General features: G+C 36.0%; 4 protein-coding genes across 7 annotated transcripts; 1 reads left to right on the top strand and 3 right to left on the bottom strand.

Moving 5' to 3' along the window:
• Positions 1–25,486: 25,486 nt before the first annotated feature.
• On the top strand, positions 25,487–27,875 carry LOC141659116 (protein NRT1/ PTR FAMILY 8.1-like). The gene is made up of 4 exons (XM_074465873.1): positions 25,487–25,726; positions 25,820–26,037; positions 26,131–26,687; positions 26,838–27,875. The coding sequence occupies exons 1-4, from the start codon at positions 25,603–25,605 to the stop codon at positions 27,670–27,672; spliced, it is 1,734 nt and encodes a 577-aa protein (XP_074321974.1). The 5' UTR covers positions 25,487–25,602; the 3' UTR covers positions 27,673–27,875.
• A 258-nt stretch (positions 27,876–28,133) lies between these two features.
• Positions 28,134–54,576, bottom strand: LOC141659115 (uncharacterized). Of its 4 annotated transcripts, none has more exons than XM_074465868.1 (20): positions 54,440–54,576; positions 54,147–54,365; positions 53,429–53,537; positions 52,906–53,277; positions 52,773–52,828; positions 51,913–52,141; positions 50,463–50,518; positions 50,079–50,340; positions 49,821–49,984; positions 49,538–49,665; positions 49,349–49,450; positions 43,356–43,494; positions 41,468–41,554; positions 41,229–41,390; positions 31,683–32,054; positions 31,109–31,290; positions 30,899–31,017; positions 30,162–30,538; positions 29,361–29,564; positions 28,134–28,690 (listed from the first exon to the last, which is right to left on the bottom strand). In XM_074465868.1, the coding sequence occupies exons 1-20, from the start codon at positions 54,482–54,484 to the stop codon at positions 28,244–28,246; spliced, it is 3,831 nt and encodes a 1,276-aa protein (XP_074321969.1). In that variant the 5' UTR covers positions 54,485–54,576; the 3' UTR covers positions 28,134–28,243. The 4 variants fall into 4 exon arrangements, with proteins under 4 accessions (XP_074321969.1, XP_074321970.1, XP_074321971.1 ...); XM_074465869.1 differs by having other exon boundaries at positions 30,162–30,535; XM_074465870.1 differs by lacking the exon at positions 54,440–54,576 and having other exon boundaries at positions 53,429–53,518; positions 54,147–54,252.
• Positions 54,577–55,124: 548 nt separating this feature from the next.
• On the bottom strand, positions 55,125–55,499 carry LOC141661018 (uncharacterized). The gene has a single exon (XM_074467999.1). It carries the CDS (start codon positions 55,497–55,499, stop codon positions 55,125–55,127), a length of 375 nt encoding a protein of 124 aa, XP_074324100.1.
• Positions 55,500–63,667: 8,168 nt separating this feature from the next.
• Positions 63,668–64,791, bottom strand: LOC141661017 (uncharacterized). Its single transcript, XM_074467998.1, has 2 exons — positions 64,411–64,791; positions 63,668–64,150 (listed from the first exon to the last, which is right to left on the bottom strand). Exons 1-2 carry the CDS (start codon positions 64,789–64,791, stop codon positions 63,668–63,670), a joined length of 864 nt encoding a protein of 287 aa, XP_074324099.1.
• Between the last annotated feature and the right edge of the window lie 7,298 nt (positions 64,792–72,089).

The raw sequence follows: 72,089 nt of genomic DNA, 5'->3' as shown, positions 1-72,089 counted from the left end.
ATAATAATAACCTATAGGGTCACACACAAAGAATACTTCAAAGATTTTTTAATTTATATTGGATTTACATTAAAGTAATTCAAAATTATTTATAATATTAATTAAGTATTACTTAATTAATTCATTAAATAATGATATTCGAATTTACTGATATTAATTAGTTAAGTGAGACTTAATTATAATACAAATAGGAATTTTGAATTAATAATAACTCCTAATTAGTGTAGAGTTATAATTCATTTTTTTGCTCTATATAATATCTCTTGTGGTTGATTTTATGTATAAGACTTTTATTAAAAATCCTAGCCACCAAGAGAGAAGATGGAGAGAGGAAGAAGAAATGACTTTGTGCTAGTACACATCCAATCATTGAGTTCAAACATTCATGTGGATATCGATAGAGCATAGATCGCGGGAACGGGGTGCGTGATGATTGAACAAGCTTTGGATCTCCATTAATCAACCAATTTGTAAAGCTTCTTAATGTAAACAATCTGATCTATGCATTAAATATATGTTTTTCGCATGAATCTTGCGATAGGTTTCAAAAATTCTGGTTTTTTAATTTTTTATTACAGTTTTTGTTGCATTTTATGCCTCGAAACCTTTCATATCCCTTAGCAACCAGTCTCGCCTTATTCCTTGTAACAATTTCATCTTCATCAAGCATATTTCTAAAAAATCCATTTACTATCAATCACAGATTCATCTTTAGGCCTAGGTACAATTTTCCACACTTTCTGTCCTTCGAACTAATTGACCTTCTCTTGCATAACAATCACCCAATCTAGATCTCCCAGAGTTTCATCTACTTTCTTGGGTTCCATTTGAGAAAGAAACCCAGAATAAAGACATTTATTCATAGTAGCTATTTTAATATGAACTCTTGCCTCTACATTGCCAATGATTAAATCATGAGTATGAGATTTATTCCACTTAGTTGCTCTAGGAAAATTAGCTCTTGATGACTCATTATTTTCAGCATTATATTGAGTCTGACTAGCGGATTCTTGTTCAGCTTCTTGTTCTACTCCCCCTTGAGGACTTGTCTCAAAACTAGTGTGTCTCTGATCTTCTGCATTTCCACTATCAACACTGTCATTCGAACCTTCAGATTCTGAATCAGAAATATGATCATTATCATTACCATTTGGAACAACCTCGGGTTCATCTTCATTATCCAAAAGATCTTCTACGTCAAGATTATCAGAACTATCTTCCTTCTGAATAGTTAGGAGTGTGGCATCATCAAACATTACATTAAGTCTCTTCACAACCTTTTGATCACTAATCACATATATCCTATTAGCTTTTGACACCATAGAATAGCCCAGAAAGATAGCTTTTTCAGCCTTAGCATCAAACTTGCCAAGATGTTCATTATCCTTAAGCACGAAACACTTTCCTCCAAACACGTGAAAGTATTTTATTAATGCTTTCTTGTTGGCCATTAATTCATAAGGGTCTTCTTATACATCTTGTTAATCAGGATTCTGTTGTGAGTATAGCATGTAGTGTTAATTGCTTCAGCCTAGAAGTAGGTAGGAAGATTGGCTTCATTAAGCATAGTCCTTGCAGCTTCAACTAATGTTATATTCTTCCTCTCAATCATGTCATTCTGTTGTGGTGTTCTTGGTACTGAAAACTGTCTTGAGATACCCTTTTCGGTATAAAACTTGTTCACCTTTGCATTTCTGAATTCTGTTTCATTATCTGATTTGATAGTACGAACAGGCACTCCAGCTTTTTAACTCAATTTTCTTGATATGATCAAAAATCACATCAGTTGCTCCATCCTTTGAATGTAGAAATAACACCTACGTGTATCTAGAATGATCATCAATAATTACTAAGCCATATTTCTTACTTGACATAGATATGAAGTTGATTGGGCCAAACAAATTCATGTGAAGGAGTTGTAGTTGTTCAGTGATGTTAGTCATTATCTTCTTGTGTGATGCTCTCTTTCACTTTTCTTTTTCACATGCTTCACAAAGTCCATCAGGACAGAATTTCATCTCAGGCAAACCTCTCACCAGTTCTCTCTTAACCAAAGAATTCCTGGTCTTAAAGTTTAAGTGGGAGAGCTTCTTATGCCATAACCAACTTTATTTGGAGAAGCTTTGCTTAAAAACACATTACTTGACCATCTTCAGCGGAATTGTTAATCCCAAATGCAACAATAATTACAGAAGGGGGGTTGAATGTAATTCTGGCTACTTTTTCTGATTTTAAGAATGTTCTTACTTGATATATAACTGTGTTTAATTTTTACTTTTTCTGATTTTAAGAATGTTCTTACTTGATATATAACTGTGTTTGATTTTACAAGAAGTGCGGAATGAGAATAAAATAGAAATCAAAACACAACGCTTTAAAACTTTCTGGTGGATTTGAACTTATCCACCAGAGATATATATAAAGTTGAGAACTTTGTGATGCTTGAATAGCACACAGCTTGTAACACCCCCAAATCCGGGGTCGGGGATCCGGGTTGTCATGAGTTCCATTTCCCTTAATAACACCTAATTCTTAATAAATAATCATCTAATGCATACTGCGACCCCACAATATACACACACCACAAGTTATAGTCTCAGAGATGAATATCCAAAAATAACACAAGTCATTTTATTCCATAATTATAAACCATTACACCTTAAAAGGGTTTCTGAATAAATTTACATATTCTTTGCCATTGTTACAATTCATAAGTATACATAAGTCTGGTACATCAAAAGTTGAAAGCCTAGCCTATTGGTAGTTCCTACCTCAGCTACAACGGCATCAACGCCTACATGAAACTGCAGAACGTTTCCTATCCGCTCACGAATTGGGAGCTTGGTCCAGTTCCTCTTGTCTATCTGTTATTGTGTGATGAAAGAAGAAAGCAAGGGTGAGCAACAAGCCCACCGAAATAATATGTATAATAATCAACAATATATGAGCATTCTCATAGTACTCATGAAAGTCTTGGTCAAGTAAAAATGAACCAAGTTTGTTATTTTAATGAGACGAAGTCGCAAAATATTCAGTATATATATATACATATATACTTTTCACAATCTTTGAAATCCTCTGACATGTATAATATACACAGAGTTCCAGTTCATAACTGTATAAAATATCGTTGCAAGGTGATCTCATATATCTAACCATATCTCAATGTTTATCTGAAAATCTTTGTCACGCATAAGATAATCATTTACTAGATATAAGTTGAAAAGAGAAGTTACAAGATACTCCAATATACTTATATCTTTTCCGAATACTACTTGAACTACCACCGTTCAAGTTATAATTAGTTTCAAAAGTTCATCACACAGATGAGACTACAAGATAAGACTTGAATAGATTCAATCTTTGAAATATTATTGAATGAAATGAAGTTACGAGATACTTCATTAAGTCCCGATATATATATATCCATATATATCTCTCATACATTTCCTGAAAACCTCCGTCATGTAAAGTATGAACTCTATAGTTGCAATATCCAATGAATTTGGAAAGAAAAGAATTTTGGCATAAACCCGATATCTTGCTGATCAGGCAAAGATACCAATAAGTAACCTTTTCTACTAGTAGATGGATAAATCCCCCACCGGTCATCACCCTGGCCTCATTAGGACCTTGTGCTGGACCGCCACCCGGCCTCTTACGCGTTGATGGGCTGCCACCCAGCCACTTACACTTTGATAGACCGTACCCCGGCCTGTCGCTTATGCCGACTCAATTAGATGGACTTACTTCCCGAACGTTGGGTAAGTAATCAATTCATTTATCAAAACAGCAACCTCGTTGCGAATATAAAATACACCATAGAGTCGGATCCCTTAATTTAAAAGCGAGTATTTAAATCCCCTTCGAAAGGAAGATCTTAAATTTGAAAATGAGTTTTGGGATCCGCTCTAACTTTTAAAATCATTTTGAAGACTCGAAAACATTTTTAAGAATGTTTGGAGTAATGCTGATTTAATGAAATAAATCAGTCCCGATATATTAGAAAATATCTGAATATTATTATTTAAATAATATTTCCACAAGGATAATCCTTATAAAAATAATTGAAGTAGAAATTTTAAAACTTATACTTGAAATGAATAATAAATAACCAAAGATATACTTATACGAAAGTACGATCTTTATTTGAATAACCGAAAATAAGTTTTATTATCGAAACATTATTCTTTGATAAAATAAAAAATATTATTTAATAAAAGAAGCGGAGTCATAAGTCCTCGAATGAATATTCAAAATAATATTCATTTAATAAAATAATGGGAGTCATAAGTCCTCGAATGAATATTCAAAATAATATTCATTAAATAAAATAAAATTATCGGATAAACCTTATTCGATTAATAGTTTTGAAAACTATCTATATATATATAAATAATTATATATATATTATACTCGGGAACATCGACTCCCGATTTAGAAAATGTTCACCTTTGGGTCCCCTATACTAAGGGTATACGCAACTACTGCTTATCTCTAGCATAGGTATTATGCAACTTATAAGCATTTAAATTGATAATAGAATATCACGATTACAAAACAGGTATGCATATATATATATCATATCACATGCTCCAATATATCGCAAGACTTTGCTAATAGCAATCATGCACTTATCACAAGATAATGCATATACATATATACATCACAACAACTGTATAACGGGTAGAAAACTTGTCTGAGTGTTCCCGGATAGACTTAATCTTAGAGTGGGTTCGATAACCTATGAACAACAACATAAGTCGGAATTAACCCACGGTCGCTTAAGAAACTAGACTTTAACCAATTGAACCCTAATGTTCGCTTATGGTCACTTCTACGCTTAACGAATCACATAAGTCGTTCGAGTACCCTTGGCTCCACCATTTTTAATAAATTAACCATTAAGAATTTTAAGGCGATTCTTTCGCGAGTACTCTACCAACTGCCTAATTCAATTTACATAATTGTTTCATACTCCAATTAGTCATTTAAGGGCCTTAACCAAGTTTTCAAAGTAAGGCGAGGGGTAATGGTTCGTTCGTGAAATGTCGTTACTTAAAACGGTCGTTTCTCCTAAACCGTACATCAGATTCAAGCGAACCACATATCAAAATGAAGCTTACGACATAATCTAATCAAGGAAATGGTCAAAACCTAATAGTGAGTTCACGGGTCCTGATGTTAAGGACAAAAACAGTCTAAAGTAAATCAGGCATTACGACGGCTATGTTTACGCGATTACCAAATTTTATACTACTCCAAATCAATCCACAATCAACCCACAATCATTATTACAACCAAACTCCATCCATACACTACTACAACAGCCCCAAAATCTCAAGATTTCCAATTTATACTACTTCTCAATCGTGAACTAAAAGTTTATACTTAAGTTCATTAACTAATAATCAAGATTTACAACTCCAAAAACATTACAAAACCAACCAATCTCTAAATATTCAATAACCATGCTTCTCATGAACTATACTACTCATAACAAGCTCTTAACATTCAATAATAAAGCTAGGTTAAGAGATTATACCTTCCTTGAGAGTAGGAGTAACTAATGAGCTTGAAACAACCTTGGAAAATCCATACTAAAGCTTTATCTAAACAAAAACACAAGATCAAAATTTCAAGTTCTTGAAAAACACTATTCACTCTCTTCTTCCATGAATTATTGGAAGAGATTGTGAAGGAATTGGAAGCTTAGATTCATAGGATATCTATATCTATGTATAAGGAACCTTGGATAATTACCTCATGATTTAACAAAGCTTGGATCTTGGTTTTGGATTTTTTTCTCCTTGAAATGGAAGGAAGGCCGAGAGCTTGATGTTCTTGAAAGTGAAAGTCAACTTGTGTTTTGTGTTTTTGATTTGTTTTGGCTTGGTTGCTTTGTTTTTGTTGTTAATTAACCTTTTACTATGGTAAAATTTGTGTGGCTTATAATCAACCAACAATTCCTTCCCATTGTGTCATGCTTACGTCATCCTCTTATGTCATCTTCCCACACTTGTCTTCTTCTTGTTGGTGTGATGACATCATCATCACTAACCTCTTTGATTAACTCCTAATTACTTGGCTAGTGATCGCTGATCTGTTATACGGTTCGCTTAACTTTCATTTTCGTTTATCGTTTGAGGGATCATACCCGGGATCTTATTACTTGGGTTCCCTTAACCTTTCTCAATACATTATATTCCTTTTATGATCCTCTCTTATAATCCTTGAATTTAAATCCTTTTTATCTTGTTACCTCATACTCAATTCTTTCTCTATTTGGTGGATTTTTCGGGAAAAATCAAAGTGTTCGAATTTGGATTCTGACGATCTTTCATACACTTATATACCATATAGAGTACTAATAAGATCTCAGAATAACAATAAAAGAACCTCCACAAGGTGAGGCATGAAAAGTTTTCTTATTCAGCATAATCAGCAAAATCACTATTCATAAGGGTTATAAAAAGTCCAAAATTTTGGGGTTATTACACAGCTGCTTACAAGAGAACTTACAGAATTACAAAGAGATTCTTAACAGATACAGTATTTTCTATCTCTCTGAAAATAATGCTTGCTCAGTTATTTTTTTACTACTTGCTACACTTGGTTTATATATTACCAAGTTACATGATAGTAAGTCAACACAATAAGACAAACTAAATCTAGTCTAACTTCATGCTGCTACATTACTCTATCCAGCAACTTTGAATATCTTCATAATCGCATAGAAATGGTAATGCTTCTTTGTTCTCTAAATCCTGCCATTAGGCTGCCACATTCCATCTGTAAACACCCGACGCATGTGACTGTGTTGTCACTGCCAACTGCTATTTTGAATATCATCATCTGTCGGGACTATGTTGGTCATCTGTCGGGAGCCTTGTTGATTATATATCGGGAGTCTTTGTAGATCATCCGCCGGGAGTCTTTCTGTCACTTGACTCTATTTCACTTATACAGAATTACAAGACATCTTATATTTACAATTAGCCAACCTATTCTGCATATCAATCTAGTAGTCAACATGACTTAAAGAATCCTACAACATTATCTAGTACATTGTTATTTGTAGAAATGTGCTACAAGACTTATTGTTGCACAAGCTACACGTTCGATGGATGTTCAGTTGACATCCGTCGGGACTATAATGTTCATCCGTCGGGACTACATTTCAACATCCGTCGAGAGCTACAAAAACACTAAGTTAAATTTACTAAGGTGTTTTGTTCAACTTATCATCAAGTTCACAACATATTCCTAACAATCTCCCCCAATTTATGTCTACTGTAATTGTAGCCATAAATTAAGAGAAACTTGATGATAACAAAACACTCTAAATGAACAGATTAATAAAGGTAGATAAAACTAGTAAGTGCTACAGTTTATTTGAAAATTGAACAAACTAAAGTGTACAAAGAGTTCTCACAATCATTATCAAGGTGCTCCTCTAGTCTGAGCAGATGTTTTCTATTTCCTTGATTATCTTGATTTCTTCCCAAGCTTCCAGTTGTTTTCTTCTATTTGCTTTTGGAGTTGTCTGTGAAATTCAAATTCTTCAGCATTTGATAGATCCAACTTTGCTTGCATTTCCAATAGAGTCTCATTGCTTGAGATGCTCAATTGGTCATCCAATCTAAAAAATCTTTTAAAACCTTTGTCATCCATGAATTCCATCAGCCATTAAGGCCTCAAGTGCACTGTATTTCCTGTGAAGGGAATGGATAGAGTTTTTGGAAGTGCATTTAAGGCTTTTCTGCTCCTGAGTTCTTCTATCTTCTTTAGAACCAATTTCTTGGCTGTCACATTGAATCCAAATTTTTTCTTGAAGGATGAGAAGATCTTTATCAAAATAGAACAACTTTCTTGAAGAATTCTGTGAAGGGGCCATATAATCTCTTTCCCGCCCTTATATTTGAACACCAGTCTTTCAGGGAGATTCATGTGAGCATCAATTCCCCTCACTTCTTCTAATTCATCCATGTAGAGATTGATATCTGAAAATTCCTTGATATCACAGATGTATAGAAGATCTCCCTTGTTGAAAGTTGGTTGAGCTTTGGTTAGGGTTTTGGTTCTGAGTTTCATAGGCTTGACCTTCTTGATTGCTCTTTTCTTTATCTTCTTTAGCTTGTTGAAGATTGGAAAATTAAGCTCAAAAAGAGGTAAATTATCCCAGTCTATAGGCTCATCCTTGGGAACTATTTGCTCACCATGAAAGTTCTTTGTAGGATCCACCTTAAATTCATCCTGCACTTCTGAGGGCTTGGATATTTGAGTTGAAGTTGTAGACTGTTTGGGAATGTAATCTTCCATTTCCTCATCACTGAAGTCTAATTTTCTCTTGATTCTTTGTTTGTATCTTGGCTTCTTTGTCTGTTGAGGTTCCTTGAGCATTTTCTGATCCTGAGCTTCAGATACCACAGGTTGCTTTTCAGAAATCTCAGTTGCAGTTTTCACAGCTTGAAGTTTGGCTACTATGGAAGCTTGCTTTTTCTTTTGTTTGAGTTTCTTAGCATCTAAATCAGCTTGCTTCTTTTCTTGCTTGATTTTCTCTTTTTCTTCCTTCTTAGCTTCTGCAAACTGAGGGTTTCCAACCACCACACAGATTTCTTTCCCATTCTTGTAGATCTTAGCAATTCTTCTTTTTAGCACTGAGTCAGTTGGATCTTTGAAGAATGCAATGGACCTTGCTATCAGCTTCTTTTTATCTAGCCTTGGAGTCTCAAACATAAGATCCAAGGGATTTATGTCAGGTGGCTTTGGATAATTCATTTTGGGCTTCAAAACCAAGTTAGCTTTTGGAGACTTTATGCATGAAGGTTGGCCCTTTTCCAGATTACCTAGACTCATGTCATTCACATAAATTTGCTTGACTTGAGAGAAGTGATGAAAGGTCTTGTTTGGTTACTCAATTGGACCAAATTTCTTTATGATTTCTTCATCAATCTTTCTCCATTTGTCATCCAATTCCTTTTCAACTACTGCAACATCAAGCTTTTTGAAATTTGTCTTTGAATCCAACTTAGCAGCTGCACTCTGGATCAGATCAATGCTGTCCAAAACTGGTGGCTTAGGATAAGTAATTTCTGGAACAATTACTTGACTAACTTGTATGTTTAGCACATTCTCCCCCTCACGGATTGGCTCTCCTTGACTAACTGGGACAAGTGAATCATTCTTCCCCTTTTTGTTAGCATCAAGTTGAGTGGAGGTAGAAATTTGTGCAGCCACTAACTTTTGAAGCAACTGAGTTTGATGGGCTTGATGTAAATGAATTGCAGTGATAGATGCTTCCAATGACTTGAGTCTTGTGTCCAAGGAGTCCACTTTGCTGACAAGATTGGATTTTTTCCTTAGTTGTTTGTTGATGTCAAGTAAGGTCATGTTAGGAAATTTAGCATCCAATCTTTCAGAGACATCCTTCTTGACTTGATCAATCTCTGTTTTAATGGCAGTGACATCCAGATTATGTTGAAGAGATTGAATTTGGTGCAGTTGAAGAGAATTGAGATGTGCTTGAAGTAGCTTCTTGGTGTTGGCATTGGTTGTAGCTTGAAGAGCTGTCTGAGTTTGTTGAATGATATGATAAAGAGTAGTCTTGAAGTGTTGCTCATCACATTCTTTAGAAAACACCCAAGATGGAATGTTTGATCTGGAGCTAGAGCCTGCTTCTCCCCCTATGTGCATGGAATCTTCCTCATCATCATCTTCATCCCCAAATATGTCTTCAGAACCACCAGTTCCATAATCAACATCATCACCAGATGTGGGAGGCATGGCTGAGATGGTATCCTTGGCCTTTTGCATAGAGGCGGTAGTGTGCACCAAATTCAACATCATTTCAGCATCCTCATTGCCCTGTCTAGCTAGAATTTGATAAGCTGAGAGAAGATGATTAAATGTCTCAGCATCCAAGGAGATAGAATCTATGACAACTTGATATTCTTGCTGAAATATTCTCTCATTTTCTGCATCACTGACATCCATTGACTCACTAGCAATGGCTTATATCTCCTATACCTGCATTTCTCTCATTTTCTCTATTTTCTTGCATCAAAGGCTCCCCTTGGCTCACCACCCTCACACCCTCACCTTCACCTACTAAGGTGGAACTCCCCTCACTCACTTTTGCCAGGCTGGAAGAAATAGCCTACTTAATTTCTCTATTTTCCTCTCCTTTTTCCTGAAAGTAACTCAGCCTCTCACTCTGTTCACTTCCTTCCCTCAATCCTAGGAGTGATTGTATAACTACTAACTCATCTTCACTTGTAACAATTGTTGAAAAATCAGCTTGTGTAGTGAGTATCGACGGATGAGGAATATCCATCGGGGTAGTAGTTAGGATAGCCAACGGATGACTGCTATTAGGCATATCCGTCAGGATACAATCACTGGTCGACGGATGAACAATATCCACCGGAATAGAGTAAATAATAGAATTTGGAGTTCAAACTATTATGGACTCTGTGCAGATTGATGATAATTTAGGCACAGAAGTCTCAACAGTTTCTGAAAGAATTGGCACGTGAGCCAACAAATCATCTAGAAGATGATGCTCACTTGCACTGAATTTTGGCTTCTCCAACAGAGTTAAAGAAGGAGAATCAGGGATTGATGTGTGTATCATATCCACGTCCAGAGAATTGGTGGGAGAGTTTTATGTGTTTGGTGCTTCTATTGTTAAAGATTTTGGCTGTGACTCCACATTTATTGGAGCCACATCAAACTGAATTTGAGATGGTACAGTGACAGAGTCTTTAGCTTCAGTTTGCACTGTGTGTGATCCCTGTGCATCCCCAAGTTTTCTAGATTTCTTCTTTCTTGTATAAGTTTTGGGTGAATATTTGTCCCTACCCTTTTGGCATGTGCTCCCGGTTGGGAGCTTGTTTCAATACTAGCATCCTTTTGGGAGGATGAAACTAGAGACGTGCTAATTTCCTTATTAAGCACCACAGTTTGTTGGGAAACTGTGGTGTGGCTAGGTTTGGGTACACTCACCTCTCCATCCTTATTCTGAGAGTTTCTTTTATGTTCACCCTGTCCCTCACCAACCTCACCACCCTTCACACTCCCCTCTTTGGTTTTGGTAGATTTTGAAGCTGACATCTTTTGAGAGACACCAGAGTGTGGTTTCTTTGATTTGGATTTGGAAACTTTGGGTTTTGCGGCTTGGGTAGGCATTTGTTGGGTCATTGACATAGATGACATAGCCACAGTCAATGGCAAAGAAATTTGAGAGGAAAGAGGAGTAGAGACAGAAGTATTTACCTCACTTACCTGAGGGCCATCCATGATAGGAAAATAAACAAGGGGCACTTCCTTGTGATGATCAGCCATGTTTAAATTTGCAATTACTCTTCTTTCTTGAACCCAATAATTCAGTTTGTTGGTTGGGTTCTCAATCACAAGACCCTCACAAATATGGTTAGCAATAACCATAAAGAATCTAGCATAATAAACATTTTTAGATCCCTTTTTGATCTCCCCTAACTTGTAAACTAACTCAAACATGATAGCATCACTAAAATTATAGTAATTATCAGTAAGTAGCATGTAGAGCATCTTGAGCATGGTAGTATTGATGGAATCAAAATTGCTTATTTTACCATAAAACACCTTGGTAACTACATCACATAAATAACTCCACTCTTTTCTAAGACCTAGCCTTCTAATCTCACTTAACTTAGTGGTAGGAAGTGCATAGCCAATAGTATTAAGAAAGTTAACTAAATCAGCATCGATGTGTGGTTTAGTAGTAGTGTTATCAGGAATTTTAAAGCATGCTTGAATAGTATCACTGTTAATGCAAAATTCTTTACCTTTAATGGTGAGAGTTATGGTTTTGTCAGTTGCCTGATAGACAGCAGTAGTCCACATCTCCTCCACAACTTCACAGTAGATTCTAGGTGATTCCAGCATGGCATAACTATGCTTGCATCCCTTCACAAAATCCATCATTATGTGATAATCCTCAGAGGCTGGAATTTCTTTTTTACAAGAGCTACGAAATTGTTTTTCTCATAAATGAATCCTGACTGAGACATGATCTTGACTACTGGTGCCATTGTTAAAGCGAGAAAATTTGCAGAGAGAAGGAGATTTTTTGCTTTGAGGAAGAAGAGAGCAGTTAATGGCAATAGAGAAAGATAAAAGCTAAAATAAACTTGAAGTAAGGCTTTTATGTATTCTCATATAAAAATGGGATAAAAATTAAAGTAAAATTAAAGACCCAATGAGAATTTCCCAAAATAGCCGTTTAAAAATAAAATAAACTGTCAAAATTCTGTTAATTATCCTTCGTGATATACTTACAGACTGTAAGTATATCCGATGGAGAATGTTCAGAACTTTAACGGCTAAGATGTAGATAATTCAACGGATGAGAATAAAGCAATTATCCGTCTGGTTTAAAATAATCCAGAAATGCAATTGATTTTTACCAAGCTTATTCTCTTTCGACGGATGATCAAATTCGATGGATAAGGAACATCCGTCAAGATGTAAAATTTGACTTAGCCAAATTTTCATCCAAAACAGAAAAATCAATTAATTTTCACTTACCAATATAATAAAGCTGGATTCATCAAGTGGCTTGGTAAAGATATCTGCAAGCTGCTTCTCACTTGGAATAAAATAAAGTTCCACAGTACCATTCATCACATGTTCCCTAATGAAGTGGTACTTGATATCTATGTGCTTTGTTCTTGAATGTTGTACTGGATTTTCAGTGATGGCAATTGCACTTGTGTTATCACAGAAGATAGGAATTCTATCCACTTGCAGACCATAGTACAACAATTGGTTTTTGATCCATAGAATCTGTGCACAGCAACTGCCAGCAGCAATATATTCAGCTTCAGCTGTGGAAGTAGAAACTGAATTTTGCTTTTTACTGAACCAGGATACTAGCAAGTTTTCTAGAAATTGACAGGTTCCTGTAGTGCTTTTTTTATCAATCTTGCACCCTGCATAGTCTGCATCTGAATAACCAGTTAGATCAAAACCTGTAATCTCTAGGGTACCAAATGCCAAGTCTCTTTATAGCTATTAAATGAGACTCTATAGGATCAGCCTAAAATCTAGCACAAAGACAAGTAGCAAACATTATATCTGGCCTACTAGCTATTAAGTACAAAAGTGAGCCAGCCATGCCTCTATAGCTTGAAATATCCACAGACTTTTCAGTACTAGTGTTTAATTCAAGTTTAGTTGCAGTGGCCATGGGAGTTTTTGCAGATGTGCAATCCATTAGATCAAACTTATTTAAAAGATCATAAATATATTTGGTTTGACTAATGAATATTCCATCACTGGCTTGCTTAACTTGTAAACCAAGAAAGTAAGTTAGTTCTCCCATCATGCTCATTTCATACTTACTTTGCATCAATTTGGAAAACTTTTTGCAAAGTTATTAATCCGTAGAGCCAAATATAATATCATCTACATAAATTTGAATAAGTATACTAAAGCCATTAACATTTCTAAAGAATAAAGTTTTGTCAACGGTACCTCTTGTGAAGTGATTTTCTAAAAGAAACTTTGACAAAGTATCATACCAGGCTCTAGGTGCTTGCTTCAATCCATAAAGTGCTTTCAAAAGATAGTAGACATATTCTGGAAAATTTGGATCTTCAAAACTAGAAGGCTGATTAACATAGATTTCCTCCTCTAAATCTCCACTCAGAAAGGCACTTTTGACATCCATTTGATAGTCTTTGAAATTGACATGGGCTACATAGGCTAAGAAAATTCTGATGGCTTCAAGTCTTGCAACAGGAGCAGAAGTTTCATCAAAATCTATTCCTTCTTGTTAACAGTAGCCCTTAGCAATCAATCTAGCTTTATTCCTGACAACTTTGCCATTTTCATCCATCTTGTTTCTGAATACACACTTGGTGTCAATTGGATTCTTTCCTTTAGGCTTGGGTACCAGCTTTCATACCTTGTTCCTTTCAAATTGGTTTAGATCCTCCTGCATATCTAGAGCCTAATTAGGATCCAACAGAACTTCTTCTACCTTCTTTGGTTCTTCCTTTGAGAGAAAGCTGCTATATAAACATTCTTCTTGAGTTGATTTCCTTGTTTAAACTCTAGAAGATGCATCACCAATAATGAGCTCAAAAGGGTGATCTCTAGTCCATTTCCTGTGTTGTGGTAGATTAGCTCTAGATAAAGAGACCTTATCATTATCTTGATGTGTGACTGAGTTTTGATTAGAAGAAACTCCCCCTAAGTTTGTGAGTCTTTGATTTGAAGAAGGAGTTCTTTCTGTAAGTGACCTATTTTGACTCTCAGCTTCTCTCATTATTCTGAAGGATGATGCACTTTGTATCTCGACCGATGAAGCTGATTGTCTACCGACGGATGATGCAATATGCAACTCGATTGATGCTGAATTTTATGCATCATTGGAGATAGTCTTTTCTGCATTATCCTTAGCCACTGTTTCTTGATCACTATCATCATCACTGTCTTCATAAATCATCTCCATATTGTCAAATTTGAGGCTCTCATGGAAATCTCCATCTTGTAGTCCTTCAATCTTTTTATCATCAAATACAACATGTACAGATTCCATAAAAATGTTGGTTCTTAGATTGTAGACTCTATATGCTTTTCCAACAGCATATCCAACAAAAATTCCTTCATCTGCTTTGGCATCAAACTTTCCATGTTGATCAGTTTGATTCCTTAAGATATAGCATTTACAGCCAAAGACATGTAGAAAGTTTAATGTTGGCTTCCTATTCTTGAACAATTGGTAAGGTGTCATGCATTTTGCTTGATTGACCAAAGAAAATTATGAGTGTAGCATGCAGTATTCACAGCTTCAGCCCAAAAATATGTTGGTAACTTAGATTCTTCTATCATTGTTCTTGCAGCTTCAATAAGAGATCTGTTTTTCCTTTCCACTACTCCATTTTGTTGTGAAGTTATAGCTGCAGAAAACTCATGCATAATCCCATTCTCTTTATAAAATAGTCTCATCACAGAATTCTTGAACTCAGTTCCATTATCACTCCTGATTCTTCTTACTTTGAAGTCAGGATGATTGTTGACTTGCCTTATGTGATTGATGATGATTTCACTAGCTTCATCTTTGGATTTTAGAAAATATGTCCAAGAGAACTTTGAGAAATCATCCACAATTACTAGGCAATATCTTTTCCTAGAAATGGACAACACATTGACTGGTCCAAATAAATCCATGTGTAACAATTGCAAAGGTTCTTTAATTGTTGAATCAAGCTTCTTTTTGAATGATGCTTTAATCTGCTTTCCTTTCTGGCAGGCATCATATAATCCATCATTTGTAAACTCCACTTGAGGAATACCTCTAACCAATTCTTTCTTGACTAGCTCATTCATGGTCTTGAAGTTTAGATGGGACAACTTATTGTGCCATAGATAACTTTCATCTTGACTTGCTTTACTGAGAAGACAAGTTACAGATTCTGCATTTATTGAGTTGAAGTCAGCTAGATACACACTGCCTTTTCTCACTCCAGTGAGAACCACTTTGTTGCTCTTCTTGTTAGTCACAACACAGGCTTCTGAATTGAAGGTGAATGAGTTGCCCTTATCACAAAGTTGGCTGATACTCAACAGATTAAGCTTGAGTCCATCCACTAGGGAAACCTCTTCAATGATGATATTATCCTTTGAAATCAAGCCATATCCCACAGTTTAACCCTTGTTGTCATCTCCAAAAGTGATACTTGTGCCAGCTCTCTCCTTGAACTCAGTGAGCAGGGTAGAATCTCCAGTCATGTGCCTTGAGCATCCACTATCCAGATACCAAATATTCTTCCTGTTTCCCTGATTAATGGATGAACTAACTTCTGTGTCATCTGATTTGGCCATTAGGGCTAGGTTGACATAGTTTGTTTCTTCATTTTCATCCAATCCATCTGCAGCCCAGTCATTTTCTTGTGTAATGAAAGCCCTTTCCTTTTACCTGAGCAACTCAAAGTATTTTTGCTTGTAATCAACAGGCTCAAACTTCTTTTTATCAGAATCAGGCTTCCTGTACTCACTAGCAAAATGACCTGCCAAGCCACACTTGAAACACTTGAATTTAGACTTATCAACCATATTTTTGTATGACTTAGCTGCTCCAAAATTCTTCTTGAATTTGATCTTGGCAAATCTCCTAGATAGAAAAAGCAAGATGCTCATTTATGTCATCCATGTCAACTTGGCTCAACTGTTCTTCATTTTCAGCCACCAGCCCTTTACCCTTGCTTTCACAGACCCTTAAGTTTGATGTAAATTCAACATCTTTAACCTTCATCTCCTTTTCCTTTTCTTGTTCAGCAACCAGTGCAATGGATCCTCCTTTTTTCCTTCCTTTCTCCATCTTTTCATCTTGCTTTATTTCAAGCTCATAGGTTTTTAGAATTCCATACAGTCTTTCCAAGGTAAATTCCTTGTAATCTTGAGAGTTTCTTAAAGAGACTGTCATGGGCTTCCATTCCTTTGGTAGTGATCTAAGGAATTTAAGATTTGAGTCTTTTAGTTGATAGACCCTTCCATGCAACTTGAGAGCATTCAGTAGCTTTTGAAATCTACTAAATATATCGGTGAGTAACTCACTTTCTTCACAGTGAAAATGCTCATATTGCTGAATCAAGAGCTGTATTTTGTTCTGTCTTACTTGCTAAGTACCATCACAGATAATTTGAATTGTGTCCCAAACCTCTTTTGCTGTTTTACAGTTATGATGTTGTCAATCATGTCACCATCAACACCATTAAAAAGTATATTCATGGCCTTTTTATCTTTCCTGACTTGTTCAATATCTGGATCAGACAATTCATGTCTGGGCTTTGGAACTGATGGCTCATTTTCTATAGCATCTCTCATAGGAACATGGAGACCTCTCTCAATGCAGTCCACATAGGCTTCATCTTGAGAAAGAAGATGTAGATGCATCTTCACCTTCTAGTGGTGATAGTTGTCTTTGTCCAGAAATGGAATTTTCACTCCAACATCTTTTCTGATCATCTTGCTGATTGTGGTGATCTTTACAGTCTTTGTATTTCAAGAGCTTGTTCTGATCCAATTGTTAATCCCAAACAATGCAACAAGAATTATCGAAGGGGGGTTGAATGTAATTCTGGCTACTTTTCTGATTTTAAGAATGTTCTTACTTGATATATAACTATGTTTGATTTTACAAGAAGTGCGGAATGAGAATAAAATAGAAATCAAAACACAAAGTAATAAAACACAAAGTTTTAAAACTTTCTAGTGGATTTGAACTTATCCACCAGAGATATATATTAAGTTGAGAACTCTATGATGCTTGAATAGCACACAGCTGCTTACAAGAGAACTTACAGAATTACAAAGAGATTCTTAACAGATACAGCCTTTTCTATCTCTCTGAAAATAATGCTTACTCGGTTATTTTTTTCTACTTGCTACACTTGGTTTATATATTATCATGTTACATGATAGTAAGACAAGACAATAAGATAAACTAAATCTAGTCTAACTTCATGCTGCTACATTACTTTATCCAGCATCTTTGAATATCTTCATAATTGCATGGAAATGATAATGCTCCTTTGTTCTCTAAATCCTACAATTAGGCTGCCACATTCCATTTGCAAACACCCGATGCATTAGACTGTGTTGTCACTGTCAACTGCTATTTTGAATATCATCATTCGTCGGGACTATGTTGGTCATCCGTCGGGAGCCTTGTTGATTATCTGTCGGGAGTCTTTGTAGATCATCCGTCGGGAGTCTTTCGGTCACTTGACTCTATTTCACTTATACAGAAATACAAGACATATTATATTTACAATTAGCCAACCTATTCTGCATATCAATCTAGTATTCAACATGACTTAAAGAATCCTACAGCATTATCTAGTACATTATTGTTTGCAGAAATATGCTACAAGACTTATTGTTACACAAGCTACACTTTCGATGGATGTTCAGTTGACATCCTTCGGGACTATAAAGTTCATCCGTCGGGATTACATTAGAATATCCATCGAGAGCTACAAAAATACTAAGTTAAATCTACTAAGGTGTTTTGTTCAACTTATCATCAAGTTTACAACATATTCCTAACAGGAATTCCAGTTAGCTACGAACAAATCACCCTTTCTCACTCCATTGAGAGTAAGCTTCTCATTTTTCTGATTAGAGATCAAGCACTTCTCCTTCTTAATTAAACAAAACTTCATATCATTTTGCACAAAATTGACTAAATGCATAAGACCTTCAACCAGAGAGATTTACATTCAGTTTCAATCTTGCTCAACAAGAATAGAGTTCAATTTAAAAATAAGTTACATCTACGATTCCTCCAAACAGTCCCTTATGTTCATAGCAGAATTAGTTAGGGGAATTTTTCTTTGTTTTAATTAATATGGATGTATGGGGTCCATATCATGTTGTTACTAATTAAGGTTGGAAATATTTTTTACCATTGTTGATGATTGTAGTCGAGCTACATGGACATCTCTTATAGGAGTAAGCAAGATGTATTTCAAAAATTTCAATCTTTTGTGGCAAATCAGTTCAGTGTTTCCATTAAAGCAATTAGAACTAATAATGGTAGTGAATTTTTAAACTCACAGTTTATCTCTTTTTTGCTTCAAAATGGCATTTTACACCAAAGGGCTTGATCTTACACACCTCAGCAATGCTAGGGTGGAAAAAAAGCACAAGTACTTACTTAAAATGGCCAGAGCACTACATTTTCAATCAGCTTTACCACCTAAATATTGGGGGAATGTTTATTAACAACAACCTTTCAATTCAATTTTCTACCCACTCATGTGCTTCAGAGTAAAAGTCCTCATGAAATTCTTCATAAAACCACCTCATATTATTCTGCTTTAAAAGCTTTTGGGTGTTTATGTTATGCTTCATTACATTCTGGGGACAAGTTTGCACTAAAATTTGTGCAATGTGTCTTTCTCGGGTATCCGTATTTACAAAAGGGGTACAAGTTACTTCGATTAGACAATCATGGTATTTTCACTTGCCCTGTCGCTTGAATTCTTCCATTACTGTTCCATCTGGTATAACTAGTGCTTGTAACTCACATTCTTTCTTTGGAATAGTTGTCTAGTGAATCCAATGTTCCAGTAAATGCAATTCCAGATCAAACAACTCCACCTTCTCAGTCTATTTTAGATGATATTTATGAATTGTCACCACATGTTGTGCCTTTTCCAGTCTCATATTCTGATCCTTCCCAGAATATTCCAACAACTAATTCAGACTTACCTAGTTCCAGTTTTCAATCTGAGATATTTCTTAATACTTCACCATTACATAATTTTCGATACCAGTTGTGCCACCTAGACAATCTAATCGTGTCAAAACCAAGCCCACCTGGTGGTATGATTATCAGACTATATCAAAGTCAAAAACTCAAGCTTCTTCCATCAAGTTACATGTGCCTTCTCATGTGTCACATTCTATACCACCAATTCTCAGTGAATCTTTTGAACCACTCTCTTTACATCTTTCACGACATGTATATGATATGAATAATCAAGAGATTCTTGCTTTTGCACATAGTTCTGCTGTTATTTTTGAACCAAATCACTATCATCAGGCCATCAAAGATGACATATGGGTTGAAACTATTAATAAGAAATTAACCGCGTTGGAGTCCAACAACACCTGGACTCTCATGTCTTTACCTGCTAATAAAACTGTTATTGAATACAAGTGGGTCTTTGAGGTGAACTATTTACCAAATGGTACATTGGAACGTTTCAAGCCAAGACTTGTAGCTAAAGGCTACACTCAAACTGCTAGCATTGATTTCCTTGATACTTTTGCCTCGATGGTCAAACTTGTTACATTACGGAGTTTGTTTGCAATTACGGTGTTAAAAGGCTGGTATATTGAATAGTTAGACATTAATAATGCATTCTTTCACGATGATTTAACAAAAGAAGTGTACATGGATCTTCCCCAAGGTTAACATCATGTAGGTGATTACTCTCTTGATCATCGTACTTGTAAACTCAACAAATCTTTATACGGTTTATGACAAGCTTCTCGAGAAGTCTACCAAGCTTACTTCTTGTCTCCAAGAAGCTGGTTATACTCAATCCCTTCTCGACTATTCTCCGCTCACCTGTAAAATTGGTGAAAATTTTATTGCAGTGGTTGTGTATGTGGATGATATTTTACTCTCTGATAACGATTTTAATCTCATTCAGGATTTAAAATTATTGTTTCACTAGCATTTCAGCATTAATGATTTAGAATCTGTGAAATTTACTTGGGTCTTGAAGTGCACAGGAACAAACAAGGGTTGTTTCTTAGTTAATATAAATTTATAGTTGATCTTTTGAAGCCAGCCAATATAGAGAATTGCAGGCTATTGTCTGTTCCCTTAGCACCTCATGTTAAGTTGTATGACAATGATTTGTCATGACCTCTTATATTAAATCCTTCCTTTTACAGCGCACTTGTAGGATAACTTTTGTTTTTTACTTCCTCTCGTTCAGACATCTCATTTTTTGTTCAATTTCTTAGTCAGTTCTTACATGCTCCTTGATAATCACATCTTACTGCTATTGAGCATGTGAAGCGTTATTTACATTAACTTCCCATCATGGGTTGCTCTTTTCTGCTGTGAACGATTTGCAGTTTAGAGGCTTCAGTGATAGTGACTGGGCAGGTGACCCAGCTCATCGTAAGTCTGTCGGAGGGTATTATTTTATGTTTGGTTCAGTTGTCATTTCATGGCGTTCTAATAAACAATCCTTTAACTTATAGAAGGTCCTGTAAGGCAGAGTACAGGGCTTTGTCAAATGTTTCGTGTGAAGTTATATGGTTAAAAAGTCTTCTTCTAGAGCTTGGAGTTTGTGTTAATTCTCTGGTTCCTCTTTACTGTGATAACAAAATAGCAATTGACTTTGCTCTAAGTCTTATCTATCATGATCGCACTAAGGAAATCGAGTTAGACTATCATTTTCTATGTGAAAAGATTACGACTAGCCTTCTCAGTGTCTTTTAGATTGTTTCCAAGGAAAATAATGCAGATATTTTAACAAAAGCGTTGGGTAAGATTGCTCATTAGGCATGTTCTACGAAATTGGGACTCAACTTCTTTACATCGTGCTCAATTTGTGGAGGGGCTCACGTCATACCTCGTTGTCTTTCTCTTTCAGTTTCTGTCAACAGTCAAGATCGTGATCACGATGATCATGATTAGGGTTGTTCACGAACCGAGCCGAGCCGAGTTTTGATCGAACCGAGTCGAGCTTTAATTTTTTTTTCTGACGAGCCGAGCCGATCCGAGCTTTCTTAACGAACAAAAACCTGTGTTCGAGCTCGAGCTCCTTAACGAACGAGCCGAACACGAGCTTTTATCGAACAAAATCGAGTCGAGTCGAACTGAGCCGAACACGAGCTTTCTCCATCAAAATGAGCCGAGCCGAGCTGAGCTGAATTAAAAAATTCTGGTCAAAACACCGGTTGACTGTTAAAATAACAAACCAAATACTTTTATTTTTTTCTAAAAATTTTGTCATATCACTAAAATATATTGATCTTAACATCCGTACGGTTGGATCATTCATAAATATTTTTAAAAAAATCGAAACATTAATACGATGCTAAACACTAATTACAAGTACAAGTCAAAACACCGGTTGACTGTTAAAATCACAAATCAAATACATTTATTTTTTTCTAAATTTTTTGTCATATCACTAAAATATATAGATCTTAACATCCGTACGGTTGGATCATCTATAAATATTTTAAAATCAAAACATGAATACGAGACTAAACACTAGTTACAAGTATTGTTCAAACAAGTGGTTGATTGTCAAAATAACAAATAAAATAAATTTATTTTTTTCTAAATTTTTTATCATGTCACTAAAATATATAGATATTAACATCCGTACAGTTGGATCATTCATAAATATTTTTAAAAAAATTGAAACATTAATATGAGACTAAACACCAGTTCTAAGTACTGTTCAAACAAGTGGTTGATTGTCAAAATAACAAACAAAATAAATTTATTTTTTTCTAAAATTTTTATCATGTCACTAAAATATATAGATATTAACATCCGTACGGTTGGATCATTCATAAATATTTTTTAAAAATTAAAACATTAATATGAGACTAAGCACTAGTTACAAGTAAAGGTCAAAACACCGGTTGACTATTAAAATAACAAACCAGATACATTTATTTTTTTCTAAAACTTTTGTCATGTCACTAAAATATATGGATATTAACATCCGTACGGTTGGATCATTCATAAATATTTTTTAAAAATTAAAACATTAATATGAGACTAAGCACTAGTTACAAGTAAAGGTCAAAACACCGGTTGACTGTTAAAATAACAAACCAAATACATTTATTTTTTTCTAAAACTTTTGTCATGTCACTAAAATATATAGATCTTAACATCCGTACGGTTGGATCATTCATAAATATTTTTAAAAAAATTGAAACATAAATATGAGACTAAACACTAGTTCTAAGTATTGTTCAAACAATTGGTTGATTGTCAAAATAACAAACAAAATAAATTTATTTTTTTCTAAAATTTTTATCATGTCACTAAAATATATAGATATTAACATCTGTACGGTTGGATCATTCATAAATATTTTTTAAAAATTGAAACATTAATATGAGACTAAACACTAGTTACAAGTAAAGGTCAAAACACCGGTTGACTGTTAAAATAACAAACCAAATACATTTATTTTTTTCTAAAATTTTTATCATGTCACTAAAATATATAGATATTAACATCCGTACGGTTGGATAATTCATAAATATTTTTTAAAAATTGAAACATTAATATGAGACTAAACACTATTTACAAGTAAAGGTCAAAACACCAGTTGACTGTTAAAATAAAAAACCAAATACATTTATTTTTTTCTAAAAATTTTGTCATATTACTAAAATATATAGATATTAACATCCGTACGGTTGGATCATTCATAAATATTTTTTAAAAAATCGAAACATTAATATAGGAGAAGTACTAGTCAAACTACTAGTTAACTGTTAAAATAGCAAACCAAATATATTTATTTTTTCTAAATTTTTTATTATATCACTTAAATATATAGATCTTGACATCCGTACGGTTGGATAATTTTTAAATAATTTCAAAAAATCGAAACACCGATCAGGAAATAAATACTAGTTATAAGTAGTAGTCAAATCACTTGTTAATTATTAAAATATCAAATTAAAAAATGGATTTTTAATATCTGAATTTTTTCAAATTACTAAAATATATATTTTGATATTCATATAGTTCAATAATTTAAAAATATTTATAAAAAATCTGAATCTAATTCATAATAATTAAATATATAAAAAATAATTTTTTTTTAATTTTTTTTCGAGCCGAGCCGAGCTCAAGCCGTACCGAGCCGAGCCGAACATGCCAAAAGCTCGGCTCGAGCTCGTTTTCTTAACGAACACATTTTTGTGTTCGAGTTCGAGCTCGAGCCCTTAACAAACCGAGCTTAACCGATCCCTTAACGAGCCGAACTCGAACTTGTTCGCGAACGGCTCGGTTCGCGAACAGCTCTAATCATGGTGCACCTATTCCCGTTCAAGGGGATTAATGAGAATAGAGTTCAAGTTATAAAATAAGTTGCATCTATCATTCCTCCAAATAGTCCCTTATGTTCATAACAGAATTAGTTACAGCTGTAAAGCTCCATGTTAGTATATATACCATAGTGCTGCAGATTAATATATATACCATAGTTGTGTACATTTTATTTCCAAGTTGATATATTAGTATATATACCATAGTTGTGTACATTTTATTTCCAAGTTGATATATTGTGTAGTTTATAGTATGAATAATATAATTTACTTGTTCTTCTCCTATAATACACCTTTTATCAGGAATTAGAAGTTGTTAGTTTGCCTTTGACATATTTAGATTTTTAACTTCTGATACGGTTGAATTTTGAGAAGAGTATAAAAGTGCATGAACAAGAATGTCATGAAAACACGTTCGACAGGATATATATTTCAACGACTAGATTTTTCAATTTAACGAGTTCTCCCATTCACATTGGACGTTTTTAACTTGAATGTATTAAATTTTAACGTAATCAAGTTTTTACTAATTATAAGTTAGCGAGATAATGTGGATCAAATTGTGAAATCTGATCAAAAATTAAAAAATTCCGAGACTTTTCAAGACTATTGGTAAGTTATTTGATAAAAGTAAAAAGTATTTTATCCGATCAGCATTCCTGCAAGTAAAATTCGCAGAATACTGTAAAAGAAAGAATGGAGGATTAATATATTTCTTGCTTTCATGAGCGAATGAACTTAAAATATAAGTTAGAGAAAATTCTGGTTGTTTCCTTTCCATTATATTTCTTAGAGTTAATTGCACTTTACAACCCCACCTTTCATTTAAAATTAAAACAGTATACCTATTTTGCAAAATATAGTTTGTAACCCTTAATTTTCAATATCAACTACAACATGTATCTCTTGCGGTTATAAAATTAAAATTGAGATATTAATATTAATAACTAAAATTTTAAATTAATAAAAATATTTATTTTAATACATTTTTTACATGAAAAAAATTATAGCTATTTTCTATTAGTAATATTCTAAATTAATTATATTGCTAAATACTTAAAATATATTTATTAAGCAAAATATATATTTATATATATAATCATAAAGTTTCTAAATATATATATATATATATTTTAAAATTTTAAAAATTATACTGAGTAATAAAATAATTGACGTTAATTATATTTTTATAATTTGAAATTCTAAATTTTAGTTTAATTTAAAAAAATTTAAAATTATTATTTAAATATTTTGCTGAATAATTTTACCCTCCATAATATAAATATTTGTAACAAAATGATTAAAGGGATGCATATTGTATTTGATGTCTAAAGTTAGGATTGCAAACTGTATTTTTGAAAATAGTATATAGTTTTGTTATTAGGCAGGGGTTGTAAAATGGAATTAATTCTATTTCTTATAACTATGTTAGTCTACAACTTCCAACCTGCATGGCCTTTGCATGATGGATGCTAATTATAATTATAAATTAGGTAGGGCCCCCGGAGCACAAATCTTAAGTTCTGAGTCTGGAAATTGGATTGGTCTTCAAGTTGTACCCCATTACGGTAGTGATAAAAGGAGAAGCAATTGGGCTTTAAATGTTCGATTAAGCTTTCTTTCTTTCTTTGGAAGTGTGCCATAAACCAGAAGAAAATGTTTTAGAAAATAGACTATAGATAACACTCATAAATTCCCCAGTTCCATGGCATCTTCATATATAGCCTTGCTGCCCCTCCACCACTCAGGCTTTGCACTTAATATTTTGATTGAATAGTGTGCCAGGCCCTTGGTATATACTACTAGTATTTAGTACACACACATTCTGTGACAGATGTCCCGGTGCTTACACCCTTCACTTATAAATGTGATGAAAAGCCTTGAACATTAGTACTCTAAAGCAAGACCCCAAGTGAACCATAAGGATTCTACTAAACAAAATCTCATCATCAGCTTTTGTTTCAACAATTTAATTTAGTTGATTCTAAAGCAGCAATGTCAGCATATGTGGCTCAAGAGGAAGAAGATATATATACCAAAGATGGCACAACTGATTACCGCTACAAACCTGCGATTAAAAGCAATACCGGAACCTGGAAAGCATGCCCTTACATCCTAGGTCTGTCCTCTCTTTTGTTGTTTTTTTTTTCTATTAACAATTTTATATATCCGCGATTACTAGGCACAAATATTCAAGTATCTTCTATAACAGGGAATGAATGCTGTGAAAGACTGGCATACTATGGGATCAACACCAATTTGGTGAATTATCTCAAGTTCCAGTTGAATCAAACTAGTGTTGTGGCAGTTAGTAATGTTACCAACTGGTCTGGTACATGCTATGTCATGCCACTACTTGGCGCCTTTCTTGCCGATTCTTACCTTGGTCGATACTGGACAATTGCTGCTTTTTCCATCGTCTATGTTTTCGTATGTGTATTTTAGTTCTTACCTCTGTAATAATAATCTACACATCTAGTCGATATGTGTTAATCTTTCGCATGTGACAAATATAATTTACAGGGAATGACAATATTGACTTTATCAGCATCCGTCCACGGACTAAAACCATTGTGTGATGACAAAAATGGGTGTCATCCGACAAGCACACAAATCGGAGTTTTCTACGTTGGACTTTACCTTATAGCTCTGGGTACAGGAGGCATTAAGCCTTGTGTGTCATCTTATGGAGCAGATCAATTTGATGATTCAGACGAGTCCGAGAAAAAAAGCAAGAGTTCATTTTTCAACTGGTTTTATCTTTCAATTAATATTGGTGCACTGGTTGCTGCCACGGTGCTTGTTTGGATACAAACAAATGTGGGCTGGGGTTGGGGCTTTGGCATTCCTGCTGTAGCTATGGCTCTAGCTGTTGTAAGTTTCTTTTCGGGCACACGTCTGTATCGCAACGTAAGGCCTGGTGGGAGTCCGTTGACTCGGATCTTTCAGGTAATTGTTGCATCTGTCAGAAAATCGCGTGTTCAAGTGCCTGTGAACAAGTCTTTGCTTTATGAGACAACAACCGATGAAGAATCTGTAATTAAAGGAAGCAGGAAACTTGATCACACTAACAAGTTGAGGTACGATTACACATTGCAATGTAAAATAAAGTTCTTTAGTTGATTATTGAAGTACAAAATGTGTGACAGCACACAATATGTAATTTACAACATGCGTGCTAACATTTGAAGCAGCAAATAGCGGCTAATTTCAAAATATATCTTTTCCAGTTTTTTTGACAAAGCAGCTGTGGAGACTCAATCGGATAAAATTAAAGATTCAGTAACTCCATGGAGACTCTGTACTGTTACACAAATTGAAGAGCTCAAGTCTATTATAGGCTTGCTGCCTATATGGGCAACCGGCATAATCTTCAGTGCAGTTTATAGTCAGATGGGCACATTATTTGTTCTTCAAGGCAACACAATGGACCTCCGAATGGGTGGTTCATTTCAAATTCCCTCAGCCTCACTATCCCTTTTCGACACGGTCAGTGTCATCTTTTGGGTGCCAGTGTATGACCGTGTAATAGTCCCTTTTGCCAGGCGAATCACGGGCCACAAAAATGGCTTCTCTCAGCTTCAACGGATTGGAATTGGACTAGTAATCTCAATATTTGCAATGTTAAGTGCGGGAACACTGGAACTGATGAGACTAAAAATGGTGAGGCAGCACAATTACTATGAAGTGAATCACATTCCAATGTCCATATTTTGGCAAGTCCCACAATATTTCATAATTGGATGTGCTGAAGTATTTACGTTTGTTGGACAGCTTGAGTTTTTCTATGAGCAGGCTCCTGATGCCATGAGGAGTCTTTGCTCCGCGTTATCGCTAACAACCGCTGCATTAGGAAATTATATGAGTACATTTCTGGTGAACATGGTGACAGATGTGAGCACTAGAAATGGGAGTAAAGGGTGGATTCCAGATAATCTAAATTACGGTCATTTGGATTACTTCTTTTGGATGTTGGCTTTGTTAAGTGTGATGAATTTGGGAGCTTTTGTCTTGGTGGCCAAGTGTTACACTTACAAAAAGCCAGTTGATCCGGTATCTCATTGATTAATTTCCTTTCCTCCTCTATTTATGTACACTATACTCAGTCATATACTTTGATGTCCAAGGTCCTAAGAAGCTCCTGTTATTTGCTTTATGTAATTTGTCAATTTAATCATGTTGCATTTCTTATATAATTTCTTTAACAAGATTCAAGACCTTCAAACTTGTGTGTTTGATCTCTTTTTAGACAAGTGTTGATAAATTTTAAACCGAGGATGATGCTAAATGCAATCATTAGTTGATTTTATGAGCATTTTATTGTTTTTGCAATTGACAATATGTGAAACCTCCCCTCTTGTCACTTTCTCCTGAAATAACTTCTATTCACCAAGTTTATCTAGCATTTAATATTAATATTTTTACATTCATATGGTCATCTTCACTTTGAAAACTGATTATTATTACATTAATATTTATCTCATATCAGTATGTCGCAGTAAAAAAAAATCGACTATTCAGCAAAATAATAGAAATTTTTTAAAGAATCTGCAGACATCGTTTAAATGGAATCATCTCTTCTATAAATGCCAATTGATCTTGATAATATGTAACTAACTTATTTGCAGTTAGCAGTCTACAGAGTAACAGCGTTATTCTTCAGTATTTCAACCACCCTCTGTGATATATTCTCCGCAAATGTTCCCAAGAAAGGTTCGAGGCCAGGAACATCCATCTCAGATTCCTTGCAAGTATTATTCAGTGTAGACTGTGCCAACTTGGCAATGATATGAACCCTCTTTGCTATTGATGGAAGCATCTCAGCAGCTTCATCATATAAATGAGCTTCTGGCCCTGTCACAACATTTACTTCTGAAACCAACCTATCTAGCTTGGAAAATCTCTCTAGTGCATTCTCAGTTGCAGAATCCAATCTGAGTAATGCTTCTTTGCATGAAATTATTGTATCTGTTATTTCATCTATCCCAGAATTGGATTCCTCCTGTCTGTTACAAAGTCCAGCTGAATCACTACCGGAGAGAGAACAATTCAGGCTCAACGAAATTCGTGCTGCACTTTTGTCCTGCATAGGCACATGTGAAGCTAAAAGTCAACAACTTGTGTTTTGGTCTGTTTTTTTCAACACGCATCTAAACGTATTTTTAGTCACTATACTAATAAAATTATAGAAAGCTTAAGATATAAACAACAATACAGTTGCTACAGCCTACATATAGTTGTTATTTTGTTGATGTCTAGGATAAAAGAAATTGTTGCCCCTTATAAAATAGCAAAGTAGGTAGTGTTTGTAAGCATACTACTATGTACATAGTTCTTCATTAACAAATTGTTAACTGAAAAAGAGTGAAATTAAATATGTTGGTGGAATAAATGACATAATGACTTTTATGAAATCATGATTGCCAGCTGAAGGCAGAGGATGTGGGGTATGCTCGGTAAGATTTTATATCTACTCGTGGATTTGAAGCCTTCACCAGTCTACAAAAACTAACAAAATATGTTATTAGGAAGACATTATTTGAAAAAGTTAGTTCGATATCTCTTCATCCAACTAAATAATTTAAGGCTTTACACTGTATAGTTGGTAAAGATGTTAATATTGTACTACATTAATATTTCATGTAAAACGAGTTGAATGAGCCAATTTAATCAGCCATTGTTAGTACAAAAAAAGATTGTCTACTATATTACAAAGGAAACATATAACTGAAGAGCAGAAACAAAGATAATACCTGTTGAGTAATTTTTTGTGACTCTTTAGATATCTGCACAGTATGGTGGTCCTCTGACAAGATACTAGGTCCAATATCTTTACTACTGCTCGTGGTACTACAACCTCGTATGGGTGTCCCAAGCTGTTGGTGTTGGCCTCTAAGAAGATCGTGACGGATAACAAATTGTGATGAGTACCTTCTCCTTAACTTTGATTTTCCACCCTTCATTTAGAGAAGACAAGGTATATATTTAAATGGGTCTAATTTGGAAAAAAAATCCCCTGTAAACCATACAGAACAACTCATGCATCCGTATTACAAGTAAATGTAGGCTAAGTGGCTCCATTTTCAAATAATAAGCTCTTTGGTTGCTCACGTAGCACCTCTACACCAGCTTATAGGAATTCAGAAGACTTTTCTATGACTAATACTTAATCAGAAGATGATAGCAAATAAAGATTAAGATATAATTTGAAATGTAAGTCAACAGATAAGTGTAATTGGACAAATCAGTTCCCCAATTGAACGTCAATCTGATAATTTGATCAAACAGATAAGATAACAAATACATCAGCAATTAAGGCAGCCTACTCTTTAAGCTAAAATGTTACTGTGTCCTCTTAGGTTTTCGTACTTGTTAGCAGTAAATAGATGTTTTGTTAGCGCCTCCAGCAGATTTTTAGAATTGTTTTGTATTTTGTAAAACACGAGCAACTATTGTAATCTAAATCTCAATATATAATCAAAAGATTATCGACCAAATTAAGTCAACAAAATATGTTGACAATATTACTTTTAGAATGGTGCACTGTAACAAACCTTGATAGTCTCCAACGAACTGCCCGAATTCAGGTACGGCGTTTTATTCTCTTGATCCTCATCAACAGTGGAGGGATTAGTATATTTTGTTTCTTTCTGGCCATCTGTGTCTGTCTGCATATGATTTGACACGTTGCAAGTATCTTCCCGACAGCATGCAACCGCGTTTCTGGTATCAATATTACTGATACTATTACACACACTACCAAAGTTATTCAAGCTGGAATTAACATTACAGATGGTACCGTCCCATTTAATATTGTCACTCATTGTGGAGTTGGTGCCTGCATAGGAATTATTGAGTTCACAATTCCCACACCCAGATAAGAGCTGAATGTGCCGACTATCAGTAGGATTCTCCACAGTTCTGTCTACTGCTAAAAAGAACACAACATAACAAGTTTAACAACAATTTATAATTCGTCGATATTTTAAAGGCTGCATTATATGATTTATGAAGCTCATTAATATATTTGCCTGGCCACTTTTTTTCAAGTAGAATAGCAATGGAACAGTAGAACCTCAATCTTAAATTTCACTTACACTCTCCTACAAAATTATGCAGCATCCAAATGGCCATTTACATTTATTATGTGTCTTGACAATTATAATGGGATTGTCATAGGATAGCAATCAGCAACTTAACAGATTTGGTAAGATAATTAAATGAATTATTACCATCTCCTTCCATCAGGGTATATGATAATGAAATTTTAAACAAGGTAGCATGGCCTTACACAAGTTTGAAAAGGGCTGCGGCACTTGCATTTTTTTCATACCCCAAACCTCTGGTGAAGTTAGCAGATCCAAACATACAGTATGAATGGTGATCCACTGCCTATCCAGCGCACAGCTCCTGAAGCACATATGTGGAGTATGAAACCAGTAAGTAAAAATCAGCATCTGCTTTGCAGATTATAATTTTGTATCCATTTACAAGTGTCAACCTAGAACTAGAAGCCTCTTTAGGTGTTGGAGAAGCTCCACTCTCGGTATCTGCTGAACCCTTGGTTGTAGTACAAGTTGTACTGTTTTGCACATCGATTTTAGATGGTGTCTGCAACTCATGTTGCATAGCAGCACTACTCCCAGTACCAACTGCGCTAGAGAATTCTTGCACCCCGACTTGCTAGGATAGATAAAAGGAAAAAATGAAATAGGATTATTAACGTGAAGTAATTCTACAGACTGCTATGATAGAAAGCAGATCTACATGCAGATAAATGTCAATTGCATGATACTTTAAAATAGCAAGATCTAATCCTATCACAACAAGAGTAAAATAAAAACAATTAGAAGTCAGAGGAATCTTCAAATATTAAGAGTAAGTTTCCACCACAAATCTGTTTCAACCCGTATACTATCTGCTATAATTCGTCAAGCAAACCGGGAAACTTTAAAAAAATATTAACTCTTGTAAGATATGTTAGTGCCAGTTGAGTTAGTAAAGCACGGAAACGAAATTAAAAGCTTATCCAGTGTTTAGTCAGCTTATTTCAATGTTACAGATTTCAAAACTACCTGTAATAAAGAGCACTTGGGTCTCGTGGGAATCATGCCACATTCAGTAACTTTCTCCTGTGCCCACTTTGGAAGCCTGGAGACGCTAAATCTAAATGCTGTGCAGCCTGTGCTTTCTTCAGAATTACCTCCCTGACAAGACATTCTTTGACCAACGTGGTTAAACCTGGAAAATTGCAATGCAGCTTCATCTAGAGTATTAGCTTTGCATAGGCTATCATCCCCTTCAAGAAATTTAATTCGCGATAAAGCTAATGGAGGATCTTCGATGATTGGGGACAACTGAAAATATAATTTCTGAACACTCCGCACTATCTTAGAAGAGAAAGAAACAGGCAGTTTCCATAAAAATATACAACCATTAGCATCTACCTGAAAAAACAATGGAGTTTCAACTTCTAAACATTTGGCTAATACAATGAAATTCAGAATCTATATTTATTGCGAGTAACTACATAGACAAGGATAACTTTTGCACATCTTGAAGCAACTATATATGTTCGAGTGGGTTAGTCTACAATGCATCTATATGTAAAAAAGAAGAAAAAGGAATGATAAGAATTAAGATAATCACTTAAAAATATTGTTGGTGAGACTGCGTAGCCGTATGAACAGTTACGTGATAACTCAATACGATAACAACACTAGAACAGGACAGGTTAATAATACTACGTCTATACAAGAAATCAGGAAGAATGAAGACAAGGCATATACAAAGAATCAGAAGATAGAAGATGGCCTGAAGTCTGTCTACAGGTCACTGAAATAAGTTCATTAATATGATCATGCCTCAGTGAAGAACAAAGGTTAAAGACTTTTAGGTTTTCAGAAATGTTGAAGATTCAGTATACAAGTGCTACCGAAAGATTTCAGTGTATTGGCATTGTTTGAAGATAGACAATGTTCGAAGCATAGGAATCTGAAGAATTGAAGATAGGGTATAGACAGAGGTTAATGAAGACGTTGTCTAAAGTACCAGAAAGGATTCCAGTGAAAGTACAGTTGTTTATTAACAGTCAGTGTCTGAAGCGATAAAGTTGAGGCAAGCTTAACAATGTAATCAAGGCTATAATACGAAGACCTGAATCGGGGTTAGTCGTCTGTGAACCAGACCAGTTGCACTAGGCGTCAACAGCTCGTGAAAGAAATTTGGGTATTATTTTTAGAAGAATTGTTAAGTTGAGGAACGTACTTGGATTGAACATTTATCTGTTAAAGTACGAGAAGAGGTGCGCGGGGTATACAGCTAAACAGCTCAGGGACTGGCGAAACTCAAAGTTTAATTGTTAAATTAAATAAATTATTTAATGGACTATAATATAATTTAATTAATAAACTTATAATGATTTATCTTATAAACTTTAAATAAGTTTGTTTTATGAATCTAAATTAGTTTATTTATATAAATTATATTTAAGTTAATTTTATAAATTAATTTAATTACAATTTAAACTAAAAGAAAAGAAAACAAAAATAAAAGAGAAAAAAAAGGAAAAGAAAACAAAAAGAAAAATAAGAAAAAGAAAACAAAACAAAAAAAACAAAATAAAGAAACCAAAACGTTGTTTTGTTGTTTTTGGTTGTTCCGCCAAGTACAAGATGTACTTGTAATCCTAGGAGTCGCCATAGCCAAGGCAGCTTCCCCCTAGCCAAGGCAGCTTCCCCCTCTCCCCCTGTGGTCGCCACAGAGGAGTTAGAAAAATAATCAGCCTCTCTCCTCTCCTTCTGGCCGCCAGAGAAGAAACCTAAATATTTTCTAAGGCAAGGTTTCTCCTGGGATCGCCACAGGGGAGTTAGAATAAAATCAGTTATCTCTTGTGTTACCCCCTTGTCACCACAGAATTGTATCCCTTGTCGCCACAGAAGCTACTCAACCTCATCCACACATTTTATTGTATTAAGTCTACACTTTGCAGCAGATCTGAAGTAGTTCTGTTTATCTTCTTCTCCAACAAAAAGAGAGCTGATAAAACAAGAAGCAAAGATTTATAAAGAAGCTCCGGCACCTTGAATATCCGTTTAACTTCTCACCCGAGTAACGTTATAATGCCCGATTTAACTCTTGTATATTCATAGGGACATTATAATCGTTTCCCGGTAATTAAATCCTAGACAAACAAAAGATAGATTATTGTATAGGATTTGATTTGTAAATCTTTGTAGTAGCTAGGAACTTTATTGTTCTTAGATTGTAGCCGGTTAATATATTTATCGGAGTGTAGCAACACCCTCGAGGATTTATACACAAATATATATTTCCTCGAATATCTTGAGTTCCTCATTTTTATCGTTCCAAACATTATTTCTCTCAAGAACACGAAACCACTAACCGAGCACTAAATATTTTATCCGCTAAATATTCGAAAGAATTTTTAATTTAGTGATTATTGTATTCAACCCCCCCTCTACAATAATTCGGGACCTAACAAATATATTTTTGTTAAATTACAATAGATGGACATCTATTCTAGAAATAGACATAGGATGGCAAATACAGAGACGAGATGTTAATCACAGAGCAGAAAATAATCACAAATCTTTTCATTTGTAAATGAAACCATGCCATAAGTCCATGACGAGCACAGCAAAGATCCAAAGAATAATCACATCCTCTTGATTGTTTGTGTTCACTAAGAACTCCAAACAACCTATTAGTTTTACAAAGTCTTCCTCTTGGGGAATATTAGGGCAAGGACGGAGCAAGTAAAGTCACTATGGATACATTTTGCAAGGTTACAAATTTTCTCGACTTAAGTTTGGTTGCCAAATACTTTTTCAAAGTATTGCCCTTGGATTACTTTAGGGATAGATATACAGCATATCCGCATTGAATCATTAGAGTGCATCTTGTTGTAAGTAATAGATTGGCTAAGCACTAAATAAACTCTGAAACAGTGCCAGAAATGGGCATATAGAAAAGTCAACTTCTGTCAAATAGGCGTTGGCCTAACTGCTACCACTCTCCCTTGATATCTATCAGGAAGGTAGGGATTCCATACTCACGAAAAAGTCACAAACAATAAAATTCCAGGAAGGGTTTTCCTAAGTTGGGTGTGGTGGTGCATGGTTCTCACTTCTCCCCCTGTGGGAATATGCAGGTTTACATTTTGTCCAGCAGCTTTAGGTCGAGTGTTTACTCATTGGTTCCTCAGACTCCTAGTAGATAGAATAAAGATACCCTTTCTGGGTCTTGTAAAGCATATTTAGGAATGAAAACCCTAGTGCAGACCCCACTACATTATAGATATTATAACTTGACTTCCATCTTGATTCTCTGTTCAAGATAGAACATGCTAATGAAAATGTGAAATTTTCATACATACCATATAAGAATGTTAGGAGCAATTGATGATATCAAACAGAAACTATCAGAAACATCTACAAATGGTAATTACTAGCATCAAAGGATGATGGTGATGGTGATGGTGATGGTGATGGTGATAAGCATCGACTGATGATGAAGACATCGACGAATGTTGATATTCGACGGATAATGATATCGACGGATGATGATGTAAACGAATGATGAAATTAGTATTTGTCACATCAGTTGATCTTTGATGAGGAAAATGAAACAGGAATTTCAATTCGGTGAATGACTTTATCTCAGAAGCAATAGTATAGGTTTCCTTGTTAATAGAATAGGATTCCTTATACATTGGTAGTTGTGCTCTATATAAAGCACAGATTAGGTTCATGCTATAAGCATTGCGATATTGTTATATCTTTCGCATAACCTAGCAGCTCTCAAGATATTTGTTCATCCTTTCGAGAAAGTACTTGTGTAATAAGTTTTTATAAAATTAATATAAAAATTGTTGATTCTGTTGAAACTTTGTCGAGTTGATTATATTAACTGTATTCACCCCCTCTACGGTTGATTAAGGGCCTAATTGGATATTCAGATGCTGATTTTGCAGGATGCAGAATAGACAGGAAAGGCATTTCTGGAAGCTGCCAATTTCTTAGAGGCAGATTGGTTTCTTGGTACAGCAAGAAACAAAAGTAAATTTCCACTTCAATTGCAGAAGCAGAATACATTGCTGCAGGAAGCTGTTGTGCTCAGATTCTATGGATGAATCAGCTGCTGGAATATGAGTTAGACTATTTTTCTATTCCTATATATTGTGATAATCAAAGTGTTATTGCAATGACAGGAAATCCAGTGCAGCATTCAATGACTAAGCACATCATTACCAGATACCATTTCATAAGGGAACATGTGGAAGCTAGTATAGTGGAATTGGTCTTTGTTCCAACAGATCAGCAAGTAGCATATATATTCACCAAGCCTCTCTGTGAAGCTACATTCACAAGGTTGGTGAATGAATTGGGAATGATTTCAGGACAGTTCTCAAACTCTGATAATTAAGTCTGCTGATATTGTTGAAGCATGGTATCTTATTATTTGTCAGTACTTCTTAGATACTGATTCTTATGCTAAATGCTTGATACCATGCAAACTGTGCTAAATGATCTTATGTGAAAATTGCATGTTGAACTACTAATTATGCTTATAAACTCTGTTATTAGCTAAACCTGTTTTGACTAATAGTTTATGCCAATAGTAGATAAATCCTGACACTAGTAATTAGGATACTGATAATGGTCATACCATGATTGACTGTTATACTTCATTAATTATTTTGAATTTATTCGGAATAAATTGTTAACAGTATTTTTAATTTAATCAGTGAGTGAGTGAAATATCTTTTAATTGCCTAAATGGGTTAGCTACTGATGCAAGTATCCGCTGATACTTGAATATTTACATTGGGAATAGGAATATGAAGAGAGAGATTACTTTTTGCTTGCCTAGATACGCGTAATCGTGTATGCTTATTATGTCTAATTACTGCATGGTCAATTAAAGAGTCTCTTCAGTTTCTACCTTCTTTTTCATAAATACATTCCTTCACTCTCAAAACTTCTCACTGACCTGTCACTTCAATCACTTCTATTTCAAGATTTCTTGAACTCAACTCCTTATCTTCTCAAATGTTCATGGCTCAACGTTTGTTTTGTACTCGTAATATTGCTGGGATTTACTATCCAGCTTTCAAGTTCAAAAAGGGTCGTATCTATTATGACCCCTTGGGACGTAGAGTCAAGATTAATGATCAAATCTTCAGTTCTCATGAAGTTCCATCCTCAGTTTACGAGGAATTGTCAAGTGATCAGCGAGTGGATCTTCAACTGTTTCATATGGAAATCACTCTTGAGGATGAACGCTTAGCCGAAGAGGCTGAGCGAGAGAAGCTTGAGTTGCAAGAGAAAATTATCTCTCTCGCAAAGACTATCTCGGGGATTTATCACCGTCGGGCTCTCAAGTAGCAAGAAGAGACGAAGAAGAAAAAGTTAGGATAGATTCTAGGAATAGTCTAAGATCTTGTTAGGACTATTTTCTTGTTTCTGCCTTGTACTTTTCTTTTTCATGGATAAATGAAATTATTCTATCTTCTTTTGCTTTCTAAATGACTTCTTGATTACTTTCTTGTATGTGTGCTTGAATGTTCTTAAATGTTAAATGTTAAATCAGTACTGCATGTTAAACTTCATATATTTCTCACAGTGCATATGGATAAACTCATTTCTGTTTGAGTTCATGTGACACTTCGGTACAGATTGAGCACTACAGGAAGTAACTGTTGTTTAAAGAAGAAAATTTAAGAAAGATTTAATTCTTAACCACTAAGAGTTATAATCTTTGAGTGTTGCTTACAATTCAAAATCTTTTAAAACTTTCTTTTCTGATCAAGAAAGTTGTCGACACTCAATCTCAAATTTCATATATCTTATATCTTAAAATTTCTTCTTACAACTAAAACACTTAAATTCTTTTTCTCAAATGTTGTCAAAAACCAAGTGACAAAATTCTTGAAATATGTTCACCACTCGGAAACAACATTTAGTTGGTTTGAGACTACTTGCTGAGGTAGATCTTGATGATACTAACAGAGACACCGAGGTTTCGTCAGTTTTTACTAAAGACTCTGTGATAGCTTTCGTTAAACACATTCAAGTGTTAATTCTTTACAAGAAGAACAAAGGTTTGAGATCATGGTACATGATGGTAACCTGATCAAATCCTCTCTAATTCAAATGGAGGTTCTCATTGTTGATGAACAACAACTGTCATAACCACATTATAACTGTGAGTCTAATTATGAATTCACAAGGTATAAATACTAGTATTACTTTATCTGCATTTAGTTTAAATACTGATTTAGTTCTTTCAGCATTTATAGTATGCTTTTCAAGATATAAATCATGTTGAAATGATTACATCTAGACCTTAGTTAAGGACTACCTCTAGTTGTATGATCACATATCACCCTTCTTTAGCCACCTCTTATTTCTGTAGGACAATCTTTCTTAGCCTTTTTCTGTGAGATGTGTGAAAAGATTGAGAGAAAAACAAAATTTAAGAGAGGCATGATCCTTCCTGGCAAAAGGAGAGGTAGATGAGAGATAGGATTTAGTAATTCTTGTGAGTAAGCTCTGACTATTAAAAGTCATGAGATGTGTGGTGTGAGGAGTAGTGAGACTACTGTAAAAGAATAGAGAGATTAAGTTTTAATTTACAATATGTTTGCAGATGCTCAGAGTACTAAAGGAACAGATGCTGAACAGCAGTCTGCTGAATCTCAGGAAAAATCTCATATATTAAAGGCTATTGATCTCCCTGCAAGTCTAAGTACTGATACTTTCTTGCAGTCCATACATTTTACTATTCCACCACATGAGATAATCCCTGTTTTTGTTGAAAAACAGTCCATTCATTCTTCTTTTCCATCACTTGAAGAAATCCCTGTTGTTGCTGAAGATGAAGTAGCACAACAGTCCATTCATAAAGATTCATCCATTTCAGAATCACCACAGCATTTTACAGGACCTGCACTCCTGGAAGTTAATTTTGAAGCTCCAATTCATTTATCTACAATACTTGAAGATGTGGAGATAACTGTTGAAGGTGTTGAAGCTTCTGAAGCCACTGGATCAATTTATCATTTTATTCTGCATACTGAAGCTGATGATAAAGTTCAGAAACTAGTGCAAGATCCAGCTGCCATTGAAGAATCTAGTGATGGTAAAAAAACTCATGTATCAAATGTTTTGTTAGATCTTGAGGATAATATCTTATTTCCTGAAGATATGCCTATGCATGTGAGACAACAGAAAATGAAAGAGTTAGATGCTAAGAAGCAGAATTATTCTGATAATCTCTGGAATGCTTATTGGAAAGATAATACATATCCTATTTCCAGAATACGTGCAGTTGAAAATCTGGAAACAGCAGAACAAAAGAATACAAATCTTGATGTGTTAAATCATCTGAAAGCGTCTACTTTGGTTGTCAAATCCTTACACATCTCATGAAGCAACTACTACTCAAATCAATCAAAATAAAGAATCATTGATTACTTCAAAGCTGCTTACTCATCGGGAAATTCAGAAACAAATTTCACCAATAGTTGCCAGACAAATTTCAATTGAAGCCAGTCAAACTAGATTGGAAGCTAAACAAGATCAAATGTCTGCTCAACTTACAGAAGTACAGAATTCAATGGAGCTAATTATTTCTCTACTGCTTGGTGATGATGCCAAAAAGGGGAGAAAATTGATAAATCTAAATGCAAACAGCTGTCATTGACAGGTACTAATGATGAAAATCCTAATGGTGGTAATAAGGGGGAACAGAAGGAGAGTAAAAGAGCAAGCAAGAGGAATGAAAGAGGAGTTGAAGAATTGACTGTGACTACTAAAATGCAAAAATCTTCACAAGTCACAAATGTTGTTGATGAAGACCAAGGTATTCTGGAGAAAGAAGCCGGTGCTGAAGCAAGCCAATATCTTCAAACTCTGAAAGTTAAAGGAAGAAAGACAACTATGTTCTAAAAGGATCCAAATATTCAATTATTTGATTCTGAGGTGAGTAGAAGAATATTTGCAAAAGAAAATCCTGGAGTTGATCTTGAACAGCTAAGGCAAACGGAGGAAGACTTTAAAAATTCTATAAAGACAGCAAATGCTGATATTGCTATTGTTTCTCAAGTACTTTATGAAGATGATCCTTTTAACAGACCAACCAGAGGTATGGTTATAAGGGAAATCAGTCAAGCAGAAGATGAAAGATCTCTCAGATCACAAGCTATTGGAACTGCTGACATGAAGCTTAAAGGAAAGGAGAAGATAGAAGAAAAGTCAAGGTTTTCAAAGACTAAAGCCAAAGCTGGAGTCAATATCTAAAGGAATCTGAATCTTAAATTCTGATAGATTTAATCTATGCAGTAGTTCAAGCTCTTGATACTGAAGAAAATTTACTTGGAGCAGAAATCATCCAAGCTAGTCAAAGAAGGAAGATTTCTGGAAGCATTCTGAGCTGAGGAAGTGAAGTTGACCTCTGACATTGCTCAAGTTAAAGAAGCAGTTCAGGATGAAGAGTTAAAGTCTTATATTCACTGAAGCAACATTGAATATGCATACTTGATTCCTGCATTTAAATAATTTTGACATCATCAATTGGAACTTGTCCATAATTCCATAATGAACAAGTAGGGGGAGATTGTTAGGTGCAATTGATGATATCAAACAGAAACTATTAGAAGCATCTACAGATGGTAATTACTAGCATCGACGGATGATGGTGATAAGCATCGACAAATGATGGTGATAAGCATCGACGAATGATTACAAGCATCGGCGGATGATGATGACATCAACGGATATTGATATTCGACGGATAACGATATCGACGGATGATGATGTCAACGGATGATGAAATCAGTATTTGTCACATCAATTGATCTTTGAAGAGAAAAAAGAAACAGGAATTTCAAGTCGGTGAAGGACTTTATTTCAGAAGCAATAGTATAGGTTTCCTTGTTAATAGAATAGGATTCCTTATACATTGGTAGTTGTGCTCTATATAAAGCACATATTAGGTTCATGTTATAAGCATTGCGACATTGTTATATCTTTCGTATAACATAACAGCTCTCAAGGATATTTGTTCATCCTTTCGAGAGAGTACTTGTGCAATAAGTTTTTATAAGATTAATATAAAAACTGTTGATTCCGTTGAAGTTTTGTTGAGTTGATTATATTAACTGTATTCACCCCCCTCTACAGTTGATTAAAGGCCTAACAAAGAAGCTATGTATCAATCATATGAGAAGGCATTTATTCTTACAAGTTTAGTCTTTACAACATGATTTTGCAGATACAATATTAGCAAGCATACTGGGATAGAATAACAACGGAAGAAGAAAAAAAGGTAGGTTAATCCAGCCTGTAGATGAAAGAAGATAGAAGAATTTGCTGGATAGATAAATATCGCAAAATGTCAACCTTGCACCAAAAAAACTGAATGTATCTCCAAAGTCTAATTTGATATCTAAAGAACAATTACAAGTCTGAGAGTAATACTGAAAACGGATGATGGTGTAATGCAATGTGATTTTGCCAAATTAAACAGATACTAGATATTATTATAAAATAATTGCACAAAAGAGGTACAAACAAGTAAAACCAAAAATAACTCACAGACACCAAGTGCTTGCAATCTGGTAAGAAGGTGACACCAGTTACAGTGTCACCATGACCCACTGCTCGTGCAACCAATTCCCCTGTAAGAAAGTCATACATGCATATACACTTGTTTGTGTAAGAAGATACCATATAGCTACTGCTTGGATCCAAAGTTACCTGACAAAGAAATTCATTGGCAATACATGCTCAACTAGATGAAGCTGTTATATAGTTCTTAGGGAAACGTGACTTACATTTCTAGGCTCCCCAAAATCTCCTTCTTGCTTGAATGAATTAACAAGTTCCCCAGCAGCAATATTAAATGTGTTCACCTTCTTATCCTGTATAAAATGTCCAAATCGAACTTTAAGCATCGCATGTAATAAAAGATATTGAAAAAATATACTATATAGATTTCTCGTGCATATTACAGGTTAATCAAATGAGATAGTGATAGGGTCTTAAAATTATATTCCAGGTTAATCAGATGAGATAGTGATAGGGTCTTAAAATTATATTATTTTAGTATCCAAACTTCTAATTCTAGGAGTTAAAGTCTATAAAGTGACTTTACTTATTTAGATGTCAATTACTACAAATTTTATGGGCGCTGGTCCACATCCAGCAATGGTTACCAAACCATTAGTCCGCGATAAATTTCTGCGGATAGCAAAAAGTCTAAAACTAAAAACTTGAGCGCGGATAGAGTGACGTGACTCCCTACATTCACATAAATTTCCAATGTTCAACCTATCTCCGAAATGGTTACATCCATTGCTTGTCAGGGACCAGGACCTATCTTATTTAATTGTCTGCAAGAAGACTATTTTAGCATGGTGTTAGGCCAGGACCCTATCTTATTTAATTGTCTACAAGAAGATTATTTTAGCATGGTGTTAGGTCGTTAAAAGGGGCAGCTCATTTAAAAAATCAAGGGTCCAGCTTTGTTAATTGCAAAGAAGAAAAGAAGCTCATAACAAGCAGAGGATTAGTAGAACTGGCATATCAACAAAAAAAGGAGCTTCTCAACTACGCACTTGCAAATTAAAAGCAACAAGTTAGGGACTATGTGGGAACGTGAGATTACTCTGAAAGTGGAAGATTTTAAGGGCAAAGGATTCATTTATAATTGGTATCAATTCAATATCGAAGTGGGGAGATTTCTAAGAAAGGAAAAAAAAAGAGGCAAGACAAAGAAGAACCAATAGCAACAAGGCTGTGAGATTGGAGCCCAGGACTTCATTGTGTTGCAAGGTAGATAAATACAAAGTTTCTAGTGTGTTTACTTTTTCTTTTACATTGGATTTTCATTAGTTGCTAAGAATTGCATTTGGTTGTTTTCTATTCTTTTGTTAAGTTTCTATTTCATTTTATAAGCAATGAGTACTATTTTTAGTGTTTCTTTCTTCTTTAATATGGCAAAAATTAATTTTCTTAAGGGTACATAGACACACAGGCATTGAGTAATTGAATTGCATATGAGAATGAGAAATTTGTAATATTAATCTCTTGATTGGTATAGTAATCTATTTTATTATCTAGAATTTGTCAATTATATTTGGATTTGTTATCTTGAATATAATTTACAAGTTAAATTGCTAGCAACTTGTGATTCCTACATGTCCTAATTGATTTTCTTCAGTAGAAATTAGGTGCTTGATTAGTGACTGAAACTTGTCATTGCACATAAGATTATTAGTCCCAATGAGTTTTACAGACAAAGCTAATGAGTTTGTGGCTTAAAATAGCTATGCTTACACTATATTAATGCTGCTAATAGTCGAGTCAAGAGAGCTTGTTCTAGATTACTATTTATTTAGACAATATGCCAAGAGCTTGTTTGGTTTATTTGTACGAATTTAGCATCAAGGGGTTTTAGTTAATTGTTTCCAGGATCAATCAATAAATTAATGCCAATTGTTGCCTCCGGATCCCTATTTGATTACCACTGATGAACTTTTTTTAACCAAATCGTTAGTATTCGATATTAGTGATTTAGCTTGCTAAATAGACAAATTATCAAAACATGTATGTTTAACCTGCACAAGTTTTGATTTTGATTGAACCAATTGTCTGTGAGATCTACCCTAGCTTACCCACTACATTTTTTAACCGGATAGATAGAGTAATGCACCACTTCACCTTCCCAACAGTGACAATATGCTCCAGCATAGGATCTACGGACATGTCATACACAATTTCGTGAGAAGCCACTTGATTTTGACAACGAGAAATTGTATAACCATTTTCTGTTGCAGCTACATCATGAAGCATCAGACACCTGCAATAAAGACACCAAAAATAATTAGGTAAGGGCAGGGGAGACACTGCACTTGATATTCAAGATGTTGAATTCATAGGAGTAGTCAACAGTTGACAACATAGCACTAAACAAACTATAAATATTATAAGCAACAAATTTCTAGAACATTTGCAGATGAAATTGAATCATTTTTATTCTCTTCAAGCACCTTCATTGAAGGTTGCTATGAACTAGCTCAGAATAATAGCTTGAACAATAATATAAAAGAGACCACCGCTTTACTTACTCAAATAAGAGTAATTAACAACCAAAATACAAGATATGACTCCTATTATCAAGCACAACACCTGACAATAGAGAATCGCCAACCACTTCGAGAGGATTGGATTCTCCTATGGACAATTACTCAATCTCCACATAACCTAATTTCCAGCTCCCTTTTGTCGATATAAACCCCTGACCTTCGAAATTACTAAAATATCCTTGCTACGCAAATTACTAAGATGTCCCTGGTTTTACTCTGCTTCATTTCTCATGCTCTGATTAATTTCTTTTTTCTTGAATATGTTAGCAGCACTGGTGGTTTATTTGGTTTTCTGCATTACCCTGGGCCCAAAAAGCCACCTTGTCCTCAAGGTGGAAGTGCGGAAAATGGACACCTATATTCGAGAACTCTTCCCAGGTAGCCTCCCAAGTTGGCAACCCCTGCCACTTTATCAATACCTGAGTTATCTGGTGTTGAGTACGCACATCCAGAACTGCTTCAGGTTCTACCTGAAGAACCATGTCAGCTGATAATTGAGGGGGAATGGTAGGATTAGCCAATGAAGATCCAATAGCACGTTTTAATTGCGAAACATGGAAAACATTGTGGATTTTGGCCGTTGCTGGTAATTGCAGTTGGTAGGCAACCTTACCAATCCGCTAAGATATGACAAATGGCCCAAAAAAACAAGGTGATAGCTTCTCGTTAAGACCTGTGAGCCAAAGATGATTGACGATACGGTTGAAGTTTCAAGTATACAGCTTCCTCCACCTAAAACTCAACATGGCGACGTTCAGTATCTTCATAAGATTTCATGTACTGTTGAACTTGTAAAAGGTGAGCTTTTAAGTCGTCAATAATAGCATCTCTTTCCATTAGCATCTCCTCCACAGTAGCAACTGCAGTGCTGCCTTGCGCAAAACGGACGAGGCATGGAGGTTCACGACCATATAGAGCCTGAAAAGGAGAGTACTTGGTAAATGTATGAACTGAGGTATTATAGCAATATTCTGCCCAGGCTAACCAGTTGCTCCAAGTGCGAGGTTTCCCGTTAACGAAACATCTCAAGTACCCTTCCATTGTCTTATTAACCACCTCCGTCTGCCCGTCGGACTGGGGGTGGTAGGCATAACTACGTTGTAATAAAGTGCCTTGCAACTTGAACAACTCTTTCCAAAAGAGGCTCATAAAAATTCGATCCCGATAAGAGACAATAGAATGTGGAAAGCCGTGCAAACGTACTATTTCCTTGACAAAGACATCTGCTACTGTGACCACTGAGAAAGGGTGGCTTAGACCTGGAAAATGAATATATTTTGTTAAGCGATCCACAACCAACACTGTATCAAATCCTTTGGACTTGGGCAACCCTTCGACGAAATCAAGCGACACATCCTCCCAGACTTGAGTGGGTATAGGCAGGGGTTGAAGGAGGCCTGCTGGACGCAAATTTGAATGCTTTTGTTGCTGACAAATTAAGCACTTCTGCACATATTTAGCTACAGTCCGCCGCATACCTACCCAGAACCATTCATTGGCCAACCTCATATAAGTTTTAAACTCACCAGCATGCCCTCCAATGGCCGAGTCATGATACTCGCAGAGTAATTTTGTGATCAAGTTGAATTCTGGAGGCAACACAATTCTTCCCTTATATCGAAGCATGTTATGATCAAGAGTGTGTCCTTGCAGGGGAGTAGTTCCAGCCTTCAAGTCTCGCTGCAAGCTTTGTATGTAGGGATCATTAAGAAGTTCTTGCTGTAATTTTGGCCAATCAATGCCTGCTGTGGTCACTAACTGATTTCGTGTAGTTGTACCTGCAAACTCTCGTGATAAAGCATCAGCCACTCTATTAGTTGGGCCTGGTTTGTACACAATGTGGAAATTATATCCTATTAATTTGCAGATCCACCATTGATAGTTTGTGCCCACCTCTCTTTGCTCCATAATATATTTTACACTTTGTTGATCCGTACGGATCTCAAATTTATTCCCAAGGAGATAATGACGCCATTTTTGAACCGCAAGCACGATTGCCATTAATTCTTTCTCATATACTGATTTAGTTCTAGCTCGAGGCCCAAGAATCTTACTGAAAAATGTAATAGGATGGTTATTTTGCATCAGTACTGCACCCAAGCCTACCCCTGATGCGTCAGTCTCAAGAATGAAGGGTATTTCGAAATTTGGCATTACCAGAATAGGGGCTGCTGTCATGGCCTGTTTTAACTCCCCAAAGGATACTGTTGCAGCTTCATCCCATGCGAAAGAATCCTTCTTTAGCTGATTGGTGAGAGGAGAAGCTATTTGTGCATACCCCTTTATGAATTTTCGGTAGTAGCATGTCAAACCTAAGAATCCACGAAGTTCTTGATATTATGTTGTGGCAGAGGCCAATCAAGCATTGCCTGCACCTTTGCGGAATCAACCGCCACTCCCTCCGCTGAAATTACATGGCCCAAATAAGATATTTTTTGCTGGCCGAACTCACATTTTTTTTCATTTGCATATAGCTCATGCTGCTCCAAAAGTTCAAGTACCAGTTGCACATGGCTCACATGATCTTCTTCATTGGCACTATAAATTAAAATGTCATCAAAGAAAATGAGGACGAACTTGCGGAGGTAGGGTTTGAAAATCTCATTCATGATGTTTTGAAATGTTGTCGGGGCGTTAGTGAGCCCGAACGGCATCACTAAAAACTCATAGTGGCCTTCGTGGGTTCGAAATGCGGTTTTTGGTATGTCCTCTTCTCGTACCCTCACTTGGTGGTAGCCCGATTTGAGGTCTAAAATTGAGTAAACACCTGCCCCATATAACTCATCTAAAAGTTCATCTATAGCCGGGATCAGATATTTATCCGGAACTGTCACTTTGTTTAGGGCGCGATAATCAACACAGAATCGCCACGAACCATCTTTTTTCTTAACCAATAAAAACCGGACTGGAGAACGGGCTGTTTGACACCTGTATGATTTGGGTTGCCAGCATGTCACAAATTAATCTATCAATCTCTGCCTTTTGGCTGTGGGGATATCGATATGGGCGAACGCTAACTGGATTTGGATTTGCCAATTCCTGTAGTACAATTTTATGCTCTTGGGACCTCACTGGTGGCAGCCCTTGTGGCATGCTAAATATTAGTCGATATTTATGCAATACAGGCTTGAGAAACTTGGGTACCTTCCGCTGATTTTCTCTACTTCCCTTGTAACTGTCATCATTGCATTCCAATGAATTCAACTCCACCAAATAACCAGACCCGCCTTTTCTCAAATGCTTGATCATGGCTTTCAAAGACACCCCTGTACGTCCTAATGAAGGGTCCCCCTTAAGGGTGATACAACTATTACCTGCTTGAAATTTGATGGTCTGCAACTTCCAATTAATGGCTGTGGTTCCCAGCTTCTCCAACCACTGGATTCCTCGAATTACATCAGAGTTTCCAAGGGGAAGCGGTAAAAAATCCTCAATAACATCCACTCCTTGCAACTTTAACACAACCCCCAAGCAAATTCCCTTGCCCTGCACTTCTTCCCCTGTTCCCAGAGACACCCCAATGATGTCGAAGGTGACACCGTAAGCCCCACCCTCTCAATTGCTTCTTTGGATAGGAAGTTGTGCGTTGCACCTGGGTCGACCATCACTACTACCTTCTGATTATTGATGGTACCCAACATTTTAAAAGTTTTCGGGCTAGTAAGGCCCACCACTGTGTTTAATGAAATTTCAGCATGGTTTGGATCGGTCAACACTTCCTTAAACTCTTCCTGCAACTGAATTTCCGGACTAAGTTCTCCGTCTTCCTCCTCTTCACCTTGGGTGAGTAACACACTCAGCTCTTTTCGACGACATCGATGCCCGATTGACCATTTGTCATCGCATCGATAACATAGTCCTTTCTCCCGCTTCTGCTGCAATTCCTTTTCACTCAATCGCCTAATTTCTCCAATAGGTTTAGCCACTGATAGTGGGCTACTGGCTGTTGTCAACATAGATGTTGCATAACTCGTATTAGATTTGGTAGGCGAGGAGTAATTGGACTGGCTGCTACGACTTGAGAAGTTGGATTGTCCACTACCACAACTACTTCGGCTATTGGTATTTGTACCCCCTCGCCAATCCCCTTTGTGACTATACCCCCCAAACATAGCTTATCCTCCACCATTAAAGCCAATTCCATGGAGGGGTCTACAGATTCAGGCCCCAACAAACGCACTTCAGCCCTTATTTCTCTTTTTAACCCATTGAGAAACTGACCCAATGCTAATTCTTCTGAAACATTATCTAATGGAGCTAGTAGTTCTATAAACTTAAGTCGGTATTCAGTAACAGTACCTTCTTGGTCGTGGCCTAACCTTGCTACGACTTGAGAAGCTGGATTGTCCACTACCACAACTACTTCGGCTATTGGTATTTGTACCCCCTCGCCAATCCCCTTTGTGACTATACCCCCCAAACATAGCTTATCCTCCACCATTAAAGCCAATTCCATGGAGGGGTCTACAGATTCAGGCCCCAACAAACGCACTTCAGCCCTTATTTCTCTTTTTAACCCATTGAGAAACTGACCCAATGCTAATTCTTCTGAAACATTATCTAATGGAGCTAGTAGTTCTATAAACTTAAGTCGGTATTCAGTAACAGTACCTTCTTGGTCGTGGCCTAACCTTGCTCTTGTAGTGTACCCGCTGCTAGTGACCGAAACTGTCTCCTAAGGAGTGTCTTCACCTGTTCCCATCGCTCAATAGGCCTCCGGCGGTGCTCTTGGAACCAGATTAGAGCCTGCCCTTCTAAACCACCTTGGTTGATGCTCTTCCCTAGGGTTTTGGTTGGATCTGTAGGCATTGATTGAAGCCCGGACACGACAGATCTTATTTCTCGTTGAAACTTCTCCTGGGAATCCTTGATGGAGGTAATTAACGACTCATGATGTTCACGGGAGCGGCTAATACGTCCCTCAAGTCTAATGGCAGTCTCCTCCAGCTTACTCTCCTGCTTTTTCATTGTCTCCTCTACACATGAAAGAAATCGATTGGCTAAAGCTTGCTCCATCGCCGCTACAGCTGCTTTCAACGGCGCCGATACCTCCACTGCTACCGTGTTTCGAATGGTGTCATGGGTAGCTGTTAATTTTTCTTCCAACGCCTGAACATGATGATTCAAATCTGGGGCCATGAATTGACAGCTTTAATACCAGATTTGCTATGAACTAGCTCAGAATAATAGCTTGAACAATAATATAAAAGAGACCACTGCTTTAGTTACTAAAATAAGAGTGATTAACAACCAAAATACATGATATGACTCCTATTATCAAGCACAACACCTGACAATAGAGACTCGCCAACCACTTCGAGAGGATTGGATTCTCCTACGGACAATTACTCAATCTCCACATAACCTAATTCCAGCTCCCTTTTGTCGATATAAACCCCTGACCTTCGAAATTACTAAAATATCCTTGCTACGCAAATTACTAAGATGTCCCTGGTTTTACTCTGTTTCATTTCTCATGCTCTGATTATTTTCTTTTTTCTTGAATATGTTAGCAGCACTGGTGGTTTATTTGGGTTCCCTGCAAAGGTCTTAAAGTATTTTACATACCCATCAACACTACAACTGAGAAGTTTACATCCATTGGCATCGACTTTTAGAGATGACACAGCAGCTGAATGATCCTCAATGCTTCCAATTAGATTAAAATTCCTGACATAGAAGATCATAAAGGAAAGTAAAAGATACATAGTACACACTGAACAAATTAATTGACCGAAAAGTTATAATAAGTAAAACCTGTCTGCATCATAAAGATAAATTATATGGTCTCGTCCTCCTGAAGCAAGAAAGTAGCACCCTTCTATATCTTTCTCCTTTGTAGGTGAGCTAAAGGTCAATGACAGAATTTCAGCATTGTGAGCATCCTGCCAGCTTACAACCACTTGTTAATAGTTTAACAAACTAAACGATATGATATCAAAATTACACGTATCTTCTTTAGCACAACCAATAGAGTACAATACAAATTAGCAAAAAAAAAAAAGTAGGACACAGTTTCAAATTTGGGCGCACAGGTTACCTGCAAATATATGTAGTCAGAAGTATGCAGGTTATACAAATGGAGATTTCCCTCACAATCGCCAGCAGCAAGGTGTTTTCCATCAGAACTAACTGCCATTGCTCGAAACCCTTTGGTGCTTGTATTTGACATCACGTAATCTCGTTCAAAAATTCCAGCATTCACTACAGGGTATAATGGATATCCAACAAGCATAAGAACAATAATTAAATGTATTTTCAACCAATAAATTTGGTTAGTATCTAAAACATGCACTACCTAAGCAACTCGCGCCAAGTGGTTCGGTATTTTCTAAAGAACAGTCGTTAATCTTAGATGAGCAACCTTCTGACAACTCGGGCTGCAGAACGAGATCCCATAACCTAATTGTACCATCTGCTGAGCAAGTTGTGAAAGAGGCTCCACCAGGGCAACCTCTAGCAGCACATGCAAGAGAAGGATTGTGCATGTATTCACATGATAGATTTTTAACATCCCATATGCAGGTACTATGCGAAACTAGTACACAAGACTTGGTACCCTGGACACATGAAGTTATGAACAAATATGCCAGGAGAACGTCAGCAAACAGATACGTTATAATACATAGTTACCAAAATTGAAGGTAAAACATGACTGAATAGAAACAGTATAAGTAATCACTTTGGATTCATCATGTACATCCCATAAGTACAGGCAGTGATCTCCGTACACCACTACTGCAAAATGAGAAAACTAGTTAGTCCAAGATACAACTGATGCTAAAAATCCCAAACAAAAACTACTCAAGACTACTTGAGAATGTGTGTTATGCATACCGCCAAATTTTTCCATAATATCTTTAAATATCTAGAGAGTTTCTAATTCTCTTTGTGATACTGTGGTCTGTATATTATTTTTAATGCCACTTTTTTATTTAATATCGTGACAATAGTTTGAACACATTATTATTAGACCTGCCAATCCCTGTCGCATCGTGTACTTTTGCATTTTCATGTACTTATACCCCAGTCCAAACCAAGGTTATCACGGCCAAGTCAAGCCTCAGCACCCAAGTACCTTCGAGAAGACTGGTCAACAAGTCGCCCGACAAATCGTAAAAAAGTCAACAAAGTATTCATTATACAATTAGTGGTTAGATTTAATAAATAATATAACTAAACACATCAATCCCATGATATAAATAAAAAAAATTAATATAATTAAAAGTTCAAAATAAGCGTAGTTACTGCATAATGCATATTCCAAGTATCAAACATGTCCAAGGAAATAAAAACAGTAAGTGCAATGAATATAAAAGCCAAGCCATCCATTTTAATATCATTTTTATCTCTATATCCTTCTTCTGTACAGTCTTTGGTTGGATCTGGTCATGGTACACCACAATCATGGTTACCAAGGCCCCATGTCGGGCTTCGATGCTCTTGGCGCCCAAGTACCTTCGTGTCGACTAGTCGACAACGACGACTAGTCATCTTCGTGATAACAATGGTCCAAACATGACACTCAATGAAATTCCTGCACTTCACTGGCCAGTATGAACATTATCTTTTTACTTGTCATGTATAAATGAAGAAAATATATGAAAGTACACGTATGACACCAAAGTAAACGAAAAATATAGATACTTGTGATATAAATTACTTATATGTGTTAAAAATAAAAAATATCATATTTGAAGTTATTTTATTTTACAAATATTATTATGTATTCAAAGTAAAACACAAAAATATAATCTAATAAATTGTATGTTTGTCTCGTGCAGGGTATCTTTAGAGAAAAGCTGAAACACAACACAACTATATCGTGTACTTCAATATTCGTTTACCTAAAAGTCCAAACTGAATACGGAATTTTGTGTCGAGTTGACATGCGTACAAAATTGTCAGGTCTAATTATTATGCCTACATCCATAGTGAGATGGCTTCAACATCTGCTACAACATACATCTAAGCTACTGTGTTAGAATACATGATGAGAATGCAAGCAACCAGGCAAGCTAGACCACAGATTAATTTTGCAAGCTAAATATGTTCAGTGGACAATCTGGCGTGCTAATTTGCAGATCACTCATAAAAAAATTTGGAGTCAGATTTCCGCCACTACCACTTACCAAGTTTGTTGGATGGTGAGAATTGGCAAGCAATAGCATCGGGATAACCACTTTCATTGGATTTAGCATCACATTCACTGACAATAAACTTGTTGCATCTTTTAACTTCAGCGTATAATAACCTTCCAGAATATTTGAGTGAAAACGTTGCAAATAGTTTAACTATCCCATTGTTGCATGCACAAGCAACCACGTTGTTGGACACAGATAAAGCAAATCCTTTTTTAACCTGATCAACACAGCATATATTATAACATGAAAAAAAAGGAATTTACTTGCTTTAAGAAAGGTTTGAATTACTTTATCACTAAAACTAAACTAAGATAACAATAAGCAGCCCAAATTTTATTTCTACTCGCACTTGCATGATTATTTTGATAAGTTCATAAATATAGGAACTGCTATTACCACATCTCTTTCGAATTGCCACAGTTTTTCGGCAATTAATGGTGAGCCTAGACTAGAAAGACGGGACTTGTTAAAATACGAAAATATACGATACTGACGATAGTAGCAGTTCTCTATTGTTAGATCATGAAAAAAAATAATGGAATCTTTATTGACATACTGAGTACTACCAATAAACAAATGATAAAAATCTTATTTTACAATTATTGTTCCCCCTAATTATAAGTTTTTTCAGATGATTTTCGACATAGGGGTTCATACTGGTAATATCGTACTATTATTTCAGCACAAACAATATCCGACCAAGGAGATCTACTTCTACTTAATAATACTGAATTTGCTTTTGTTGAGTTTCAAGCAAAGTTACGGTTAAAAATTAAAATGTGCTGAGATTTCTACAGATATTTACTTATTTGACGATGGTGTCCAAATTTATGATTAAATACAATTACCTTCAAGTCCACTGAGTTTGTAATCTTAAATTGAGAATCCAGAAGACACAAAACACCTGTGTAGAGATTAAAAAATCAAATTTACATGAAAATCAAGGCATTGAGCACATGCAAATACAGTGTAATCATTTACCTGTATCTGTTAATGCATGAATTGGAGAGATTTCACAATGTTGATTGCAATCAACCAATCTACCATTAGTCAAAATGGCAGATGAAAGAGCTACAAATGAGCATCCCCTGTGATGAGCAAGATTTATAGGCTTTCCATGTATAGCCAGTAACCCTGTTCTAGCATTGGCACGGGAACTTTTAGATGGCTTCCAAAACTTCAAATGACTTTTCCCAGCAGTTATAATGAACTTTGCGTCTGAAGTAAATTTGACAGATGCGACAGCAGTAAAGGATGAACTCGCTTTAACCTTTGCAGCTAACATCCCACTCCTCCAATCCCATAGGCAAAGGTAGCCATCACGAGAAAATCCAACAGAAACCAGATATTTACCTTAAAAATTGAATATCAACAAGAAAGCCTCCTGGATGAGAAATTGAAAAAAAAGGACCTGCTCTATCTAAGATAGCATTACAGATGCGATGTGTTGAGAATTTATGCAAAAGGTATACAGTATGCGATCCAAGCATCTTGCTTAACTAACCATCAGGTGAGAAATCCATGCATGCCACACCAAGCTGATGGCCTTTGAGTTCGAATAAAGTAGCCAAACTCTCCAAGTCCCATACAAGAACTGCAGGTTGATACCCTGACTGCATATCATGCTAGATGGATTGGAGTATTGAACAGAACAAGGAAGACAACAGGTTTACAAAAGCTTCAACAGAGAGGGAGGGAGAGGGGGGAGGGAGAGGGAGGGAGAGGGAGGGAGAGGGGGGAGAGGGAGGGAGAGGGGGGAGCGGGAGCGAGAGGGAGGGGGGGAGGGGAGAGGGAGAGAGGGAGGGAGGGAGGGAGAGGGAGGGAGAGAGGGAGAGAGAGAGAGAGAGAGAGAGAGAGAGAGAGAGAGAGAGATTGTGTCCATAGGTTGCATATCTCCGGTGGCAAAATTAAAAAAAAATGTTGGGCATCAATCAATCATTATACAATGGGCAATATGCATCTTCTCTTGTGAAAATACCAAAAATCAGCCTAATAAAGTTGAACTAGCTATTCTCATTACTATCTAGCACCAACGAAATCAAGAGAGTCTTTCCTATTATAAATTAGGAGTTTTGGGAAAGATTGTGATAACTCATAACTTAATTAAAAGTAGAGGCTTGCCTAGTTTAATGCAACATAAATTAAAGTAACGTACATTTGGGAATTGTGTTGTTAAAAAAATCAATACAAATACAAAAAAAAGGACGGGAAGAAAATGAAACCTCTCCAGCTGCAACAAAGTTCCCGTTGGGTGAAACAGCAACGGCTGTTAAAGGCTTAGGGGTTCGATGAGAAACGAGGAGATAGGAGTGTTTGCCTGACTCGACATCATAAACAACAGTAACGCATCCAGCTATATACACGCATTTGGAACTGGAACTACTGAATGCCAATCCATTAGCATCTTTAGTGGTCAATCCAATCACCTCTTCCAAAATGAGCTATTAAATTTATACAAAACACAGTTACAATTGAGACCGACTAAATTACTAGTGAGAGTAAATGTGTTTCTTACCTGGGAACAAGTATCAAGTTTTTTGGGCCTGCGTTTGGGTTTCATCTTCTTCTCCTTTGCCAAAACCCTAACTTCCTGCTACCTTTAGGCTTTTTGGCTTTTGCGATTCAATTGAAACTGTACTTCAGACAGAGGGCAGTGCCGCCAAATATAAAATACAAATTCCATTTTTTGCCCATTTCTTTTCATTTCACAATATTTTTTTTTTTGACGGCGAAGGTTTATATCATTAAGTCATTGAGAATATAATTCTTAACATTGATCGGAACAGACATCCAATCAAACGTACGATCAGAATACATATGTGACACTCGACTAAGTTCGTGAGCCGACATAATCGCTTAATAAAATACAACTTAAAGTTGTTATGCTGATAAACTATTCCTCTGCAAGCTTCAATTACCATGCCAAGGCTCGATCTCGTGGGTGTGCTACTCCTGATTAGCTGAATAACCACCATACAATCAGACTCTATAGTAACCGAACTCCACCCCATCTCCATTGCCCAGCTCAACGCCCCTTTAACAGCTATAACTTCCGCTAACGTTGGATTCATAAAATCTGGACTACATATCGACTTTGCCAAGATTAAATGGCCATCATGGTTGCGAGCAACAATACCAGCACCTGCCATTCCAAGGTTTTGAAAAATAGAAGCATCCACTGTGATCTTTACTATATCATGTTATGGCTTGACCCATGTTGTAACCCCATCTCCTTCGACTGTAGGGATGAGAGACACTGAATATCCTCTACTCTGAGCTGCATTCCACTGTGAAAAATACTCCCATGCTTTTGCAACTATTCTCAAAACTGTCCATCTTTTGTTATGCCAAACCAGATCATTACGAGACCTCCAAATTGACCAACACAAAGTTAATATTTTCACCTTATTATTCTTGGACTGTCCCTCCAAAATCCCAGCTAACCAATCTGTAAATTCCAGAGCTCCCTCAACATTTGTGTCGGCTTTAAAGACTTTCCAGCACGCCTTCGCAACTTTACACTGAACTAAGATATGCATAATGGTCTCTACAGCTTCATTACAAACTGGGCACATGTTTTGATACACACATGTTTAGTTTGAAGTTGCACCAGAGTAGATAAACAAAACGTAGAGGCTCTCCAGATTAAATTCATAATCTGAGGTGGTGCTTTAATATTCCAGATGGACTTCCAGAAATCAATATTGTTTCGCTCGTTCCAGGCCCCCTTCTGCTATTGAATTAACCTATAGGCACTTTTGACAGAGTAGTGCCCTGTATGTTCCAGATTTCCAGCAGAGAATATCATTATCCAACTCATGCTCAATCATTGTATTCAAGATGGATTGACGATCTCTATCATCAAAAATATCGAGCAAGATTTCCCGATCCCAATCTTTAGTGTCTACCTTAAACAAAGACGCCACATTTTGATTGAGTAAAGCTGGTGAGGTAGATTCTATGTACGGATTGCTTTGGTCATGTAACCCAGGCTGATTTAAAATTCAGATGTCCACCTCATTACCAATTTGCCAACTTGACCCTGTAGAGATGACTTTCCTTGTTTCACAAATGCTTCTCCATATGAAACTTGGGCTACTTCCAAGATCAACATTCAAGAAATCACCATTTGCATAATATTTGGCCTTATACACCTGGGCTACTAGGCTCTCCCGATTGGTAAGAAGTCTCAAGCATTGTTTCCCCAACATGGCTATATTGAAATCTCAAAGACACCTGAATCCTAAAGCCCCTGAAAGCTTATGCTTTGACATTGTTTCCCACGACATCCATCCAATTTTTGAGTTATTTTTGTGAATGGAATTCCAGAAAAACTTTTCCATACAGCCCTCAATATCTTTTATCAGATTAGCTGGGAGTAAAAAGACATTCATAGCATACGAGGGAAGGACTTGAGATACCGTTTTAATCAGAATCTCTTTGGTTGGTCGAGATATTTTCTTTTCGTTCCAACTTTGCACACTAGCTTTCATCTTGTCCTTTAGATACCCGAAGATGATCGACTTCTTACGGCCTAAAATATTGGGCAAACTCAAATATTTCGAAGAAGAATCAGTTTTTGATATTTGAAGTTCTTGACAAACCAGGTTTTTGTTGTAGTCAATCACATTAGCACTGAAAAAAATTGATGACTTGTTTCTATTAATTCTTTGGCCTGAAGCATTCTCGTATGTATTCATTAATTCCACTACTTTGTTAGCTTCCTCTGTATCTGCCTTGCAATAGATATATCTGTCATCCGCAAATAACATGTGACTTATTACAGGAGCTTTCCTACAAATTCGAACAACATGCAGCCATTTTTGCCATTCATACTTCTTAAGAAGAGCTGTTAAACCTTCCGCACACACAATAAATAGATAGGGAGACAGTGGGTCTCCCTGTCTCAAACCTCGAGTTGGAACTATTGGACCAAAAGTATGCTCACCATGCACAATGTTGTACTCGACTGTCGAAACACATTGAATGATTATATGTGTCCACCAGGTACTAAATCCCATAGCAAGTAAGATGTCTTATAATAACTTCCACTCAATCATATCATAGGCTTTCGACATATCTAGCTTGAGTGCCATGAACCCTTCCTTGCTAATTTTTTTTTTTAAATAATGCATAACCTCGAACGAGATCATGATATTATCCGTGATTAACCGACCTGGCAAGAAAGCACTTTGAGTGGCTGAAATACTCGTATCCATAATTTTCTTAAGTCGATTGACAATCACTTTCGTGACAATCTTCATCACAACATTACATAAAACAATTGGTCGTAAATCAGTTAACAAGGACAGGTGCTTATTCTTTGGAATTAACACGATATTAGTGGCATTCTTGTTGTCTCCAATTACTCCAATCATGAAGAAATTATATGTCAAACAAACCACATCATTTCCTGCTATCTTCCAATTCTTTTGAAAGAATGTCAGGGTCATGCCATCTGGCCCCGGTGCTTTATTAGGATACATGTGAACGACCGCATCTCGAACCTCCTCATCAGAAATAGGCCTGAGTAACTCTGCATTCTGCTGCTCTGTCACAACCTTACTAATACAACTCAAAACTTCATATGTATGGGTAGTACTAGCTGTGAATAGTTGTTGAAAATAATTTTGAATCATGTCTCCCAACCCCTCGTTCCACCCAACCCAATCTCCTGCCTCCGATTTCAATCTTTGGATTTGATTGTTACGCTTTCTTTTGCTACACGAAGCATGGAAATACTTCATATTTTTATCACCTGCTTGCAACCAAAGTTGTTTCGACCTCTGCCTCCAAAATATTTCTTTCTGGTCAAGAATGAGGTACAACTATTTCTTCGTACTCTCATAATCATCCATGGATTGAGTATCTCATTTCCATCTTGGGGCCTTCAGCTTAATTTTACACTCTTTTATACACTTGCCAAAACAGCTCGTTATCTCTCTTCCCCATATGTCTAGACTATCAGCACATTTCTTGACCTTATGACTAGTGTTGCAGTGTATATCCTCCTCCCACTGATCTTTAATTATCTGAAAACATATAGGGTCAGTCTGCCAGGCATTCTCAAAATGAAAATGTCGTTGCTTCTTACCTCTTGTCTATTGCTCCGGGATTAAGAGAAGCGGGCTATGATCCGAGGGAGACCCTTCCAAGTTATAAACTTTCGCCATTTGATATAGCGTACTCCATTTCATATTGACCAAGACCCTATCTAACCGAATTTCAATCCAGTTCTCAGTATTTTTTCCACGTTCCCAAGTTTATTGATGCCCGATTATATCAAGATCGCATAGCTCAGCATCCAACAAACCCTCATTGAAGCCTTCAATTAAATTATTAGGATAAGCTGCTCCTCCTCTTTTATCAACCTGAGAAGTTACATTATTGAAATCCCCAATCAAACACCAGGGTAAATTGGCATCACGGGATAAGTTACGCAAAAGCTCCCAGGTTTTGAATCTTTAAGTTCTTGATGGTTCCTCATATGTACCTGTCAGTCGCCACTCCTTGTTGTCCCCCATGTTGATCGAAATATCTATGTGGTTTTTAGAAAAACTTATCAACGTGACCTTCTCCGCATCTTGCCAAAACATGGCTATACCCCCACTCTTTCCTTGAGGTTCAACTGCGATGAACCCTTCAAAATTCAATTTATTACAAAGCTCTTCCATCTTCTTATAACTACTGATTGTTTCACTCAGAAAAACAAAAGATGGTTTCTCTGATCGGGTTACGTCTTTAAGGAACTGAACTTTTCCAGGTGAATCCATGCCCTGGCAGTTCCAAGCTAAAGCATTCATAATGAATGGCGGAGTTGCAGTGCAACACCCGCCGATAACTCATTTTTTGAACTCTGTGCCTCTCCCTCTTGTGTTTCCATGTCAGTAAACTCCAGATTATAATAATCCAGAGAAATGGATATGAAGAGAAGAAATAAGGCTAATTATTGGATACAGGTTAAAACAGAATACGAAGAAGTGACCTTTACTTCACAGAACCTCACATGTCAGATGACAAGACGAAAACCTTAATTAGGGTAAACTGAATTAAGGGCAAAACCAAAACAACTCAACATCTAAACTACCCGTTATAATTAGTACAACTTACAGTAATAAACCGATCATATAATTTAATCTACATAGACAAACACTATATACAGAGAGAGAAAAGGCGAGAGAGGAAGTAAGAGAGGGAGGGAGGGATGGAGGGAGAGAGAGAGAGGGGGGGGGGGGAGAGAGAGAGGGGGAGGTACTTACGGATCGAAGAAGGGGGAGGCTAAATCATAAAAAAACTTAATCATTTCACAATATTTTAATACACTCAATTTTCTAAAAAATGGTAAATCGGAAAGGTCGATCCAGGGATTAATTGAAAATCGGGTATTAATCGAAAAGATTAATCAAAATATTAATTAGGAATTAATCGGTTGAATCGGGAATTTTAACAATAGTATATACACTAGATTTTATTTTGCACTATTACTTAGCTATAGATTTATGGCAATTTGACATGTTTATCAAGTTTACAAAATCAAAATTGATGCGGCTTGATTGTTGCTAAAAATAAGTATTTGATTCGAAATTTTAACTAGTACTCATGTTCAATATTAGTGACTTTTACCCGTGCTACGCACGCTTAATATCTGGCATTTTAAAAATATAAAAACTAAATAATCACCTTTCTAATTACATTATCGAACAACAAAAAATATATAAATGCACCGTATTCCTTCTTATAAATGAAAGGAATCGCAACACCGTATTTTGAAATGATCATCCTCTTAATTATATTAACGAATAATTAAAAAATATATAGATGCACAAAAAAACATGACCGTAATTTGCAAAAAAAAACTATGTGAACTATTGTCGTTCCTATTTCTTGGTAAAACACTTGAATATAAATGAAAGGATATTCTTCTCAAAAAATTTGAGCGTTAAGCCAAATGTGTACTTAGATTTTTAATGATTACATGTGTTCTTATGGATCATAAGAAGAGAGCTCAGTAACAATCAGAAAACTTTATTCAGTAGTATAACATTTACATTACCTCATTTATATTGTTTAACATGTGTGGGTACTCGCAAAAATATTACATGTGAATGAGGCATAACAATTTGATATACTCTCTTTACTATACAAAGTTTGATGGTCAGTGGTCATTTTTCAAATGTTTGACAATGCCTATAATGTCCAATAATGCAGAAAAGTATGTGTGTGTTCAAGTAGAGGATCAACAGCTGCCTAATATAGGTACAATGTGAAGAATTAACTATCATGGATTAGTGCCTTAAAAAATGACATTTGAAGCCTCAGATTTCAACTTAACGGTGTAAATTTCTATAATATCATGTAAACTTGTTCACAATAGTACGCGTTATCAATTTCACCAACATTTTATCTTCCAGCTGCAACAAAGTTCCCGTAGGGTGAAACAACAACGACTGTTAAAGGCTTAGGGGTTTGATGAGAAACAAGGAGATAGGAGTGTTTGCCTGACTCGACATCATAAACAACAGTAACACATCCAGCTATGTACACGCATTTGGAACTGGAACTACTGAATGCCAATTCATTAGCATCTTTAGTGGTCAATCCAATCACCTCTTCCAAAATGAGCTATTAAATTTAAACAAAATATAGTTACAATTGAGACTGACTAAATTACTAGTGAGAGTGAATGTGTTTCTTACCTGGGAACAAGTATCAAGTTTTTTGGACCTGCGTTTGGGTTTCATCTTCTTCTCCTTTGCCAAAACCCTAACTTCCTGCTACCTTTAGGCTTTTTGGCTTTTGCGATTCAATTAAAACTGTACTTCAGACAGAGGGTAGGGACGCCAAATATAAAATATAAATTCCATTTTTTGCCCATTTCTTTTCATTTCACAATATTTTTTATTTATTTTTTGACGAAATGTGAATGTTTATATCATTAAGTCATTCATAATACAATCCTTAACATTGATCGGAACAGACATCCAATCAAACGTACGATCGGGATACATATGTGACACCCGAGCAAGTTCGTGAGCAGACATATTCACAGACCGCTTAATAAAATACAACTTAAAGTTATTATGCTGATAAACTATTCCTCTGCAAGCTTCAATTACCATGCCAAGCCTCGATCTCATGGGTGTGCTACTCCTGATTAGCTGAATAACCACCATATAATCAGACTCTATAGTAACCGAACTCCACCCCATCTCCATTGCCCAGATCAACGCCTCTTTAACAGTTATAGCTTCCGCCAATGTTGGATTCATAACATCTGGACTACATATCAACTTTGCCAAGATTAAATGGCCATCATGGTTGCGAGCAACAATACCAGCACCTGCCATTTTAAGGTTTTGAAAAATAGAAGCATCCACTGTGATCTTTATTGTATCATGTTATGGCTTGACCCATGTTGTAGCCCCTTCTCCTTTGACTGTAGAGATGAGAGGCACTGAGTATCCTCTACTCTGAGCCGCATTCCACTGTGAAAAATACTCCCATGCTTTTGCAACTATTCTTTAAACTGTCCATCTTTTGTTATGCCAAACCAGATCATTACGAGACCTCCAAATTGACCAACACATAGTTAATATTTTCACCTTATTATTCTTGGACTGTCCCTCCAAAATCCCAGCTAACCAATCTATAAATTCCAGAGCTCCCTCAATATTTATGCCAGCTTTAAAGACTTGCCAGCACGCCTTCGCAAATTTACACTGAACTAAGATATGCATAATAGTCTCTGCAGCTTCATTAAAAATTGGGCACATGTTGTTGACGCGCACATGTTTAGTTTGAAGTTGCACCAGAGTAGGTAAATAAAACGTAGAGGCTCTCCAGAATAATTTCATAACCTGAGATGGTGCTTTAATATTCCAGATGGACTTCCAAAAATCAATAATTTCCCTCGTTCCAGGCCCCCTTCTGCTGTTGAATTAACCTATAGACACTTTCGACAGAGTAGTGCCCTGTATGTTCCAGATTCCAGCAGAGAATATCTTTATCCAACTCATGCTCAATCACTGTATTCAATATGGCTTGACGATCTCTATCATCAAAAATATCGAGCAAGATTACACGATCACAATCTTTAGTGTCTACCTTAAACAAAGATGCCACATTTTGATTGAGTAAAGCTGGTGAGGTAGATTCTATATACGGATTTCTTTGGTCATGTAACCAAGACTGATTTAAAATTCAGATGTCCACCTCAATACCAATTCACCAACTTGACCCTGTAGAGATGACTTTCTTTGCTTCACAAATGCTTCTCCATATGAAACTTGGGCTACTTCCAAGATCAACATTCAAGAAATCACCATTTGCATAATATTTGGCCTTGTACACCTGGGCTACTAGGCTCTCCTGATTGGTAAGAAGTCTCCAGCATTGTTTCCCCAACATGGCTATATTGTAATCTCGAAGACACCTGAATCCTAAACCCCCTGAAAGCTTATTCTTTGACATTCTTTCCCATGACATCCATCCAATTTTTGAGTTGTTTTTCTGACTGGAATTCCAGAAAAACTTTTCCATACAGCCCTCAATATCTTTTATCAGATCAGCTGGAATAAAAAGACATTCATAGCATACGAGGGAAGGACTTGAGCTACCGTTTTAATCAGAATCTCTTTGGTTGGTCGAGATATTTTCTTTTCGGTCCAACTTTGCACACTAGCTTTCATCTTTTCCTTTAAATACCCGAAGATGATCGACTTATTATGGCCTAAAATATTGGGCAAACCCAAATATTTCGAAGAAGAATCAGCTTCCGATATTTGAAGTTCTTGACAAACCAGGTTTTTGTTGTAGTCAATCACATTAGCACTGAAAAAATTGATGACTTGTTATTAATTCTTTGGCCTGAAGCATTCTCGTATATATTCATCAATTCCACTACTTTGTTAGCTTCCTCTGTATCTACCTTGCAATAGATATTTCTGTCATCCGCAAATAACATGTGACTTATTACAGGAGCTTTGCTACAAATTCGAACACCATGCAGCCATTTTTGCCGTTCATACTTCTTAGGAAGAGTTGTTAAACCTTCCGCACACACAATAAATAGATTGGGAGACTGTGGGTCTCCCTGTCTCAAACCTCGAGTTGGAACTATTGGACCAAGAGTATGCTCACCATGCACAATGTTGTACTCGACTGTCGAAACACATTGAATGATTAAATGTGTCCACCAGGTACTAAATCCCATGGCAAGTAAGATGTCTTGTAAAAACTTCCACTCAATCCTATCATAGGCCTTCGACATATCTAGCTTGAGTGCCATAAACCCTTCCTTACCAAATTTATTTCTTTTAAAAATAATGCATAACCTCGAACGAGATCATGATATTATCTGTGATTAACCGACCCGGCAAGAAAGCACTTTTAGTGGCTAAAATACTCGTATCCATAATTTTCTTAAGCCGATTGGGCATCACTTTCGTGACAATCTTCATCACAACATTACATAAAAAAATTGGTCGTAAATCAGTTAACAAGGATGGGTGCATCTACTTTGGAATTAACACGATATTAGTGGCATTCATGTTATCTCCAATTACTCCAGTCATGAAGAAATTCTGTGTCAAACAAACCATAACATTTCCTACTATCTTCTAATTCTTTTGAAAGAATGTCAGAGTCATGCCTCTGGCCCCGATGCTTTATCAGGATGCATATGAACAACCGCATCTCGAACCTCCTCATCAGAAATAGGCCTGAGTAACTCTGCATTCTGTTGCTATGTCACAACCCTACTAATGCAACTCAAAACTTTATCTGTATGGGTAGTACCAACTGTGAATAGTTGTTGAAAATAATTTTGAATCATGTCTCCACAGCCCTCGTTCCACCCAACCCAATCTCCTGCCTCCGATTTCAATCTTTGGATATGATTGTTACGCTTTCTTTTGCTATACGAAGCCTGGAAATACTTCGTATTTTTTTCACCTGCTTGCAACCTAAGTTGTTTCAACCTCTTCCTCCAAAATATTTCTATCTGGTCAAGAATGAGGTGCACCTGTTTCTTCGTACTCTCATAATCATCCATGGATTGAGTATCTCGTTTCCGTCTTAGGACCTTCAGCTTAATTTTACACTCTTTTATACGCTTTCCAAAATAGCTCGTTATCTCTCTTCCCCATATGTCTAGACTATCAGCACATTTCTTGACCTTCTGACTAATGCTGTAGTGTATATCCTCCTCCCACTGATCTTTAATTATCTGAAAACATGTAGGGTCAGTCAGCTAGGCATTCTCAAAACGAAAATGTCATTACTTCTTACCTCTTGTCTGTTGCTCTGGGATTAAGAGAAGCGGGTTATGATCCGAGGGAGACCCCTCCAAGTTATAAACTTTCACCATTTGATATAGCGTGTTCCATTGCATATTGACCAAGACCCTTTCTAACCGAATTTCGATCCAGTTCTCAGTATTTTTTCCACGTTCCCAAGTATATTGATGCCCGATAATATCAAGATCACGTAGCTCAGCACGAACAAACCCTCATTGAAGCCTTCAATTAAATTATTAGGATAAGCTGCTCCTCCTCTTTTATCAACCTGAGAAGTTACATTATTGAAATCCCCAATCAAACACCAGGGTAAATTGGCATCACGGGATAAGTTGCGCAAAAGCTCATAGGTTTTGAATTTTTCAGTTCTTGATGGTTCCCCATATATACCTGTCAGTCGCCACTCCTTGTTTTCCCCCATGTTGATCAAAATATCTATGTAGTTTTTAGATAACTTATCAGCGTGACCTTCTCCGTATCTTGCCAAAACATGGCTATACCCCCCACTCTTTCCTTGTGGTTCAACTGCGATGAACCCTTCAAAATTCAATTTACTACGAAGCTCTTCCATCTTCTTATAACTACTGATTGTTTCACTCAGAAAAACAAAAGATGGTTTCTTCTATTGGGTTACATTTTTAAGGAACTGAACTTTTCCTAGTGAACCCATGCCCTGGCAGTTCCAAGCTAAAGCATTCATAATGAATGGCGGAGTTGCAGTGCAATACCCGCCGATAACTCGTTTTTTGAACTCTGTGCATCTCCCTCTTGTGTTTCCATGTTAGTAAACTCAAGATTATAATAATCCAGAGAAATGGATATGAAGAGAAGAAATAAGGCTAATTATTGGAGACAGGTTAAAACAGAATACGAAGAAGTGACCTTTACTTTACAAAACCTCACATGTCAGATGACAAGACGAAGACCTTAATTAGGGTAAACTTAATTAAGGGCAAAACCATAACAACTCAACATCTAAGCTACCCGTTATAATTAGTGCAACTTACAGTAATAAACCGATCAGATAGTTTAATCTACATAGACAAACACTATACACAGAGAGAGAAAGGGCGAGAGAGGAAGTACGAGAGGGAGATAGAGGGAGGGAGGGATGGAGAGAGAGAGAGAGAGAGAGAGAGAGAGAGAGCGGGGGGGGGGGAGGAGGTACTTACGGATCGAAGAAGGGGGAGGCTAATTCTTAAAAAAACTTAATCATTTCATAATATTTTAATACACTCAATTTTCTAAAAAACGGTAAATCGGAAAGGTCGATCCAGGGATTAATTGAAAATCGGGTATTAATCGAAAAGATTAATCAAAATATTAATTAGGAATTAATCGGTTGAATCGTGAATTTTTACAATAGTATATACACTATATTTTATTTTGCACTATTACTTGGCTATAGATTTATGGCAATTTGACATGTTTATCAAGTTTACAAAATCAAAATTGGTGCGCCTTGTTTGTTGCTAAAAATAAGTATTTGATTCGAAATTTTAACTAGTACTCATGTTCAATATTAGTGACTTTTACCCGTGCTACGCACGCTTAATATCTGGCATTTTAAAAATGTAAAAACTAAATAATGACCTTTCTAATTATATTATCAAACAACAAAAAACATATAAATGCACTGTATTCCTTCTTATAAATGAAAGAAATCGCAACACCGTATTTTGAAATGATCATCCTCTTAATTATATTAACGAATAATTAAAAAAATATAGATGTACAAAAAAAACATGATCGTAATTTGCAAAAAAAACTATATGAACTATTGTCGTTCCTATTTCTTGGTAAAACACTTGAATATAAATGAAATGATTTTCTTCTCAAAAATTTTGAGCGTTAAGACAAATGTGTATTTAGATTTTTAATGATTACATGTGTTCTTATGGATCATAAGAAGAGACCTCAGTAACAATCAGAAAACTTTATTAAGTAATATAACATTTACATTACCTCATTTATATTGTTTAACATGTGTGGGTACTCGCAAAAATGTTACATGTGAATGAGTCATAAAAATTTGATATACTCTCTTTACTATACAAAGTTTAATGGTCAGTGGTCATTTTTCAAATGTTTGACAATGCCTATAATGTCTAATAATGCAGAAAAGTATGTGTGTGTTCAAGTATAGGACCAACAGCTGCCTAATATAGTTACAATGTGAAGAATTAACTATCACGGATTAGTGCCTAAAAAAATGACATTTGAAGCCTCAAATTTCAACTTAATTGTGTAAATTTCTATAATATCATGTAAACTTGTTCACAATAGTACGTGTTATCAATTTCACCAACATTTTATCTTCCAGCTGCAACAAAGTTCCTGTTGGGTGAAACAGCAACGGCTGTTAAAGGCTTAGGGGTTCGATGAGAAACGAGGAGATATAAGTGTTTGCCTGACTCGACATCATAAACAACAGTAACACATCCAGCTATATACACGCATTTGGAACTGGAACTACTGAATGTCAATCAATTAGCATCTTTAGTGGTCAATCCAATCACCTCTTCCAAAATGAGCTATTAAATTAAAACAAAACACAGTTACAATTGAGACTGACTAAATTACTAGTGAAAGTGAATGTGTTTCTTACCTGGGAACAAGTATCAAGTTTTTTGGGCCTCTGTTTGGGTTTCATCTTCTTCTCCTTTGCCAAAACCCTAACTTCTTGCTACCTTTAGGCTTTTTGACTTTTGCGATTCAATTGAAATCGTACTTCAGACAGAGGGTAGGGCCGCCAAATATAAAATACAAATTCCATTTTTTGCCCATTTCTTTTCATTTCACAATATTTTATTTATTTTTTGACGAAATGTGAATATTTATATCATTAAGTCATTCAGAATACAATCCTTAACATTAATCGAAACATACATCCAATCAAACGTACGATCAGGATACATATGTGACACTCGAGCAAGTTCGTGAGCCGATATATTCGTAGACCGCTTAATAAAATACAACTTAAAGTTGATATGCTGATAAACTATTCCTCTGCAAGCTTCAATTACCATGACAAGCCTCGATCATATGGGTTTGCTACTCTTGATTAGCTGAATAACCTCCATATAATCAGACTCTATAGTAACCGAACTCCACCCCATCTCCATTGCCCAGCTCAACGCCTCTTTAACAGTTATAGCTTCCGCCAATGTTAGATTTATAACATCTGGACTACATATCGACTTTGCCAAGATTAAATGGCCATCATGGTTGCGAGCAACAATACCAGCACCTGCCATTCCAAGGTTTTGAAAAATAGAAGCATCCACTGTGATCTTTACTTTATCATGTTATGGCTTGACCCATGTTGTAGACCCTTCTCCTTTGACTGTAGAGATGAGATGCACTGGATATCCTCTACTCTAAGCCGCATTCCACTGTGAAAAATACTCCCATGCTTTTGTAATTATTTTCAAAACTGTCCATCTTTTGTTATGCCAAACCAAATCATTACGAGACCTCCAAATTGACCAATACAAAGTTAATATTTTCACCTTATTATTCTTGGACTATCCCTCCAAAATCCCAGCTAACCAATCTGTAAATTCCAGAGCTTCCTCAATATTTGTGCCAGCTTTAAAGACTTGCCAGCACGCCTTCGCAACTTTACACTGAACTAAGAAGATATGCATAATGGTCTCTGCAGCTTCTTTACAAACAGGGCATATGTTGTTGACGCGCACATATTTAGTTTGAAGTTGCACCAGAATAGGTAAACAAAACATAGAGGCTCTCCAGATTAAATTCATAACCTGAGGTGGTGCTTTAATATTCCAGATGGACTCCCAGAAATCAATAATTTCCTTCCTTCCAGGCCCTCTTTTGCTGTTGAATTAACTTATAGGCACTTTTGACAGAGTAGTGCCCTGTATGTTCCAGATTCCAGCAGAGAATATCTTTATCCAACTCATGCTCAATTATTGTATTCAAGATGGCTTGACGATCTCTATCATCAAAAATATCGAGCAAGATTTCCCGATCACAATCTTTAGTGTCTACGTTAAACAAAGACGCCACATTTTGATTGAGTAAAGCTGGTGAGGTAGATTCTTTATATGGATTTCTTTGGTCATGTAACCAAGGCTGATTTAAAATTCAGATGTCCACCTCATTACCAATTCGTCAACTTGACCCTGTAGAGATGACTTTCATTGCTTCACAAATGCTTCTCCATATGAAACTTGGGCTACTTCCAAGATCAACATTCAAGAAATCACCATTTGCATAATATTTGGCCTTGTACACCTGGGCTACTAGGCTCTCCTGATTGGTAAGAAGTCTCCAGCATTGTTTCCCCAACATGGCTATATTGAAATCTCGAAGACACCTGAATCCTAAACCCCTGAAAGCTTATGCTTTGACATTCTTTCCCACGACATCCATCCAATTTTTGAGTTGTTTTTCTGAATGGAATTCCAGAAAAACTTTTCCATACAGCCCTCAATATCTTTTATCAGATCAGCTGGGAGTGAAAAGATATTCATAGCATATGAGGGAAGGACTTGAGCTACCGTTTTAATCAGAATCTCTTTGGCTGGTCGAGATATTTTCTTTTCGTTCCAACTTTGCACACTAGCTTTCATCTTTTCCTTTAGATCCCTGAAGATGATCGACTTATTACAGCCTAAAATATTTGGCGAACCCAAATATTTCGAAGAAGAATCAGTTTCCGATATTTAAAGTTCCCGATATTTGAAATTCTTGACAATCCAGGTTTTTATTGTAGTCAATCACATTAGCACTGAAAAAAATTGATGAGTTGTTTCTATTAATTCTTTGGCCTGAAGCATTCTCGTATGTAACAGTGTTTGAATAAGCTAGTTACGGATAAGAAGTATTCAAGTATTCAAACACAAAGTAAATAAACAAGGGTGTTCAAAAACTTTTTGGTGAATTGATATTTCTATCAGATATATATATATATATATATAAATGTAGATAACCTATGTGATGCAAAAGCACAAGGCTACTTACAAGAGTTCTTACAAACTGTGCCATATTTGATGTTTCTTCATTTGTCTGTCCCATGCAATCCAGATAGATATAGCATATTTGAACGTCCCTGTTTTGCATGGAAATGGAAATGCTTCTTGATCTTCATAATACTGATTACAGGCTGCCACATTCCTTTTGTATATAATCAACCCATGTGACTGTCAAGTCACTTTCAACTACTATTTGAATCTGATGTTCCTTGAGACTTCTGCATTATCCATTGAGCTTGTTGTGAATCATCCGTTGAAGGTGCCTTAAGTTATCCGTTGAGAGCTTTGCAGATTATCTGTAGATAGTATTTCCTTAGCAGTTGATGTTAGGAATATGTGTATTAGTTTGATGATAAGTTAAGTAAAACACTTAAGTAGAAATCTAGTATTTGTAGCCTCAATGGATAAGACCACTCTGGCTATCCGTTGATGGAGTAGCTTTACTTAGAAATAAGTTTAGTATTGTAGCACATTTCAGTTTCCGTATTTAAGTTATAATTCTTAGAAGTTGTGGGAAATTATAAGTCATGTTGACTACTATTGGATATGCAAATAGAAGGGCTAATTGTAAATATTTCATGCCTTGTAATTTTGTATAAATGAAGTAGTATCAACTGATAGATTAAAGGCCTTCAACGGATGAGAAACAAAGCTTCAACGGATAACATCCATCAACGGATGAGTGCATCAATGGATAAAGCTTCAGCTGATAAAGTATCAACGGATAAAACCATCAACGGATGAAAAGCTTCAACGGATGCTCAGTTCAATAGCAGTTGATAGTGACAATTCATAAGCTGACAGAGGCACATGGGTTGACAGAGACAATTGGAATGTGGTAGCCTCTTGGAGAAATCAAGAAAATGCAGCATTTCCATTCTGGTGCAAACAAGGAAGTATTCAAAGATTCACAGATTATCCTAGATTGCATTGGATAGAAAAATGAAGAAGAAACATGTGAAGAACTATTTTAAAAATTGTATCTTATTTTTATCTTCACTTGTAAACTTGGTGATATATAAACCAAGTTGCAGCTAGTAATTAGATGATGAATTTTCCAGAGCTGTTTAGAAAAACATAGAGAGAAAATCATCTAGTTTGTACTAGGACGCAGCTGTGATCAATTCTTTGAATCACAAATTTTCTGAAATACACATCTCTTTTGGAACAACAAATCCACCAGAAAAGTTTTTAAAGCCTTTGTGTTCTTTACATTTGTGTCTTGAATATATATCTGTCTGCACCTGCTCAAAGCAATTTACACACAACTGTTCATCAAAACACTTAGCTTTTGAAACTTCTCAAAACTTGAAAAAGTTTTGAGATTTACATTCAACCCCCTTCTATAAATCTCGTTGTTAGTTCCTTGGGAATAACAATTGGTATCAGAGCAAACTCTTAACATACAAAGAGTTTAAAGATCTATTCTACTAACATCATGAGTAAGAAGGATATTGGAGTAAAGATTCTAATCCTGGAAATAGATATTTATCATCACTGGAAAGTGAAGATGCATCCACATCTTCTCTCTTAAGATGAAAGCTACATCAACTGCATTGAAAATGGCCCTCACATCCCTCACAAGGTGACCACAGCTGCCACTGCCACAGTTACTGTTGGACAGTCTATTCCCAAGCCAAAAGCAGAATGGACTGATGAAGATATTGAAGAGGTTCACAAGGACAAGAAAGCCATGAACATTCTGTTTAATGGCCTAGACCAAGATATGTTTGATAATGTCATTAACAGCCAAACTGCTAAGGAAATTTGGGATACTGTGTAACTTATCTGTGAAGGTACTGAATAAGTTAGAGAAAACAAAATGCAGCTTCTCATTCAACAGTATGAATATTTTCATTTTGAAGAAGGAGAATCACTGAATGAAACCTTCAATAGATTTCAGAAACTGTTGAATGGATTTAAGCTTTATGGAAGAGTGTACCAAGTCAAGGATTCCAACTTAAAATTTCTGAGGTCTCTACCAAAGGAATGGAAACCTATGACTGTTTCACTAAGGAACTCTCAAGATTATAAGGACTTCACACTTGAAAGATTATATGGAATTTTGAAGACCTATGAACTTGAGATGGAGCAAGATGAGCTGTTGGAAAAGGGAAAGAGAAAAAGCGGATCAGTTGCACTTGTAGCTGACAATGAGAAAACTGAAGCCAGGAATAAAGAAAAGACAATGCCAAGTCTCAAAATTGGCACAAGCAAATCAGAATCAAGCAAAGGAAAGGAGCAAGTAGCTGAGGTTGAAGACAATTCCAGTCAAGATGACTCTGATGATGTTTATGAACATCTGGCTTTTCTGTCCAGAAGGTTTGCAAAGATGAAATTCAAGAAAAATGATAGATTCACTAAGCCAAACAAGAACATGGTGGACAAATCTAAGTTCAAATGCTATAACTGTGGCATAAGTGGACACTTTGCAAATGAGTGCAGAAAGCCAACTTCTAAAAAGAAGAAATTTGAGCAAGTGGATTGCAAAAAGAAATATTTCGATTTGCTCAAACAAAAGGAAAGAGCTTTTCTGACTCAGGAAAATGACTGGGCAGCTGATGGAGCCAATGAAGATGATGATATGGAGTATGTCAACCTAGCCCTGATGGCTAATTCTGATGAAAATGAAACTAGTTCACCAAGCAACCAGGTAATTACTACTGACCTCTCTCAGCTTTCTAAAAATGAATGCAATGAAGCTATAAATGATATGTCCAATGAATTATATCATTTACGTGTTTCCCTTAAATCACTAGCTAAAGAGAACACAAGAATTAAAGAGAGTTAGAGGGTAAGGTAATTGAGCTTGAAAAGATTAAAATCAAATGCTTATCTGTTGAGAGTGATCTAGAAGAGTCTGTTA

Source organism: Apium graveolens, chromosome 5, assembly GCF_009905375.1.
Source record: "Apium graveolens cultivar Ventura chromosome 5, ASM990537v1, whole genome shotgun sequence".
Classification (NCBI taxonomy): Eukaryota; Viridiplantae; Streptophyta; class Magnoliopsida; order Apiales; family Apiaceae; genus Apium; species Apium graveolens.
Note: the sequence above shows the minus strand (reverse complement) of the source record. Positions and strands in the feature narration are given on the sequence as shown.

What these genes read in the sequence shown, in the direction of transcription:
- LOC141661017 (XM_074467998.1), bottom strand. Translation starts at nt 64,791, where the DNA reads ATGGAAGAGCTTCGTAGTAAATTGAATTTTGAAGGGTTCATCGCAGTT. An exon ending in GTTTGTTCGTGCTGAGCTAC is followed by an intron (nt 64,151 to 64,410) that starts GTGATCTTGATA and finishes ACATGTTTTCAG; the next exon opens with ATAATTAAAGATCAGTGGGA.
- LOC141659116 (XM_074465873.1), top strand. Translation starts at nt 25,603, where the DNA reads ATGTCAGCATATGTGGCTCAAGAGGAAGAAGATATATATACCAAAGAT. An exon ending in TTTCCATCGTCTATGTTTTC is followed by an intron (nt 26,038 to 26,130) that starts GTATGTGTATTT and finishes TATAATTTACAG; the next exon opens with GGAATGACAATATTGACTTT. An exon ending in GATCACACTAACAAGTTGAG is followed by an intron (nt 26,688 to 26,837) that starts GTACGATTACAC and finishes TATCTTTTCCAG; the next exon opens with TTTTTTTGACAAAGCAGCTG.
- LOC141659115 (XM_074465868.1), bottom strand. Translation starts at nt 54,484, where the DNA reads ATGAAACCCAAACGCAGGCCCAAAAAACTTGATACTTGTTCCCAG. An exon ending in AACTTGATACTTGTTCCCAG is followed by an intron (nt 54,366 to 54,439) that starts GTAAGAAACACA and finishes TAAATTTAATAG; the next exon opens with CTCATTTTGGAAGAGGTGAT. An exon ending in CAAACTCAGTGGACTTGAAG is followed by an intron (nt 52,142 to 52,772) that starts GTAATTGTATTT and finishes TGTGTTGATCAG; the next exon opens with GTTAAAAAAGGATTTGCTTT.
- LOC141661018 (XM_074467999.1), bottom strand. Translation starts at nt 55,499, where the DNA reads ATGTGCCCAGTTTGTAATGAAGCTGTAGAGACCATTATGCATATCTTA.